Source organism: Catharus ustulatus, chromosome 3, assembly GCF_009819885.2.
Source record: "Catharus ustulatus isolate bCatUst1 chromosome 3, bCatUst1.pri.v2, whole genome shotgun sequence".
Lineage (NCBI taxonomy): Eukaryota > Metazoa > Chordata > Aves > Passeriformes > Turdidae > Catharus > Catharus ustulatus.
Window position 1 is genome coordinate 20,623,943 of NC_046223.1, and position 68,424 is coordinate 20,692,366.

A 68,424-nucleotide genomic window follows, 5' to 3' on the forward strand; every position below is an offset into this window, starting at 1 on the left:
AGTAGATGGCACTCTGTCCTTTGGTTTGGCGCTTCCGTCATCAATAAAACATCAAAAGTCCCCAATAACCGGCTCCGTCTCGGGGCGGCCGGAGCGCAGACAGGCCAGCCCTGGGGAGCCCTGCCCTGCCGCTCCCCGCGGCGCCTCTCTGTTCTCCCTGTCGCAGGTTTCGTGGATTTCGCGTGGCCCGCCGTGGCTGCCCGGGGCGGGGCGGGGCGGGGCGGTGTCCCCGGGCGGGCCGGGCCGTGCCGTGCCGGGCCAGCCGCTCTTATTGCGGAGGGAAGGAGCGAGGGCGGCGGCGCTGGAGCGATCCCGGCCGGCAGCGCACGGCCGCCATGGGGCGGTACTCGGGCAAGACGTGCCGCCTCATCTTCATGCTGGTGCTCACCGTCGGCTTCTTCGTGGCCGAGCTGGTGTCCGGCTACCTGGGCAACTCCATCGCGCTGGTGTCCGACTCCTTCAACATGCTCTCGGACCTCATCTCGCTGTGCGTGGGGCTGGCCACCGGGCGCATCGCCCGCCGCAGCCGCCGCGGTCCCCGCGCCACCTTCGGCTACGGGCGCGCCGAGGCGGTGGGAGCGCTCAGCAACGCCGTGTTCCTCACCGCCCTCTGCTTCACCATCCTCGTGGACTCCGTCCTGCGCCTCGCCCGGCCCGAGCCCATCGATGACGCCCAGCTGGTGCTCATCGTCGGCACCCTCGGCCTCGCCGTCAACATCGTGGGGCTCCTCGTCTTCCAGGACTGGGGCTCCTGCTGCCGCGGGCGGCGGCGCTCCCCCGCTGCTCCCGCGGCCCCGGACAGCGAGGAGGATGAAGCAGGTGCCTTTCGGCTGCGCTTCGCCTTCCCCCTCGTGTCCCGCATCTCTCCCCACCCCTCCCTCCTTCCAGCATCCCTGCGTCCCTCTCGTTTTCCCCTGGGACCCGCCGAGCTGTTGGCCCGATGCTCCGGGCCCTTTCAGAGCCCCAAGCCCCCGGAGGGTCTCACTCAGCTCTCTCAGCATCCCCGCCTCTCTCACCTTGTACTTTAGCCCGGGCTCTGGGTGTCCCCTCGGGATGGGGGAAGGAGGCGTTGCCTGGTGAGCTGCATGGGAAATGTTTTGGCTTGTTTTTGTTGTTTTTGTTTTTTCTTCTTGTCATCTTTGAAGTGAGTTGGTTTTGAGAAGGTTGATGTTTTTTCTGTTTGTAGAACTTATACACAACACAGCGTTTCTTCTTTGAATGCAGGTGATTCACCAAATGACCAAAAGAGCCCTGAAGGGGGGTCTGAGAAGAAAAAAGAGAAAAAGTCTGAAGCTTTGAACATCAGAGGTATGGCATAGGAGTATACTGCTAATTTTAAATTAACTTCAAACACTTTATGGTTTCTATTTTACATTTTCAGACACACCCACAAATATCAGTAAGAAAGGGAGGAGAAGTGAGAAGTCCAGGACTCTTCTACGTAATTGGATCCAGTTATCTCTAGCAGAAAGTCTTTGATTGTATGGAATAGCATAAGTAGTAACAAAATAGTATCATGCTGACTTGATTTTGAGTATGCTTTCGTTTTGATTTTTGATCTTAGAAGAGTGCAGCTGGGCATTTGGAAAGGACACAGACCCTGTTGCACTAAGCTCAAGTCATTAGAGGCTTTACAGGAAGGTATCACAGGCACATCTTTGCAATTTTCAACCCTAAAATGCTTTTGGGCAGAAAACAAGCTCTTCTAAATCCCTAGGTTGACAATGTTTTGTTGTTAGCATAAGGAAGAGAGCTCTGAAACTGGTGCTTCAGCATGGTGTTTTTGCATGTGTGAACCCCTTCCTGTGAGAGTGTGTGACAGGATCAGCCCCTTCCTATGTTGTAATTTGGCAGATCTGTGGAGTGAAACATAGAGCTACTCCTAGGAATAAATTACCCATGTATCTCTCCCTGTCTGTGTAGGTGTTTTGATGCATGCATGTTTATGTGCCTACTCCGAGCAGAGCTAAAAGCAAATCTCTTTAAGGATATGAAATACTGTCCCCAACGAAAGGACTGTCAGAAACCTCAATCAGAACAGTAGTTTCAGGTTTCTCTTGGTCACCAATAGCAGCTGATATTCACCCAAGGTTGTGTGAGTTTGCTTTGCATGAATTCAGTTGAGAGGTCAATGTGGCAGTCAGGCGCTTGGGTTTGCTGTTCTTTTTTTTTTTTGTTTGGTTTGGGTTATTTTTTTTGTGTGTATGTGTGTCTTTCAAAAGTGTTTGCAGAGCTACACAAATGCGTCTGTAAGGGAAGATACTGTGGAAAATCAAACCATGTGCTAGAGCCACAACACTTGCTTGAATGTCTAAAAGTTGGTGGCACTGGATATTTTGGCATTATAGTGGTAGGAATATTGGATCAAGATAAGCAAACTGTCACACTCAGGGATGAAGGAAAGAAGGGTAAGGAACCAATTACTTTAGAGAAGGCCTTGCTTGCCTGAACCCACAGTGCTTAGGTATAAAGATGCTGGAAACCTTCAAAAAATATCTGAAGGATAAGGAATTTTGTGACAGTTATTTTAAGATACATGTCTTCTTTGATTTTAAAAAGAAATTTTAAGTGTTACTTTAGTATGTCACCTTTGCAAAATCTATTTTTATTGTCTATAAATATTCCTTGCTTCTGTAGTCATAAAGATATGTGTCTTCAAAATTCTGATTCCATCCATACTTTTCCTGTTAAGTTACAAGCGAACTTAAATTAGCTAACTAACAAGTTAATTCATAGTCACTTGGCAAAAAAATTTTTTGCTATGGAACTAGAGCCTTCCTGAAAAACATGGTTGGACAAAATGGATTGGCAGAGGAATGGCTTCCTTGATTTAATAACTGGTAGGAACAGGAATCCATGGGTTCTGTCTGGCAGGATTAATTATTGTAGTGTGAAATTATTATGCTTGAGCATATGCAGAGTAGTTCAGTTAAACTGGGGAATGCAAGCTGTTGGAAACTGCTACCTATGATAGCAGTAGTACCATACTGACTTCATTTAGCAAAAATTCATTTTTCCTTCCAGCTTATAATCATAGCTTTTGGGATTTAATAGGGAAATGGATACATTTCTGTTTGAGCCCTAATTCTGTGATGCATTTCCAGGATGTACGTATTAATGATGCTAAGAATGTAAAATAAACGTTTTCTCAAATTCTCTATTCTCTATTACTAATTCATCAAAATTCTGACATAGTTAGGTTTTTTTCCTTAACTCTAAAGGAGGCTTTCTGAAACATTTTCCTGTTCTTTATAAGCTGTGCTCTCTTAGTTGCCTGGGCAATGCAACTGCATCCTGCCTGTCTCTCTTGTTAGTGCAACAGCTGATAGCCTGTGCTGAATCAGGACTATTTGTGAATGAAAGGGAAACACTGCAACACTGTAAGGAGGAGTAAAACCCCGTGGTAGTCTGCCAAATGGGGCAGAACATGCCTGACTCCAGCAGAAAGAGCTGGACTCACCAGGAGTTTGTGCTTTATCTGACCCAAGTGATTTGGAGGAACTCCAGAGGTTGTGGACTTCATTTCTCACACAGATCAAGGTGCATGGCAAGAAACAGCAGCATGGGCAGAGTTCTAGGGCTAATCCAGTATCTAACATCAAAACTCTTGACTGTGTTGTTAGTGAGTTTTGGGGGAGCCTTTAACAGCTTCTCACTAGAAAGTGTATGTGATAGGGTTGTTAAAGAGAGATGGTTCATTTTCTTCTCTCACAGCCCCCAAACAAAAAAAAATGGATGAAGAAATTTACTTCATATAGAGAGAGATGTTCTGAGTTCAGACGTGGGTTGGAATAAAGTCTGGGTCTGGACAGTAAAAACTAACAAAACTGGAGTTTGAGCAGTGATGGGAAGAGGGAAGTTTATGTTAGGTAGTAAAAAAAAGAAGGAAAAGGCACTTCTTGGATTATTGTAACTCTATGGCAGGAAGACTGCTTTGGTCACTGCAGTTTAAAGAGCAGCTAAATATGTTACTATAAGTATGTTACCTGTTTTGTTTTTTTACCTTTTGTACAAAACCATCTTTAAGATGTAAAAAGAGGCGCCCAGCATTCCTCTCAGAGTAGTCTAGGCACTAAACCACGTGACTGACTCTAGAACCGGATTCTGATTTTTGGCAGGTCTGAAGGCTAGCAATATTGATGGAATAAGCTTTAATATGACTGGTAATCAAGTTTGAACTAAAAATTGGAGTCTGGGGGTATTTGGAGCCAGCTTGGATTTCGCTTAGGCAATTTTTCAGATTTCAGCAGTCACAGAAACTGGTGGGGGAAGGTAACTGCTCCTGGGGGTGGTCTGCAGCTCTCAACTTCCAGGGTAGAATGGATAGATTTAGTCATCAATTTTTAATTTAGCATGCCAGGATCTGTTAATAATCTTCATGCAATTAAGCAAGCACATTTTGTGTTACCATGGCATTGCAGTTGGACAGCAGTTGTTAGCATACCCTACATGCTTAATAATGCATCCCACTCACACAGCAGTGCTTCAGAGTCAGTATTTCCCTTGCTGTTTTTTTTCCAAAAGCTACTATTGAAGACTTTGGTTATGAAATTAATGGCTGGAATATTGCATTCTTCATGTCAACTGGAACATATTTGAAAAACTCAGTATTACTCCTCCCCCTAGGAGAAAAACCAAAACAAATTAAAAAAACCCCAACCCTGCCCCACTAATGGAAATTGTGCTGTTTGTTCCAGGTGTTCTTTTGCATGTTATGGGAGATGCACTTGGGTCTGTGGTCGTGGTAGTTACTGCTACAATCTTCTATGTACGTCCTCTGGGGGATGCTCCGTGTAATTGGCAGTGCTACATCGATCCAAGCCTGACAATAGTTATGGTGTTCATCATCTTGTCTTCTGCATTCCCACTTATAAAGGAGACCTCAACTATTCTGTTGCAGATGGTCCCCAAAGGTGTTAATATGCAACTACTGAGTAAGTCAAATTTGTTGTTGAAATGCTGTAAATTTTAATGGCGTGTTTCAATGCATATGTTATTTGTAGAATTATATGTTTGGATTATTTACTCACAATAGCTCTAAATTCTCAAGAACTGTGAGAAATAATCACATGCCTGTGTCCTAGCAACATGACTCAAATCTCTCTGGATTAGTTAAAGCATGCATTTTGAGAATGTGGTACTCCAACAATACATCAAACGTACCAGGTCTTGAGCTGTTAATGCTTTGTGTGGGTTATTTGTGAAAGAAACAACTTGGAGTTCCAATCTTTTCCAACCATGCAGTGGCTGTTTCAGAAAAGCTTCCAAAACATTTTAGAAATTTCCATTAAGGTTGGTTAACGTTGGAGCTCTTAGGTGCTGCTCACACTGGTTAATTGTGGAGTAGCCCTGGGTATTTCTGGAATTCCCTCATCCTCAGGGCTTAAGGAAACCAGGAGGTGTGGGGTCTTGATGGGGAAAGTGATGCTTCCCTGTGAACAGCTGGTAAATTGCCATTAGGGAGCCTGAGGGATGGGTGAATCCAAAAGGAAGGGTGCCATGCTCATCACCTGGAGGCTGAACTGGAGGCAGCTGGGAGTAGGCACGTTATATCAAATATATCTCTTCTAAAATGATAGTTTTGACACGGCTGCTTTTGGATAGGGTGCCTAGTGAGACAGCTGATAATTAGCCAGTGCACCAAAGCCCCTAATACCTTTCCCCCATGTCTTCCAGCTGACAGACTAGCCCGTGTACCAGGGGTTAGCAGCCTCCACGAGGTGCACGTCTGGGAGCTTGCAAGCGGGAAGAACATTGCCACTCTTCACGTCAAGTGCCAAACCCCTTCCGACTACCAAGACGCTGCTTACAAAATCCGGAAGATTTTCCATGAGGCAGGAGTCCATTCTGTGACCATCCAGCCCGAGTATGCTGACCACAAGACCTTGCATCCCCTGTGCAGCTCACCCTGCATCTCCAAAGCCTGTGACTCCCAGCTGTGCTGCAGCCAGAGGGAGCCCCCCCGGGCTGAAACGAATGGCTACAGGGAGAAGAGTGGGAGCTCCCCCTCTGCACTGCACAGAGACAATGGCTCAAGGAGCAGTGACGTTGAAATCTCTATGGAGGACCCAGTGGCAGAGGAGAGTGTGAAAAACGTGAAAAATTGTGACGTGTCTGATGACAAATCACAGTCGGGTAGTACGAGATTTTAGGCAATTCTCTCTGCTCTGTGTCACGCTCTCATGGAGCAAGCACGTCCTGGCTGGGAAGGGGGGCATCCGTGGTTGTAGCTGAAGTTGGTGAGGCAAAAAGGTTTCTGTGCTTTAGCTGTAAACCAAAATACACCTAAAACCCCCTTGTACCTGAAATAAGGATTAAGATTTCCATCAAGGCTGTTGGATTCATGTGATTTTTTGTGATGCAGCCTTACCCAGTTCCTTGCCAAACTAAGGCTGAATTCCTACTGTTAGAGTGGATGGGGTGTGTTTCTCTCTGTCTGCACTGATGTTTGCAGTTCATGGCCTGCAGCACTGGGAAAGAACCTCTGGCCTTTCCTGCTGGAATGAGCTGTTTCTTTGAAAGCCCTGTGGCCAGTTAATGATTGTACTGGGCTGAAGTACTGTATATTTATAAAGGACTTCAGTAGAGATGCTTTACTGATCCCTAAACCCCATTTTTGCATGGACAGTTCATTTTTAACAGTGACAATTCTGGCCAGTGGAGTTTGTGAATGAAATTAAGAGTGTCTAAGGGGAAGAACTCAGGAATCTTGACTTGTTTTATTTTCTTGATTGACCCCTACATTTAGGGACAGAAGCTGGTCTTGCTCCAGGTAATACTGGAGTCCCAGCCTAATCACAGATGAGCGTGCTGAGGAATAGACTGCTTGTCGTGAAACAAACCAGTACCTATGAGCATTGTCTGTACTGATTCTAGCAAATGGAAATGCAGGCAGTCATCCAATTAACTTTTATGTTTTTCACTGTTGTGATTGTACAACTAAGTCTTTTAAAATTCTTCTTATCCTTCTCCTGACAACACGAGTTCCAAGAGCCATGGTCTGTTTCATCATTGTGCAGGATGATTGTATTATCATTAACACTGAGTCTGTCATTATTCATGCTGAATAAATAAGCTAATGTGTTTATTATGAACAGTTGAAATTCTATTATTAGGCATAATTTAATATTGTATTAATTAAGGAAGCACCTTTAAAGCCTTGTATGCAGTATTACCACTTACAGGGAGCTTTAAAAAATTAAACCAGGAAATTTTTCCTGGTTTATTCTCAATAATTTCTTGTTGACTGGTTTTAAAGGTCTCGATGCCTTGAACCCTACCCTGTGCCCTGGCCCTCCTCCCCCTGCCCAAAGGTGCATTTCAAAGTGTATTTAGTGAAGCAGTTTACTATCTTTTTGCTGCTTGCTCTTTCTGAAGGTATGCAAAGGTGCTCTAAGGAAAACAAGGTGATGTGCCCTGTCACCAGTGCTGGATTTCAGCCAGGTGTGTTCCACAGGTTTCTGGGAGGGGAAACCCACTACTCAATCCACACTGAGTCTAGGGCTTGGTCTCCTCGGCTGTGCAGATCAGATCCAGAAGATTCCAAATATATTTTGCTGTCAAAAGCAGCCTTTCACTGGTCTGTGTGGCCTGGACAGGCTATTTTATCCATTTATTCACAGGGACACCTTTGTAAAATAGTGGTGTTTTTACCTCAGTGACACCTTAACAGAAAGGGCAAATTGATTTCCAGCCTGGGCTGGGAAAATACCAGGATCTCCTTGTAAGGATGGCTTAAAAGCAGCCAACTCCTTATTAATAAAGGTGATTGCAATAATTCAATGAGTATTAAAACACACAGCAGGGTATTTTGCTGCTTGAAATGTAGTATTTACTGAAGTGGTGATTTCAGTCTAAATAGCCAATTTCTAGAATTATAATTCCCCCTTTTAGACAGACTTTTTTATGAATTAAAATATTTTATACTGTTTCATTGTAAGCTTGTATCATACAAATTAACCTATTTGTTAATATAATTAAGAGCTTGATCCTCCAACCTCTTTGATTCCACTGGCAGTAGCAGGATCTTGCTTGGCAGTTACTGCATGAGTTAATGTAAATCAGGAAACATTGTAAGAATTGCTCTGTCTTTTAAAAGCATGTGCCATGAAGTAAGACAGCCCTTTCTTCTGTTCTTTTTTCCTCCTCCCCCTCTTTTTGTCTGTGATGATGCTTTGATGTAAATAACAAATATATTTATTGTGTTTTTGAGAACTGGAATAGAAATCTCTTAAAATAACAACAAAGTAGATGGGAGAATTTTCTTCCCGGATATTCTTTAAAACAAGCATCCTTTTATAATTTGTATCTTAAATCAGGTAATTTGGTGTATATATATATGTATATATATACATATTTTTTTTAAATGGTTGAAAGCTGGAATGTCAGTATGTACTCTGGAATTAGAGAAAACTAGTATGTGTGATGTTGGGGCATATGTCAAAATGCACAGTTTTTATTCTTCAAGTGTTAAAACCATGGCTATGTATTTTTAAAAACTTTTAAAAGTGTTGTAACCTGAAAATACAATGAAATAACATCCTTAAACTTTATTTTCTCTTGTCTGGTTGAATGTACTGTAACTGCTACCTGTGAATAAATGGAAAAATACCAGGGATTATAGAAATCTTCATACCTAGAAAACAAAGAGATTTAAAATTTGTTTTATTACTTAAGCAAGCAAAACAAAGCCATGTTATTTACAAAATAAACCTTGTGGGGTTTTTTTTGTGTTGGAACTTCCAGGGTATTCAGCTAAGGTTTTTGACCAACATCTTTGCCTTCCTTTGAGTAACAAAATATTTTTCTCCTGTACTGTGTGTCCCCTCTCTACTTCTGTGGGAGACTTCCAATCCGTGTGTATTGGCCTATTTCCCTTCAGTTCTTGCAGTTCAGCTCTTATCCATGGGCACTTGTTCTAAATCCAGTTTTGTAGACTATTGCACTGTCATAAAAGCTGTGTTCTGGCCTCTTTAGCCAAGTTTCTTGTTTCCCTCCCTGTCAAATGCAGGTTGATTGTGCTGCTCTGTCCCCTTGAAGCACTGCCTTTTGATTGTCTCTCCTGGTTTTTAGGTTCTCTTGTAGTGGTTGTCCCTTCTGTCCATTGCTGCTGGTGGCAAAGGAGATCTGCTTAAATTATGTGTGACTTCTAACTGGTTGTCCAGCTCCTGTGGATGTGATCCACAGCCTGTTGTACATGTGACTTAGTAGGATGATGATGAAATCAGATCATTCTGCAGTAAAAGTGAAACCTGGAATAACATGGCACTGAAAGCAAAAGCAATTTACTGGCCTTCATCAGTTGTGTGCCTTTTTTTAAAGGGAATCAATTCTTTGTCACCTTTTCATACCTGCCAAAAGTGCCAATTTGATTGTTAGTTTTTTTCTTCTGAAACTCTCTAAATGCAAGTGTTGCCTTTGTTCTTCATTATAAAGAAAACTGCCACTATTTTCAGGAATATTGCCTTTGTTTTGCCAGTTTTCAGTTGACTTCTTTTTCCTTCTTTATAATACCTACCTTTCCTTCTTTGTAATACCTACTTTGACTCATAGTGCTAGTGTATTTTTTTCCTCTTAATGTTTTTCCTCATTGCCTCTTCAATAAAAGCAGGATGGTTTTGATAGCCTGGTCATGGTGATCTACCAACAACACAGTTTAAAAATACCTTTTTATGCACTGGTTTAATTTTTGCACTCCATTCTATTAAAATACACCCACTTTTGGTTACCGTTGCAGGCCACTTTTTGACCTTTCTTTTTTGCTATTCTTTCCCTTTCTCATTCCTGATTATAATGCTTCCTGTCCTGAATGCTCCCTTTTATTCTGAACTTTGAAGGGAGTGTGCTGGGACCTGGATTTTTCCCAAAGAGAAGTTCTACCCAAGCTCTAAGGATGGCTTCATGCGAGCTACTCCAAAGACTATTTTGTGTCCTGTGGTCTGTGTAGAAGTGTTATCTAAGAAGCCATCCTGAGATATGAGCACATCTGTTTATGTACAATTAAATTCTTTATTAAGACTACCTGAACCAACTTCTTAAGAAAGGTGGATTTCTAAACCTGGGAAGGTGTAATGAAGTCAGGAACGTTCGTTGGTCGTTCATTAACATCTTGGGAGAAAGCTTGGTAAAAGATAATTCAAAAGCTATGAACATTCCTATAAGTTCTGCTATTTACCTTGCTGTACAGTGGAAGCACTTTCTATGTTAAATACTTTATTTGAACAGTGATACCTTGATGTGAGGGTGTCCCTGTATAAGATTGTTACATTTATGGAGCTGTGTTGCTTACAAGTTTCCTCCAATTTTTCTGTTCCTTATGTGATTTAATGTGCAAAGTGTAATTTCTATGATTTCTGAATCCCACTGTGGTTTTGTTAACCATTAGTGAGAAATCACCTAAGGTTTTACATACAGCTATATTTTTATCAAAATGAAGTTTGAATGTCTTGTAAATAAAGTGTATTTTTAAATAAAATTTTGTTCTGAGCTTGTTGTATGCTAGCAATAGGGAGCTTGCGGTCTCTGGATAATTTTAAGACTTTTGTATGAGTGAAATTTGTTCTCATCCTGTGAGAGAGTTAATGTGGCAAATTTTTCATGTATTTTGAAGAAAAAGGGATCAACACTCAAAAGCTTTTCTTCTGCAAGCAGTCTTGCATTTTGCTTCATGGAGAAAGTTGAACATGTAGTGATTCTCACTCCTGGGTATCATGACCTGAGTGTATGGGCTAGAAAAGGGATGAGGTCTCACACTACAAGTTTAGATGATGTTTTTGGAGCAGCAATCCTGGAGGTGCCCTCATATGTTCCTCTCTCATCAGTATCAGGTACCTGCCACCTGGTCCCTACCCTGTTGTGCCCAACTCTCCAGTTGTTCATGTCCCTGCTCATTTAGTTAACAATAATCAATAAGGAGGTAGTGGTTATTGTGCTTGGATTTTTTTTTTTTATTTTCTTCTTTGAGTCTATGGCAGATACTGCATAAATGCTCCATGAGAAACTCAACTCAGTTCACGTTTGGCCAGTCTGTTGCCTGTGCTTTTGTGTGTGGTTGGTGTTACTCAGATTGTAGATGATGGACGGATAGTGATTTGGAAGAGAGAACAGAAAAATTTTTAAAGCAATTCCTGACCAAATTGAAATTAGACATAGATTCATAGAATGTTAAGGGGAATGGACCTTAAGCATTACTTAGTCCTACCCCTCCTGCCATGTGTGAGGATACCTCCCACTAAACCAGGTTGCTCAAGGCTTTACCTAACCCAGTCTTGAACTCCAGCGTTGGGGCATCCACAAACTCCCTGGGTAATCTGTTCTAGTGCCTAAACACTCTCACAGTAAAGAATTTCTTCCTAATGTCTAACCTAAATACCCTCTTTCAATTTGTACCCATTATTCCTTCTCCTACCACTGCAGGTCCTACGGAAGAGTCCCCAGCTTCCCTGTAGCCCCACTTCAGATACTAGAAGGCTGCTATGAGGTCTCTCCACAACCTTCTCTTCTCCATGATGAACAGCCCCAGCATTCTCAGCCTGTCTTCCTAGGCAAGGTGGTCCAGTTCTCCTATCAACTTTGTGGCCTCCTCAGAGTTGCTCCAACAGCTCCTTGTCCTTCATTGTGCTGGGGTCCCCAGAGCTGGATGCAGCACTGCAGGTGGGGTCTCACCAGAGCAGAGGGGTAGAATCATCCCCTTTGACCTGCTGTTCACACCGCTTTGGATGCAGTCCAGGATCTCTTTTGATTTCTGGGCGGCAGGCACACATTGCCAGTTGTTGAATTTTTTATCCACCATCACCTCCAAGTCTTTCTCTACGTGGCTGCACTCAACTACTTCTCTACCCAAACTCTGGGTGTGTCTGGGATTGCCATGACTCAGGGGTAGGACCTTGTATAGGAACAGTTTCCCTGCTGTGCAAACTGACGTAAGGCACTTGAAATGTCAAGACTTCTCTACATAGAGCCCCTCATTTTATATCTTGATCCTTTTGGAGCAGAAGATGTTTTTCCACCTTAGAGGGCAGCTACTGTTTTGGTACTTTTGTACTCTCCAAGAAGCCACAGAAATAGGAGGAGTTTGGCATGGATATGGTGGATTGTGTTTTTTAAAACAGCTTCTAAAAAAAGATCCACAATCTGTATAGCTAGTTAGGCATTCAATATTAATTTATGCAAAATGCATATGCATTCAAGTTATATATTTGCAATTACAGTTTGTTGTTTTTCCAAATGTGTGGTTTTAAACCTACACCTTTCTGCATGGACATTTTAGGTGGCTGCATGGGTGCCATTGGTTTTTTAATGTGTGTGAATATATACATGCACACACATATATATATTTGTGTGTCTGAATATGTATAACAATACATATGTATCTATTAATATTTTAAAATGGTAACTGAAGAGCAGTGTAGGATTCTGGAAATATGTAAATGTTTACTATAGATAAAGTGGACACTGTGGTAAGTGATTGGGATGCAGAAGGCATTTTCCCTATGAGCACTGTGTTTCCAAACTGCTTACAGAGGAACTATGATTTAATTTTTTTTCCCTTGGGCTTTTAACACAGGAAACTCTGAGGCAAAACCAAATTTGAGGAATGCTCTGACCCAGGTTGTATTTTCTGAGTTAGTGTTCCTGGCTGAGGAAGTAGATTTTTTTTTTCCTCATTCTTTGCAGATGGGATTTGATTTCTGACAGCAGCAGTGTCCCATGGGAGTGGATTACAGGGCGTGATGTGTTTAACTCCTTTGTCAGCCTGGAGGGACACACCCTGGGGCAGCTTTTAGCCACGAGGATGCTCTGACAGACCTCAGGAAAGTGGGATGGAGTGGCTAAATGGGAGAGCTGCAAATTGCTGTGGGATCGAGCAGCCAGTGGGATCAGGCCAGCCAAATGGGTGCATGTCTATCTGCTGAAGGAAGGCACTTTCTGATCTGGTGGAAATCTTGTTCTGATCCAAAGCTGTAGTAAGAAGTGAGGGAATGGCAGTGATCACAAATGGGGGATGAAGGGTCAGGTAAATTCTCTGGCAAATTTAGAATATATTTGGGGAGCAGTTAGTGAATCTTCCAGTTAGGATAAGGTGGAGTTTCAGTAAAATAGAGTAGGAAATGCGCAATGAAATGCTAATGGAAGTTAATGAGGTATTCATCAGGGATGAGTAAGCCTGTATTTCTTAAAAGACCCAAGCTTTGCCCTCTGATTCAAATATGGAATTTATTGTTGAGTCCTGGTCATGTTTTACAGGCAGAGAGTTATTTTGCTATAAAATGGTTGCTGGAAAAGCATAATTGCAATGCTTACCATCAGCTCTCTAGAGACCCACTGGAAGTTTGTGGTTGAACTTGTCTCTGCTGAAGTGACATTGGCTGTCTGATGAAAGAAGCACATATCTTGGTCAATAGAGATATCAGGCATTTGAACAGCCATGAATTGTTATCAACTACTTGTATAATAGTCCATTGTACCTGGGGACATGCCCAGGCACAGACAGCAGCCGGCACACAAAAAGCTTGTATCTATGCTAGGGAGGTACTCCAGGAGAGGGCAGCTTCCTGCTGAGAGCCAGCTCAGATTAAGTCCTTGACTCTGGACTGTGCCAGGGAAGGGCTGGGAGAGCAACTGGCATGGGCTGGGAAATGCCTGAACACCTTACAAATACAGATGATCATGCTTCATTCCCAGTTCAGTCTCCACTCTGTTTTGCAAGGTAGCAGAAGCTGCTGGTAGAAAAGGAGATGAGGCTGCTGGTGGTTTCTTGGGCTCTAGGGTGGAGGGGATTCCTGTCTTTCCTCTGCATCGGTGCACAGGGCAAGCTGGGTGGGGCCAGGCTGCCCTGATGCTGCAGAAGTGCAGTCAGCAGATAACACTATCACCCCAGCTACTTGCATGGCTCTGGAAATGAAAGGCGCAAGGCAAGTGGCACGTTCGATATGGCACTGCCCTTTGCTTTACCTTCTTCCAGTCCTAGCACATTCTGAGTTTGTTTTTCTCAATCTTCACCCATCTTTAATAAAGCTCTGTGTCTGTTTAACCATACATTGCTGATCACCTTGTGGTGAGGAGGTGGAAACAAAATAATGGTAAGAGGCTTCAGGGTACATGTGGGGAAATAACCCAGTGATGACTTCATACAAGTCATTGACATGACACAGTAGGTCCACAGCCTAGAGTACAGAAAATTTTGCAAATAAAAGATTGCATAATTCAAGAGTTAGAAACCAACCCTATTTCTAAATAAACACCTTAAAAATCAGTCTTGTAAAAAAGATCTGATGTGGATGAGCTGATCCCCCAAGCTATAAACCAGGAAGTACAACAGGCAGTGGGAAATCAGCACAGTGAATGCCATGACACCTTGCAGAGCAGCATTGTCTTTAATTAGCTGTTTCTTTTTAGAGTTCCCATATGAAGTAGGGATGGTAGCCTTTCTGCACACCTCAGTTTCCTCTGCCCAAACTGGTCACAGAAAGTGAATTTTATGGCTGGGCTTTAAGTGTCCAGCAGTGTGCAGGCTCTACACTGTGACAAAACAGCAGCACAGTACTTGCAGCAATTTGTGCTGGTCGATGCACGCTTCAAACAATTTCCCCCAAATGATTTTGGTGACACTGCCATCTGGGAAACACCTTCCTACTCATGAACATCTCTGATGTGGAATTTCTAGGAGTGTAAGTGGGTGTTCAGTGAGCCCCCATATTGCCTGGGTGTAGCTTGATAACCCATGAGAGGGGGAGAGAATCAGGGCCCCCAAGGGCTTTGCGAGGTGCTCAGAGCAGCTGCTCCCCAGCCCTCCCTGGGCAGGAAGAGGCTTCTCCCCACAGCCATGCCAGCTTTGGGGGAGAACACCTGTGCTGGAGCATCTGCTCCACACATCTGTGCCTGTGCTGTGGCAAAGGGATGCTGTGCATCCCCCAGGACAAACTGGGGATGGGGAAGGATCAGCTGTTGATGGGGGAGGATTTGCTGAGGCTTTCGGAGAGGGAAGAGTGGGATCCTGGGGAGCTCCCTCAGCGGCTCCCACAAATCCTCTTCTCTGAGTGCTACCTGTGCTTTCCAGCATAGTTTCTGAGGCCATCTAGACAGACATGTAGGCATCTTTCTGCCTCTTACTCCTGATGCATTTTACTTCAAGGGAAGTGGCTTACTTGAAAATATATTGAGGCTTTTTCACAATTTCCCTTGATTCCCATTGTCTCCAGACATGTTTTTTTTTTTTTTACATTTGTTTGTAGTAGCTTCTCTTTACCTCTGCCCTTTATTATGTGAAACATGAAATCTGATCTTAACCAGCCAGCTCCTTACATTCACAATGACAGCAAGTCCAGCTACCCCTAAAAGTAACACCGGCACAACTTTTATGCTAATATGCTGCCACTGTGTGTGTGAAAAGAAAGAAAAAAACAAAAGCAGAGATTCCAAGGTGTAGTTCTCCTAAGAGCTATGAAATTCTACAAATGATGAAATGCTACCTCCTGGTTATAAGGCAAGGTATTCCTCCTCCAAGAAGGAAACAGATGTTTTCGGGTTAGTGAAAGCTATTTCCAAAACCTGCCTGTGGCAGACTGAGCATCAAAGTCCTTGTGCTTCTTGGCCAGCCCAAGAAGGAAGGGATTTGGCTCCTGATGCAGGAATATAGGAGCAAGCTATCTGCTGGTGGAAGCAAGCAGAAGGGTGTTGGTTAGAAGGAAGTTCTGGCCATTTTCACCATCTAAAATCTGTCCCTGTGCTCTGCTCTTTTCCACATGGCAGGGAACTGGGCTGCCAGCACAGCAAGGAGGGATTACACAACGACTCAGCTGTCACCTTAAAGGGGTAAAAATTTATTTTTCTGGGGATCTCCAGGGACCATGGAGCAGCAAGGCAATCACTCCCTACTCCTGCAGGTTCCTGTCTATATATATGCATATTATTTCTGGCAGATGTCAAAGGCTTCTGCAAATTATTTTATATTATTTTATATTTGCAATCCCCTACTCACTCTTACATTAAGTTTCCTTCTGAAAGACAAACACTGTCTCTCCAAGGACTTTGTGTCCTGGCCAAAGAATAATCATGTGAAGCAGCAGCAATGGGAGGCTGAGGGGAACAAAGAGGAGCCTGGCTCACAGAGCTCTTTCAAAGTAGTTGTTCACTTGGCCAAAGAGTTCGGCAGCGTGCCTGTGCCTTCTTTGAATCCAGCATCTCTGTCCAGCCCCATGCCTGTGCTGCGTGGGCCAGGGTAACCTTCTTCATACAGGACACACACAAAGCAAAAATCCTTTTGTCAAATGTGGCTTCAGGACAGGGATCCTTAAGGAAGAGCTGTATGGAGTCTCTTGAAGGATGGAGGTTGTTTCCACAGCAGGTGCCAGCAGCAGTGGATCTGATGAAGTGGAGAAATGTCTCATATTTAGGGCACATTCACATATATGCATATGTTTATTTTTGCATGCACACACACATGTGATACTGGCCATATATGGCCATATTTATTACCATGTCTCAGCAAATGCAAGTTCTTGCTTTAGTCACAGTGGCATAAAATATGGTTTACTAGGTATCCCTGATAACTTGTCTCTCATGTCTCCTTCCTGCTTATCATTTTGAAATTGGACCAATTCAGTATGTCAGGATTTCACAGTTGTCCTTTGTGTCTGCTTGGCAGAAACCCAAGCTTCAGGATTTTGTGTGTATTTGGTATATTTTTTGTACCATTATGGAATACTGCCATGTGGATCCCAGTTGTGTCAGGTATCTTTCTGCTAGGTACTGAAGCTGTGTCAAGGGCAGAGGCGTAATAAGTGAACTTTCATTGTCTTGGGGTTCACACTGATCTTTCCTACTGTGGTTCATCTGGGTAGAGAGGAGCACAAAGGAAGTATTTAACAGTTAGTGAGACATGCAGAGGGAGAAAAGAAGCGGGCATAGATAGACAAATAGAGCTAGTACCCTTGGAAAAGTCCTCCTTCTGCCTTGTTCAGTGGGTAGTTACTACCACAATATGTTTTTTGGCTGGCAACAGCCACAATCTGACCAGCTCTTATCATCCCTCCACAAGCATGCTGGGCCCTGATCCACCCTACCTCTATCTGGGCACTCCAAACTTTGACCTCTCCAATCCTTTTGATTATTTTCCTTCTGCTTGCTCTTTCTCTCTTGCTATCCAGGGGCCCCCTAATCTCCTTTCTTTCTTGCTCATCTGTTCAGGGCTGCCAATCTCTCTCTCCCCAGCATGCTGCTGGCTAATTTGCACTTGCTGTTTTTCTGCTTGGAGACCTCCTTAACGTGATCCTGCAAAATCTAGAAGGAAATCATTCAAAGTGATCAGGTCTAGGGCTTGAAAGCGCAGCCAGCTTGAAAACTAACTTGCCCTTTACAGAACTGCTGCTTGATTATATATCTAGATGTGGACATTGAATATACATTGCTGGCCAGTTTTTTCTTTTTTATTGAAAACTGCCCAGAGGTTGGAAAGATTGAAGATGTGAAAACTCAACTTAGTTACTGTGGCTAAGTTGAAGTGTTTTTTAACACTACTACCACCACTACCACTAACATGAAAAGAAAAGGCTGTGGCAACTAATTTCAAGCAATTTGGAGAAGAGCATTAATACAAAGATACTCTGCAATACTGCTGCTTAAGGAAATACCTTGTGAACCCTCAAAAACTTTGTGGGAACTATGTAAAATCAAGGGTTTGGGAAGTTTTTGACTTGACTTTTCTACAGTCCTCCTTCAGGGTCACATAGTGACTTCAAGACAAAGCCCCATCCAGCTTCTGAGTGTTCTCCCTTTGGCAAACACCACAGATAACCTTAAGATCATCTTTGAGGTCCTGCTCATCCACAGCACTGAAAAACCACCTCTTTTAAAAACCTGCTTCTTGTCTTATTTGAGACCAGGCTGGCTAGACTGCAGCCAGGTGGGTCTGCCACGAGGCTCACCTGTGCTCAGCCCATTCCTGCCTTCGACACTTTGGTTCATCTGCTCCCAACAGGAGTGCTGAGAAAGACCCAGAGCATTTTCTGAGACACGATTTTTCTCGAGACACTGAGAGCATTTTAGAGCACTTGAGGTGAGCACAAGATCGAGAAGAATGCCTGTGTCTCTTGTCCTCGATTTATTGTTCGGGGTGGGGAAGAATAGAGGGTGTTTGGGTTCAGTGACAATAGAGGTTTATACGTGCTCTTTACTCAGCACTATGTGCTTTAACATAAACCTCTTGACCCCTGGGGATCTGGCTCTATCATGATAACAAGCAGACCTTATGAGTTAATGCCCATAATAACCGATCATATGGTAAAAAATTGCCAGGGTTTACAGCTTTGAACCTGTTATCCTATACCAGGTTGATACAACTGTATTTACAGAGTGATTACAAGGGCACTTCTATTGAGATAGGCAACTTTTCTTGTACAAATGATTAAACAATTCTGTCTAACTTGACTACCATTACATTACGTTTAAAGAAAAGAAATCTAAAAGATCCTGAGCAAAGATTCCAGGTGCTTAACCTTTCAATCTGATTAAAAATGAAGTTCAACTGATTTGAAAGACTGGTTGTTAATTAAAAGTGAAGTTCAGCTGATCTGAAGGACTGATGATTCCACCTTTACTGAGATCATGGGCACTGTGGGACTGAACCTCATGAACTTCCACTGTGGCACCCCTCACAGCTGTTTATTTTTCCTGGCTGAACCAATGGCTCTGCCCTCTCAATTATTTTATTTTTGATCCCCCCTCTCCTTTGGGCTTTCAGTAATAAGACTATGTTAATAAGGCTGAATTTTGTTTGCCCAGCTGGGCATTGTAAAGGAACCCTCTGAAGTCTTGTTTGATCACACACTAAGGGGTAAATGCTTAGAAATGTTAATCTATATGAAAACATACTGAAGTTTATTGCTCTAAATATAACTAATTGTTCCTTTATTAGGGGAGCACCTGAGAATGAAAGTCAGATCCCTTTTCTGCTGGATGTACTAGAAACATAAAATGGTTGGTGTTTCTGAGCCTGAGGAGTTTAAAATATAGACCAAATTTTCAAACTTCTGGTTGATTTGGGAATTTTTTTATGTGAGTTTTGCCTTTTAGTGGTGTTTGATGTGGTTAGCCAAGCTAGCTATGATGAAAGGGGTGTCAGGAACATGCTTTACTCTTGTTTCTTGGTTGCTTTTTCTTGACTTCAGATTTAGTGATGCTGAGTCCAGTTATGAGTTAGTACCTCAGGATTTATGCATGTAGATGTCTTTTAATCAGCAGACTCATTGATTTCTGTGGTTCTATAAATAGCTTAGGCTTAATAAAGAGGCTAAGAAGTTAATGAATCTATAGCTCTGAAAGGAATGTTCAGACTGGCTCTCAGTCCTGGTGCCTATATCAAGCTTTTTGCTTCGCCTGTAGATTCAGAAAGGAAGTTATTTGGTCCTTGGTCACAGGCATGTGGCAGTCAAGGTTCCTTTTGGAGCTCCTAGGCTGGCAATATAATTCAATTAATGCTTTCCAAGAAATATTCCATGAAGTCCTACATGAAAAGTAATTAGCTTTACTCTTATGGAAATCATGCTGAATTGGAGTTGTATGGGAGCAGAGGTCTATACTATCAGGAATTTTATTATCTGCCTGAAGTAGTTCCTTTGTTTCTTATCTGCTTATCACACTGTGCAGCCAGAAATCTCCTTTCTGTAAGCTGTATGCAGAACAACTTAAGCATTTATTTTATACTAGGTGGGTTTCTTAGTGAACAAGTAATTAGCTACTTAGCCTGCTTTTTGAAAGCATGCACCTCTTCTATTATATTGCCCAGGGATCAGAAGCTGTTCAGTAGTAAGAGAACCACACATTTACAGGGTAATTCCCTGGCATGCCTTGTGTGATCCTTAAAAAGCATGACCCTGATGAGCTGCCCTGCCCTACAGCTGCAGTCTGACACTTGGATCTCAGAATGGAATAAGGTACCTTAATGTAAACTGAACCACGCTTTAATTTTCATTCAACAGGAAAAATCCAAATGAGTGAATTGCTGTTATCTTAGTGAGGCCCTTAGCTGCACATACATCTGTCTGGGCCTGATGCAACTAAGCAGGGTCCAGTTCAGTGCTTGCTTGAGAGACATTAAAAGTGGCCTGCTCAAACTTTGGGTTTGTTTATGAGGAATGGAGGGTGACTGCTATCTCTTGTCTCCATGCCCTGCATATGCCCAAAATCTCTCAGGGGAAGGTGAGATGTCAGTAGAACAGAAATCATCAGGGAATTCATACAAAATGGTGGGAAGAAATAGGACTGAGTCAGACTTCACCTTTAGACTTGAAGATTAGCATAATCTCCAGAGCCATTATGTAAGACCCCGGCTGTAAGTGCTGCTCTTTATGCCTTGACATAATACAGAGATGCAAGCCTGATTTGCACTGACTGAAATCTTTCACTTGCTCTGGCTTCATGTTGATGTTGCAAATAGAATTTATCCTGGTTCATGCTGGAATAAATCAAGGTAGGGTCTGTGCCATGGTATCTTGAATTCTCATAACAAATCTAGTCTGAAGCGCAATAAATTTAAAATCCTAGTGAGCTCACTAGGCACTGGATCATGGTCAAAGTTAAAGCTTTTGATGACTCGTGGAATTCTGGTATCAACAAAGGGTTAGCTCTTGTGTCAGTAATAATTTGTAAGAATGATTCATAGAAGAGACAGAAAGTGGTGGTCAAAGGTGAGATGAATCATGCTGCCAGTGCAGCTCCATCTTGTTGCTGATTCATGCCTTCCTAAGCCAGAAGAAAGCTGCTTTATGGAAAATCACTCTATGAGAGTGGCTTCAGGAAATCTATAATTTTTAGACTCCTAATGCTTTGCAAACAAAAGCATCCTGCACTTGTTCAAAACCACCATTTTCTCTCCTCATTGCCACTCCTTGGTTCTCTACTCTTCTACACAAACTGCAGAGTGAGACTGGCAAAGCTGCGCTGTTGGTACCACTGCTGTTCCTCCAGCGCTGCCAGGAGGAGCTGCAGCATGGAACAGGTTGTGAGGTACCTGGAACTGTGCTAGCTGCTGTTCCTCTGCCAGGATGGGCATGGACTCAGAATTTCCTCCTTGCTCTTTGTTTTCATCTTCTTTTTGAGGTGCTGCAGGCTAAACTGTCACCTGTGTCACATTGCCATCTGCAGTACTTGAGCTACACAGGTCTTTGCTAACAGTGGTTAATTCAGCCTGTTGAAGATCCAAGTTCATTTAGGTCCCTACTGGGAGTCACACATTGCTGTCTCAGGGGCTGGGAGGTAGCTTTATGGGTTTTTTTGGATGTGGGAGTGACCTCTTGCTGGACTCCTGACTCATCCTTTCGTTTAAGTCAATATTGCAGGGGATACATTTTTCAATTTGTTCAGGTTAATGTGTGCTAAGACCCCCTCCCAGAGCAGCACCATTTATGTGTGCTCAGTACAAACAATCCCAAAATAATAAACCCAAATATTTCAAGATGTTATTAGATAAAAGCAGATGAAAGAGTGTAGGGGAGGAGGCTGGTGCTGGTTATCGTAGCCTGACTGGTACATTTCATCATAGGAGTCCTCATACAAGGCAATTTCAATGAATAAACCAGGGCCATCCTTCAGGTGAAGTATGAAACAAGGTTTAAAGAAGTATGTAAGGGAAGATCTCTGCACAGTACTGATCTCATTTCCCTTTCCCCCAAAATATAATTTAAAAAGCTAGTTAGTGAAATTTCTCCAGCAGAAAAAACATCCTTTAGGGTGTTCATTTGCAGCATCATAAACAGTATGTAGCAGGCAGATGCCTACGAGATTACTTAATAATGTATTTTATAAACCATTCTGATGATTAGTGGGCAATGCTGAAAACAGGTGGTGCTAAAATAGTACTTATCGGAAGAAAACTAGTGCAGCAAGTACCCGGAATGAATACAACAAATTTCAGATCTGAAACTGATCAGTCAAGGTGGTCTTTCTTAAATTAGATCTCTGTCTCAAAGAGGATTGCCTGAAAGAGCACATTTCCTCTTTGCTGTAGGGAACAGGGTTTTTTCAGATATCTGCCCGTATTTGCCACTAAACTCTGGTGAGTGTGGAGTTAAAGCATTTTCAAGATACATTTCTGCATGATGTGATTAAAATGTGATTTACATCTGGGAGATGTAAATGTCCTAGGAAGGCCATTTTGTATTTGACTGATGCAGACTAGTGGGACGTGGTGATGATGGAGTTAAGATCAATGTGCAGGGAAGACTGGAAAAACAAGTTTCCAGAGAAAGTGAGAGCTTTTACACAGTAAAAGCGGTAAAACATTGCAACTCATAGAATCGTGGAACACCTAGAGTAGGAAGGGACCCACGGGGATCTTCCAACTTCTGGCCCTGAACAAAAAAGCCCCTGATAATATCTAACCACTTTTTGAGCTCTATTAGGCTTGGTGCTGTGACCACTTCCCTGGGGAGCCTGTTCCAGTGCCCAAACAGTCTCTGGGTAAAGAACCTTTATCTAATATCCAACTCAAACCTCTCCTGACACAACTCCAGTCTACTCCCTCAGATCCTGTCGCTGTTCACCACAGAGAGCAGTGCCAGTCTCTCTCTAAAGTGAAGGGGTAAGTATTAGAAAGCAGGATAGAGTAGAAAAAAAAGTATTTCAAAGTCTGGCAATTATTTAAGGAAGAAGTATAAGAAATATTAGCTAAAGGTGATCTCATTTTATTTCACCTGAAAACCCTTCCTCCAAAATCTTTTTGAAATTCTTTTTCTGAATATTCCTCTGCTTTTGGGCTGCCTACCTCTGAGCTGGAAGAAAACTTGGCTGTTCCAAAGACCAAACCTGATTGTAAGTTAGAAAATAAACCAGAAAACCTCCCCCACCCTAAACCCAGTTCATTTAATTATGGGTACTTCAAATATATTTTCTTGCAGTATGTTTAAATCAATTTTTAGTAATTTCTTCCCTGATATGCTTGACAGTCCTTGTTTCTTTACTGCTCTAGAAAACAGCAGATTAGTTATCATTGTTGCACGTAGGCACAAAGGTAGCAATGCTCGTGATGCGGGTATCTACATTATAACATTTGAGACATTTTTAGTAAGTGGAAGTGACGTGGAAACCGGAGAAGGTTACCCAGGATAATTACCAGTTTGAACTCCATAACTCTCATAACTATAACACTCAAGAATTTTCAATTGCGTACTTTCTCCTCTACAACGCCATATCTGATTTTCTTTACAGGTTATTAGGTATCTCTGGCCAGTCATAAAATATGACCTCTTTTCCCTGCAAGGAGTGGAATGTCCTGGACACGAGTTACATGTATCTTCTGATTGCAGGACAAACCAATGCTTCTGAGTCTTCCCTGGGGGCTCATCTTTAGACCACTGCCAGACTATTCTCTGTGCTAAATTTATCTAGCACAGTATCAGAGCCAATCTGAAGTGGAAGGGATTTCCCTTGTAGAAAGCTTGAGTAGATAAATGCTGAGAAAGGATGGAAAATTGCTTTGCTGTAGTCAGGAGATGTGATGTAGGGATTTGCAACTAGAAGTCAATTCTGCAGAGCCTTTCTTACAAAAAAAAAGAAAGAAAGAAAAAAAAGTTGTTGATAAAGACCAATAAAACACAGAAGAATGAGCCATTTTCTATCAAGCAGCAAGACGTCACGACAAACCCTCTGCCTACACAGCAGTTCCATTCGGACTCATGACGCAGATCCTGGAGCCCATTTGTGCAAGTTATTGGAGCAATTTGGTAGCAGTGAGTTTGCTGCCCTGCTATCAGCCTTTCCTGCTGGCCATTGGGTTCACCTTATGATTTGAGTTCACTTATGAGGTGGTTAATAGCCCTTCAAGAATTTGCTCCTTGTATGTAAAGATGGATTGTATACCCTGAACTCTCTTAATCTCTGGATGCTATAAATGGTTGTACGCCCTTGACATGCACAGTTTTTTTGCAAACAAGGCCCATTCAGTGCTTACCTTGAGTGAAGGCACCAACCCCTGGATTATGTCTGCCCACAGGCTCATTTTGTCTTCCTAGGACAGAGATCACCTCTGGGGCACTGGCGACATCCATTTGACCCATTCCTGCTTCCTGTTTGTGTCATTCCTCAGTACCCTGAATGAGATAAACCTCTCCCTGTATGACAAACAAGAAATAATTTGCTCAGGGTCAGTACCAGTTCTTACAACTGGTCTTTTTTGTCTCATTTTAGCGTTGCTTTTCACCAAAGCTTCTGAGGACAGCTCCTGGAGAATCAGTAACAATAGCCAAGTAGCTAGTACAGTAATTTCACGATTATAAACCGTACCATTTTAACTAAAATTTTGGTCCGAACCCAAAGTGCGGCTTATAATTGGGTGCGGCTTATATATGGACAAAGAACAAAAAGTTGCTGTTTTAGTTTGGAGGACAGGTGTCTGCTGAGAAAGGCAGGAGCTTCTCTTTGAAATGGAGAATGTAAACCCCCTCCCTCCAAATTATTATAATTTTGAAATCAAGGGGCTTTCAGGCAAAAATATGGGAATTAGGAATAACAGTTCTTTTCTAGGGAAATTACAATAGAAATTCAGTACTACAAAGAAACAAACTCCAAACCCTGACAAAGTCAGAGTACAACCTGACACCCCGTCAGGCAGGGTGTTAGCAGCAGTCCCATTAAATGGTGGCTGCATCCTCCTGCAGTGACAGATGTGGCTCAGTTGGAGCAGTGCTCCTGTACAAGGTGCAGTTTCCCTCCGGAGGTCCAGTGGTGATGTGGAGAAATCCGGTTTTCCTCTGGAGTCCAGTGGAGAAAGGGGCTCTCTTAGTGTCCCAAAACCTCTGTTTTTATCTTGGTAAGAAATGTTGGGCTCTTCCCCCTGGCTGGAGCAACTTCCAATGGGATGCAGTAATTTTATCAGTCCCACAGTGGGACTCAATGGCCATTAGCAGAAAATGACTCGCTGGAGGAAGGATGGGTTGTGAAAAGATAAAGAACAATGCCCCACCTGGTTTCAATGGATGGCCCATTAGCAGATTATCTGCCATTGAGATAAGGATCACTGCCCCCACCCTCAACAGATGGTGATAGAATAGGTACCTTTTATCACACTCTGTATTGTAATGTGCGGCTTATAATCCTGAACTTACTGTAAATGTTTTAGGGTGCCTGGTATTTCACACCTTGCAGAGAAAACCTATTATTGGGTTGAGTTTTTATCTGCCTTCAGCTTCTTTTTTTCTCTTGTGTCATTTTCATTGATCTCATTTTTAAAAGTTTTTTTTTGTTGTTGTTTTGAGACTATACATACTTTGCCAGCACTTGAGGTACTGTGTGCTCGGGTATGTTGTGAGCACTGCAAGGCTGGATAGTCACAGTAAAGGAGGAAGGATCTCAGCCTCCAGGCTATGTAGATGTGACATTTAGGGACAAGATTTAGTGGTGGACCTGTCAGTGTTAGGTTTACAGCTGAACTTGATGATCTTAAAGGTCTTTTCCAGCCTGAACTATTCTATAATTCTGTGATGTGATTAATTCAGCTCTTTCAGTTGGTTTTTGTACCCCACCAGAAAGAAACCTCTTTTCTTCCAGGTGAAAACTGAAATCACCCTGACTTTATTAGGTGGGTAACTTAATGGACCCCTGCAACAAGAGGAGACTTGCCATGATTTCGTGCCTGCTGCTGGCGCTGACATTTGTATAAACAGGACTGTGAACTGGGCACAGTGCTGCCTGCACCCAGAGGTGGACAAGATCCTTAAGGGCATTTTAATCTCCAGACACCAAAAACTTTATCCTATTGTGAGACTGTGAGGCTAATTTTTGCATTTTACACTTCTTGAAGGAGACTGAAAATTTACAAGATGAAGAGCTACTGCCTATTCAGTGAGTTTTCACTCAAGCCTTCCATTTATTTCAGTGGGTAGTAGATTTAAAAAAAAATATAAATTATTCCACCTCATCTAACTGTGCTCCAATGCCAGCTTGTACCAGTCTTTTATTCTGAGGTCAATTTCACCTGCAGATGTAAAATATCTTGAAGGACTCAGTCGAATAATTTCCTCTCATAAACCAGGCAAATAAATACGCATCAGGTACCTGAGCTGTTACTGAGCCATAGCTACCCCTCAACAGCACTAAGGCACACGGGGGCTTCAGCGTTGTGGTTTGAGTGACAGGGATGTGGATGCTGAAGAAGAGGTCTGCCTTCTGTTCCTCTGAGCCCTATGGAAATGATCCCTCTAGCGGGCACTTGGAAAATTAACTGGTGGTGCTCCTTGGCAGCGCAGGAAACTTAAGGAGGGAACGAATGAAAAAGTTGCCCGGTGTCAGGGAAAAAAACCAAAACAAACCCAAACGATGAGACAGCTGTATTTTCCTAAACTTTACCACTGAAATAAGATTTTAAGGCAGTTTTTATGAGAAGTAATAGACATCACCTAAATGCTCATTTGGTGACTTCTGCAAAACTCTTTAAAACAGTTTTATTTAGATTTTTTTCATCAAGATAATGACATTGTTTTTTTATGTGTTATCATCTCCTTGGGGGAGAAAAAGAATAGAGTGTTTATAAGGTACTTTTTGAATGATCGGGGGAGAAAAAACTTGTTGTGATTTCTTCCTTAAGGTGAAAACATGAAGTCTTTTAATGGAAACAACTTTTTAATTTTTCAAGAGATTTCAAAAATATTTCCAAGAGATTCAAACAATTTCTAACCAGGAAAAAGAAGCCAGAATTTGTGCTCTGATTACAGGCACTACCTGCTTCTTGTCCATGACATGCTTCTAGTTTCTGTCATTACTCAGTGACTATTAAGAGCAGGGCATAAAACATTGACCTTGCTGGCTCCCCTAACACACAGGTGTGCTCTGCCTGAGCACGGAATGTGTGACGCGCCTGGACAGTGTCTGATGGAGGTCTCAGCTGTCTGTGAGCTGTAGCTACCTTGAAGAAACAATTTGCATCGAACATTTTCTTGTTGCTGTTACTGTGACAAACCTTTGCCGGGCAGGCCATGGCAGTAGCAAGCTCCTCCCTGTAGGACCTGGTGTTGGATCACTCCGTGCTTTCCTGGAGGATCAACAGTGTAACCCTGGATTGGACCAACTGTTCCCTTGTGTAAGGATAAATCTGACAGCTTTTGGATAAACATTCAGGTGATCCTAATGCCACAGCTGGATCCCAGCTCCTGTTGCAGCCCCTTGCTTGGCTCACTGGAAGATGTGGCTGTAGACAGGAGCTATGATACAAAATCTGATTCCTGTCCTCTATCTCCTTTCAACATCTCCTATGTCTAATTCCAGTACTTCCCTTCCCAGGTCCTCCATCCCACAGCTGCTCTGTGCCTCCCACATGCTGGGGTGTCCTGAGCAAACAGTGGAGCCTACTCCGCCACAAAATCCACCCTTCTCCTGAGCTCATGCAAATTCCTGCCTCAACCCATCTGTGCCTGGCCAAGGGCAGACCTCTTGAACTGTTCTTGTCTGAGCCACACTGCGAACAGCTCTTTTCAAGTGAGAATTTAAAACATTTTATTTTCAAACGTCTCTGCTTTCAGATTTGAGATGTGAGAAGGTATTTGTGCACTAGTCAGGTATCCAGTGGCAATTTCATTCTCCTGCGTGTGGCTGCACAGAGAAGGTGTGTGCTGATAAGTTGTGCCACTCATGAATCATGCTTGTCCCTGCTGCTGCTCCATGAAGCTTTGGTAGAAGAGATCCATTCTTGGAACTATGTTGAAGTTCCCATGTATAATCCAAAAATGCTTCTGTTCTTCAGATACATCCTTGTGCTCTCTCATTGGAGGGCATCTGTCTCAAAGTAGAAATACTCTTTCTTTTATACTCACAAAATATAAGCTATCGATGAAAATTGATGTGTACTTGAGGGGCATATAGATAGAAAAAGTAAAAATTATGGGGGCAGAAAAGAAAGACAGTACCTTGTACCTTGTCACCAACCTGAGGCTGTGGTGACTTGGTATCATTACAGAGCCTTGAATTTCCTGAAATTATAAAGCAACTTCAAAAGAGGGAGGTCAGCATAGTTTTAAGTAAGAGTGGAACAGTTCTACTCTTGTGGGTAGCATGAAGAATTCCACTCTTATACATTGAATATTAAATGCTTCAGAACAGAGATATTTGAAGCTCTGACAATAGTTGTAACTTCCCTTGATGTTATATGCAAAGTCATGTCTGAGCTAAAGGAGTTTGGCATGTATGGAATCAACTCTTTGTGGGTATTAATCACAGGATAAATGTTTGGATCACTTATTTAAACTGCTCTTGCATTAGAGAAGTGTTTGTGGAAAAATACTTGTTTTGCAAAGGACTACAAAAGTATTCCATCAAGTTCTGACTTCAGCACAGTGGTAAGAGTGTGGTTCCAGTGAGTGATGTTGTTGGAGTTCTCCACTCATCTTTGTAGAGAGGATGTTTTTTGGGAGTTGAGATTTTTCCTCTCTTAGTCTGTAAGTTTTTCCAAGCAGTGTCTTATAGTCTAGCAGGATAACAGATGACCTCTTCCCTCCATCTCTGGCCAGGAGCATCTTGCAGTGTTTTTTTTAAGTAGAACATAGCTTTGCAGGTAGAACATATTTTTGGTTTCATTGAGGTTCCTCTGCTATGTGTGGAGACTTTATTGTTTTGCTGCATATTGTTGTTCTGTTAATAAAGGAACAAGTTTAGTAGTGACTTTTTACTAGAAGGAACTGGATCAGGTTCTTATAGAATTCACTGTCACAATTTGGTTTTGTGTTTGGGACTGAAATTCAGGGAAATTAAAGCCTCATGTCCTGTCTTGAACAGATAAAATGAAAACCAGTAAAGTTTAAAATGTATTGCCTGTTCATCTGAAGACTTATAGAATTGACTTCTATATATGATCGATCTATCTATCTATCTATCTATCTATCTATCTATCTATCATCTTTTTTTGCAAACTTCAGTGGCCTTCCAGTACTTGTAGGGAGCCTACAAAAAGAATGGAGAGAGATCATTTCCAAGAGAATGTAGTAACAAGGGGGAGTGGCTACAAACTAGAATAGAGTAGTTTTAGATTAGATATTAGGGAAAAAATCTCAATTGTGAGGGTGGTGAGGTGCTGGAACAGCTTTCAAGAGAAGTTGTGGATGCTCTATCCCTGAAAGTGTTCAAGACTAGGTTTGATGGGGCACTGAACAACCTAGTCTAGTGAATGTGCCTCTACCTATGTCAGGGGTTGGAAGAAGATGATCGTGAAAGTCTCTTCCAACACAAACCATTTATATAATTAATTACCCTTATATGATATAAGCTCTAAGTAATCAGCATCAATATGTTAATTAACATAGTGACATGTTTGCGCTAAGGAATAGGTTATATGGGCTAATGATGCCCAAACTCTGTTATTTTATTGTTTTGAGCTGTATACAGTGAACAGGAAGTGAAAGCAATTTATGCAATTATGTGGAAAGCGTAAACGATCAGACATGACAGACCATGGATTTCAGGGGAGTGTTGTTTTATGCCTCAAATGTACTCTTAGGCAGGCAGTTGACGCCAATGACTCAAAGAACCCACAGACCACCTCAAAATACATCACCAGAGGGTTTCCCCATGGTTGAGAGTTTTTGTTGGGTTACTGTTTTTATTTTTTTTTAATTATAGGTTATACCCTGGCAGAACTAGGGGTGCAATGTAACCTTGTAATTGGCAATCACAAAACTCTGCCCTGCTTTCTAAAATGTCAACAATGTACTCATCAAATGCTCTCAAGGTTGCCATAAAGTGGAGCTGATGTGGGGATTTTTGAGGCACTGGTGAAGTTTTGGTTCTAAGTACAAAAATCAACTTAGTTCCACATTTTATATATATATATATGAATTTCTGGTAAATATTCTCATTGAGCAAGAGGGCTGCTTTGCAGGGTTGAGGATGAAAAGCTGCAATGCATTCCTGACCATTGGTGACAATCCAGTCTTTGAAGGTTTCATTGCACTCAGATGACTGGAGTATTAGAGGAACCAGATTTGAAAATATCAGGCTCAAGACAGGGCAGCTTTGCAGAGCAGCCATGTGGGTAGCTGGAAGAACTCCAGAAAACAGACTCAATTTGGGCTAAGTGTTAGCTGAGTAAGGCATTACAAATAAGATTTTTTAACAAAGCATTTGTAGTCTGTTGAAACTGTCTATTTCCCTTGAAGAAAATCAAATATTAGCAAGTTTTCCCACTAATTCTGAAATAAAACTCATGGTCTCACATTCAACTTTTGTGACAAACTCCCTACAGTTCACTTTGGAAGCCTTCCACTTTGGAAACCTTTCTAGGATTTAATAATCATCAGTGAATTGGGCTACTTAGGTCATTAAGCATTCAGCTGTTCTACCATCTCAGCGTACAAATGGGTGCCTGCTTTTCATGTCAGCTGGGGTTAGAATGTTGGAGAGCAGAATATTTATTTTTTTCTTTTCCTCCAGTGGCTTTGTATTTTGGTGCTAGGCATAACGCAAAGAGTGACTTTCACTGAGTGCAAATCTGGTTCAGCAGGCTGTTGATTAAGGGTGCAACAGTATTGATTTACTTGGTTTTGACTTAGTAGGTTCTGTAGGTATAGGGGAATGGTTTTAACTGGAAACTGTAGATCTAGAGTAGATACAAGGGAGAGATTCTTCACTTTGAGAATGATGAGGCAGCCCTGCTGGTACTGGGTGGGAAGGGCTGTCTGAGTGAGAGATAAATAGCTGCAGTTGGTGCTTGGGCTGCAACCAGCTAGGCTATGAGAGCCTTCGCTTCCCTAGCTCCAAATGAGCATGAGGTATGGACATTTAGGTTTGTTTGTGCTTATGAATGTCACAGCTCAAGGTGTGCTCTGTGTGTGGAATTTTCAACTCCCTCCCTTAACTTTTCCTCTTCTATTAGGATTTTTAGAGAATAAAGCACCTTTCAGGCACTGGTAAGATGTGAAAATTGAACCAGATAAATGAAAAATACAAGTAATAGCACTGGTATCTGTACTGCAAAGCACGATGCCTATTTTGCCACTGAGGAGATGGGGAAATGACATAAGCGGGCAGTGTCAGTGTCGTAAAAAAGCAACACTCTTCTCACAAATGGTTACTATGGGAGGAGTTTATCTTGAGTACAGTGAGGCAGTAATGTCTCCTAGGAGTTTTCAACAAGTGCTAAAGCCTTAACAAAAGTATTTTTCCTATCCTCTTCCTAGGCTTGATGTACCAGGTTCCTCCAGCCCATGGTGGCTCAGAGCACTCCCTTTCTGACCAGGCTTTGGATCCTCTTTGTCCCTTTGTGCCCCATGGGTCTTGCCCAGGAGCTGGAATTGCACTGAAAAGCTGATTCATGTTGAGCATAGGTAATTTTATTTCAACAACTTATTCAACTCCAGTGTTTGTCTGCACACCAGAGAGAAGTGTGGGCAGGATAGAGCAGGCTTTTGACACTGAGGCTGCTTTTGGATCAGCAGGCATTGCCCCAGCAGGAAATGGTTGCTGTGCAATTCAAGGTGCCCTGGATCCTGCCAGTCCTGCTGCTCAAGCTGTGTTCACTCCAAGGATCTGCTGAAGGAGTGTCTTCGCGTTCTTAAAGAAGTCTACCAGCTTGTCGAGTGGAAATGGGCAGGAGCTAACCTCTCCCAATGGTGTAGGCTTTTGAGTGGGGGGTGCAGTTGTCCATGTCTGAGTGGGGACTGATGTCGGCAACGGTTTGTAAGTGGGAGGTCGTGTTGTCCATATCGCCTGAGTGGGAGGTCGCGTTGTCCACGGATTCTGAGTGGGAGGTCGCGTTGTCCATATCGCCTGAGTGGGAGGTCGCGTTGTCCATATCGCCTGAGTGGGAGGTCGCGTTGTCCATATCGCCTGAGTGGGAGGTCGCGTTGTCCATGGATTCTGAGTGGGAGGTCGTGTTGTCCATGGATTCTGAGCGGGGGGTCGTGTTGCCCATGGATTCTGAGCAGGGGGTCGTGTTGCCCATGGATTCTGATATGTGTGACTCCTGTCTTTTGATGTTAGAGAATGCCTTCCAACTGCGTTTGTTCCTGTGTTGGCCAGGATCCAGTCATAGAAGTGCCGAGTGGAGGTGTAGATTCCAGGCTGCTTTGCCCTGGCACAGCCTCTTCCCCAGCTGGTTATTCCAACGACCCACCAGTAGTCAGCATTGATGTCCTGGCACATGAGAGGCCCACCGCTGTCACCCTGCAGCAGAGCAGAGAGGATTAAGGTGGTGTTGGTGGCCTCTCTCTGCACTGGGGTTGTCTCCTTCTGTCCCACAGCCCCTGCCAGAGCTGTATTCCAGGCAGAGGAAGGCTCTGCTCAGGTGCTGGAGCCTCCAGAAACTTGGCTGGGAATGGCTTGGGGTCCTGTAGGGTAGGGCTCTCTCTGTCCACTCTGCACAGGGCTCCTGGATGTGCAGAGAATGGACATTTGGCACTGGGACCTCTGAGCTGCCAAGAGCACCAGCTGGGCTTTCTGGGCTTTCTGGCACAGGGGGGCACTGGGCAGGCAGGTGTGGATGGGGAGTGTGTGGGAAGCCCCCACAGCAGTTGGAGGAAGCTGGGGCTGGGAGGGCAAAGCAGGCCCTGGGCTGTGTTGGGGTGGAGGTGCCTGGGCTGCTGGTGCTGCTGGGGGCTGAGGGGCTCATGGCATGCTCCTACCTGGCAGGTGTCGATTTTACCCTGTGGGTAACCAGCACACAAGTTGTGGCGGTGGACGTCCCCTGCATACCAGCCACTGCTGTTGCAGAGCTGCAGATCGATGAGCTGGACCTTGGCCTCCTGGAGGCGATCACTTGAATCTTCAGCTGTGAGCAGAAAAAGGAATAAGCCCCTGGCAGCACCATGCCAGTTCTTCTCATCTCCCTGGGGGAGGATCCATTTCCCTAGGGTTTGGCTTTCTCTTTGCAGAGGCACTGGGATGCTGTGTCCCTGCTGCCTCCCTCTGGGGCGTGGGCCAGGTCAATCTCTGCACCCTGGCTTTGGCTGCTGCTATGTGGAAGCCCAAACGCCCTTCCCATTTTTCTGAGCTAGCCCAGGAGTCTCTCTTTGGATCTCACCTCTTGCAGCAGTGGAACCCCAGCCAGCCACCCAGCAGTTTTGCAGTTCTGACACTCTCAGTGTGGCGTCGGGCACACAGACCAGCTGGATGTAGGGGCTGCACTGGACAGGATGGTCCAATTCCAGAAGGGCAATATCATAACTCATGTCATCAGGATTGTAGTATGGATGTAACACCACCTGTTTGACCTTGCGCACTACGGCCCCAGGGCCTGGCTGACTCAATTGAGTGGCTCCAATCATCACATACATCATGGTGATGTTACTGGAAAGGAGATTGAGAGAGGGCTGAGGGTGAGCAAAGCCGTGTGCCACAGCAGCGCAGCAGTTGCCAGAGCTCTGCTTGGCAAGGCAGAGAGGGAGCCATGCTCCAGCAGGTGTGAGTGCCCTCATGTCAACCTGAAGGCTGCTAGGTAGTCTTGGCACAAGGCCAGGCTTCTCCTGAGCAGTGTGGCAGCTGGGCTGTCTGAGAGGGAAGGGGATGGGAATAGCAGGTGGAGCTGCTGACAGGGCACCTGCTGGTGTTGTTGGGATATACCCGTTCCCTGCTCCTCCTTACTTAAAGTCGTCGAAGCAGTGGGCTGCTGTGAGGACCCACTGTGTGCTGATGAGGGACCCTCCACAGAAATGCCCCAGGTCTGGTACCCAAGGGTGCTGGATGCTGACGATCCAAGGCCAGGCCCCTGGCTTGGCATCTGTGCCTCCCACAACACGTGTCAAGCCATAGTCATAAGCCATGTTGCCGTAGTAATAATTCATGAGGCTGTAGTCAGACATCACGCCACGGAGGCCGCAGGTCCCTCTGCAACAAGAAAGCAATTTCCATGCTGCACCACGGCCTGCTGTGGCTCAGGCTGTGGCCCAGGCTGTGGCTCAGGCTGAAGCTCAGCCCTGTGCCCTCCCCACAAGGGCTGGCACGCACAGCAGGCCAGGGCAGCCCTTGGGGTGTGCGTCTGTCCGTGCCAGCACCTGGCTGCTGGCAAGGAACTGAGGGTGCCCCATGGCGGGTGGGAAGCTGGGGCCCAGCCATGGGGGACAGGCGGGCCCTCTGCAGGGAAGGCCCCAGGTGTTGCCATGGCTCCCTCCCAGGGCCTGGGGCCACTTACCCACAGTTGTTCCATATCCCGTGTGCCAGTCCAGCCACGGTGAGCAGGACGAGGAGGCCGAGCCGATTCATGGCTGCCAGAGGCACGTGTCAGCTGCAAGCACTGAGGGCTCCGTGCAGCAGCACAGCCACAGCCGCAATGCCCGCAGCAGCTGCGCTGCCCGTGGTGCCCTCGGCCCTGGGGCTGATGTCACAGAGGGCTGGGTTCCATGTTCTGGGCACCGTGGGGCTCTGTGGAACTCGGGCTGCTGGGGGAGGGGCAATATGGAATCAGTGAGCCATAGAATGGTCTGGAGTGGAAGGGACCTTGGGGATCCTCTAGCTCTGACCCCCTTGCCTTGGGCACAGAGGGATAGCTTGTGCTGGAGAAGGCTGCTCAGAGCCTGACTCAAAAGCTGTCCATGAACACCGTGACAGTGGCTTCCCCCAGCTAATGGGTGGAACTGGATGATGGTGGAGGATTGGGGTAACTTGCGACATGTCCTTCTTCATCATTATTGCAGTTTTTTATAATATGGATTAGATGCATTGCCATCTTCTTTTTCTACTTACTTATCCATGTGCAATTCTTTGCAGTTTCGAATTACAGTAAATTATATTCTTTCCTTAAGTTGGTGTCTATGCCTTCTGTGCTGACCCTGCCTACATGAAAAACAGGCATCCACAGCTGCTCTGGGTAACCCATGACATTATCTCAGCAGCCTCACAGTCAGGATTTCCTTCCCTATACCTCATCTAAAGCTTCTCTCTGTCACTATAACGCCATTGCCCCGGCCCTTTTAGGACCTGCCCTTGTAAGAAGGCTCACTGCAGCTTTCTTTAGGCCCCTGTTCTTGCAGGATGAGGCTGTGCAGTCCGTGAGGCAGGCAGCTGCTGAGGAATCCATTTGGGGCTGGGAGCGGGGTATGCAGCTGCAGTGCCAGCTGCAGATTGAGCTCTGGATGGGGGGAACCCAGGACCTGAGGCCGTGAACTGCCCACACTGTGCATGACAGAGGGCACAGGGAGCTGTGGCACCAGCCAGGGATTTGAATGGACACTGAATGCTGCAGCAGGAGCTGGTGGCTCTTTATGGAGCGTGACATCTGCGAGTCTGCGGAGGGAAGCCTGTCTGAGGTTGAATGGGTATGGATACCCATTATGACTGAGTGAGAGTGGCATGGGTAGGGAATCAAACAGGGCAGCCATTGGCTTGTTGGAGCCAGCTGTGCCTCCAGAATGGTCACACAGGGAAGTTTCCTCAGCACTTTGGCAGCCCAGATGGGACCCTAGAGAAGTACTGCTTGACCCTCCATTCTTCAGAGCTGGTACTGGTATGTTCATGTGGGATCTTTAGAGCAGGAAGGAGTCAAAGTGGGACTGTTACAATTCTGTGCACAGATTCTGTATAAAATATGAGGGTGAATTTGAAGCTCTCTGCTGGTGTGGCATTTGGTGTAGATTTGGTGAAATCACTGAAAGAGAGGGTGGAGAAGGCATGTGCAGAATGAGCAGTGAGTCTAAGGTGGCCACAGAGGCATTGTGGAGGCCCCCATAAGTTGTGAGGTGGCAGGAGTCGAGTGTCTGCTAGAAAGTTCATGTCTCTTCTCAAAGGTTTTGGAGACAGGCACAGGGAGATCCTTGTGTCCCTTGTGCCACACACTGGGTGCTATGGTGCCTGGGCACACACAAAAGGATTTTGAAGTCCCTTCTTGACATGCAAAAAGGAGTTTCACATGGCTCCAGGTGTTTGATGTAATGGGAAATGTCCCTGGTTTAGGTGAGGAGATATCTGTGGCCAGTGTTGTGCAGAACAGGGGGAAATTGTTTGGGCAACAGAATTTTGCCAAGACAGCACAAAAAGGTTGTTCCAGGATGACTGGGCAGCTCTAAGCTGGTCTGCTTGCTGCGCAGGGTAATGGCCATCCCCAGCCCTGAGTGACACTCTTGCGCTCTGTGTCCTTAGTGAGTAGGCAGATTCTGACATCAGGAAATATTTGAAAAAGCTTATGCCAGGGTGTTGGGGACCAGTACAGATGTGTGGTGGTTGTTCTCAGCACAGCCCATCTTGATTAACACAAATGGAAGTGTGCCACCTGCCATGAGACTGGACTCCATTGGCCTGGAAGCCAAGAAGAGTAATCAGAAGCAAGTGGAGTGACACCTAGCCCAAGGCATTTTGAAGCTTTCCATTAGATGGAGAAAGTCAATGTTCACTTGCCTTCACCTAGAAAAGACAGCAACTGCCTTCAACAAGACTTTCCCGTGGCAATCCTCTACCATTTTTTTCTTTCCTGCTCCCACTGCCCCAAATACTGAGGTATGATTGAAATGATACAAAATTAGGGAGAAAATTTGTACAGTTTGTGGATGATTTTTTAAGTAGTAAGTTAAGAAGTTTCTTTCCCATCCTGTGGTGATTATGTGTAGCACTCAGGCAAAGCAGCACACCAAGGTGCAGATTGTGTCTGTGCTCTTTGATTGGCCCTTCTCTCTATTTGCCAGGCTTATACAGCCCTCTCATCTTGCTCCACTCGTCCTTTTCTCTGCCCTCGTCTCCTCCCAAATATGGAGCCAAGCCCAGGGATCCCCCTGGCTCACAGGTTGGCCCTGCCTGTGAACAGCCTTGGTGTTGCAGCTGCTCTTGGCCCACACCCCTTGGCCTTCCATGGCATTTCTGGTGTGCTCTCCTACTGTTCCTTCCAGGTTCCTCTCCCCAGGAATGAGCCCAGCTCTTCCTTTCAGTATCTGTGAAGTGTGACCACCTGGCACAGCAATGCCCCTTTACTGCCTGTGAAATCTGGCTCTGCCTCAGGGCACTGGCACTCCAGTCAGGAGCCAGGAGTTTCCCTTGTCATGCCTGGGAGTTTCCCAGGTCTGTTCCCATTAGCCCAGGCTCACAGCAGGCTCTAATCAGCAGCCCATGTGCCTTTGAGCACCATGTGCAAGGTGTCTGCTTTTATCCTATCCCCTTCCTAGGCTTGATGTGCCACCTTCCTCCAGCCCATGGTGGCTCAGAGCACTGTCCTGTGTGACCAGGCACTCTGGGGCTCTTTGGAGCCACTGTGTCCCTTTGTGCCTGGCAGGCTCATTCTGCAGGTGGCAATGGTGGCATCCTTGCCTTGCCTTGCCCAGGAGTTGGAAATGCACAGAAAAGATGGATCCTTGTGAACAAAGGTAACTTTATTTCAACAACTAAATCAACTCCAATATCTGCATGCACACAGAAGAGGAGTATGGCCAGGACAGAGCAGGCTTTTGACACTGAGGCTGCTACTGGATCAGCAGGCATGACCCCAGCAGGCAAAGGTTGTGGTGGAGTGCAGCCTGCCCTGGATCCTGTTGGCCCTGCTGCTCAAGAAGCACTTTGAACTGTGCCTCCATGCATGTTGTAATTGATCCAGTCATAGAAGTACTGAGTGGAGCTGTAGACTCCAGGCCTCATTGCCCTGGCACAGCCTTTTCCAAAGCTGGTCACTCCAAGAAGCCACCAGTGCGCATCATTGATGTCCTGGCACATGAGAGGACCACCGCTGTCACCCTGCAGCAGAGCAGAGAGGATTAAGGTGACTTTGGTGATCCCTGGGCAGGCAGGTGTGGATGGGGAGGGCATGGGAAGCCTCCACAGCAGTTGGGGGGAGCTGGGGCTGGGAGGGCAAAGCAGGCCCTGGGCTGTGTTGGGGTGGAGTTGCCCGGGCTGCTGGTGCTGCTGGGGGCTGAGGGGCTCATGGCATGCTCCTACCTGGCAGGTGTCAATGTTGCCCTGTGGGTAACCAGCACACACATTGTGGGGGTGGATGCCCCCTGCATACCAGTCACTGCTGTTGCAGAGCTGCAGATCGATGAGCTTGACCTTGGCCTCCTGGAGGCGATCACTTGAATCTTCAGCTGTGAGCAGAGAAAGGAATAAGCCCCTGGCAGCACCATGCCAGTTCATCTGTCTGGAGGGGATCCATTTCCCTTGTGTTTGGCTTTCCCTCTGCAGAGGCACTGGGGTGTTGTGTCCCTGCTGGCTCCCTCTGGGGCGTGGGCCAGGCCCATGTCTGCAGAGGCATGCATCGTGCAGCCTGGCTTTGGCTGCTGCTGTGGGGAAGCCCAAACCCCCTCCCCATTGTGCAGAGCTGGCCCAGGAACTGGAACTCACATCTTGCAGTGACGGCACCCCAGCCGGCCACCCAGCAGTTGCTGAGCTCTGAGAACACTAGATTGGGGTGAGCCACACAAGCCAGCTGGATGTAGGGGCTGCAGTGGACAGGATGGTCCAATTGCATCAGGGCGATATCATAGCTGAAGTCGTCAGGATTGTAGTATGGATGTAAGACCACCTGCTTGAGACTGCGCACTTGTGCACCAGGGCCCAGCTGAGTGAACTGGGTGGCTCCAATCACCACATACATCATGCTGATGTTACTGGAAAGGAAATGGAGAGAGGGCTGAGGGTGAGCACAGCCGTGTGCCACAGCAGCCCAGCAGTTGCCAGAGCTCTGCTTGGCAAGGCAGAGAGGGAGCTGTGCTCTGGCAGGTGTGAGTGCCCTCATATGCCTTAGGCTGAGGGAATGTCACGCTGAAGGCTGCTAGGAAGCCTTGGCACAAGGCCAGGCTTCTCCTGAGCAGTGTGGCAGCTGGGCTGCCTGAGAGGGAAGGGGATGGGAATAGCAGGTGGAGCTGCTGACAGGGCACCTGCTGTGGTTGTGGGGATATCCCCATTCCCTGCTCCTCCTTACTTGAACACATCGAAGCAGTGGGCTGCTGTGAGGACCCACTCTGAGGTGATGAGAGTCCCTCCACAGTAATGTCCCAGGTGTGGTGACCAGGGGTGCTGCAAACTGACGATCCAGGGCCAGGTTGCTTCTACGGCACCTGTGCCTCCCACAACACGTGTCAAGCCGTAGTCATAAACGTTGCCATAGTAATAATTCATGGGGATGTAGGCAGGTGCTTGAGCTCGGAGGCCGCAGGTCCCTCTGCAAGAAGAAAGCAATTTCCAAGCTGCATCACGGCCTGCTGTGGCTCAGGCTGTGGCTCAGGCTGTGGCTCAGGCTGTGGCTCAGGCCATGGCTCAGGTTGAAGCTCAGCCCTGTGCCCTCCCCACAAGGGCTGGCACGCACAGCAGGCCAGGGCAGCCCTTGGGGTGTGCGTCTGTCCGTGCCAGCACCTGGCTGCTGGCAAGGAACTGAGGGTGCCCCATGGTGGGTGGGAAGCTGGGGCCCGGCCATGGGGGACAGGCGGGCCCTCTGCAGGGAAGGCCCCAAGTGTTGCCATGGCTCCCTCCCAGGGCCTGGGGCCACTTACCCACAGTTGTCCCATATGCCGTGTGCCAGCCCAGCCACGGTGAGCAGGACGAGGAGGCCGAGCCGATTCATGGCTGCCAGAGGCACGTGTCAGCTGCAAGCACTGAGGGCTCCGTGCAGCAGCACAGCCACAGCCGCAATGCCCGCAGCAGCTGCGCTGCCCGTGGTGCCCTCGGCCCTGGGGCTGATGTCACAGAGGGCTGGGTTCCGTGTTCTGGGCACTGTGGGGCTCTGTGGAACTCGGGCTGCTGGGGGAGGGGCAATATGGAATCAGTGAGCCATAGAATGGTCTGGAGTGGAAGGGACCTTGGGGATCCTCTAGCTCTGACCCCCTTGCCTTGGGCACAGAGGGATAGCTTGCACTGGAGAAGGCTGCTCAGAGCCTGGCTCAGAAGCTGTCCTTGAACACTTTGAGAAATGGCACATCCACAGCTGCTCTGGGCAATCTATGCCTTTGCCTCAGTACTCTCACAAACAAGAATTTCTATATATGACCTCATCTAAGCTTCTCTCTGTCACTATAACGCCATTGCCCCTGGTCCTTTTAGGACCTGCCCTTGTAAGAAGGCTCACTGCAGCTTTCTTTAGGCCCCTGTTCTTGCAGGATGAGGCTGTGCAGTCCGTGAGGCAGGGAGCTGCTGAGGAATCCATTTGGGGCTGGGAGCGGGGTGTACAGCTGCAGTGCCAGCTGCAGATTGAGCTCTGGATGGAGGGAACCCAGGACCAGAGGCCGTGAACTGCCCACACTGTGCATGACAGAGGGCACAGGGAGCTGTGGCACCAGCCAGGGATTTGAATGGACACTGAATGCTGCAGCAGGAGCTGGTGGCTCTTTATGGAGCGTGACATCTGCAAGTCTGCGGGGGGAAGCCTGTCTGAGGTTGAATGGGTATGGATACCCATTATGACTGAGTGAGAGTGGCATGGGTAGGGAATCAAACGGGGCAGCCATTGGCTTGTTGGAGCCACCTGTCCCTTCGGAATGGTCACACAGGGAAGTTTCCTCAGCACTTTGGCAGCCCAGATGGGACCCTAGAGAAGTACTGCTTGACCCTCCATTCTTCAGAACCGGTACTGGTATGTTCATGTGGGATCTTTAGAGCAGGAAGGAGTCAAAGGGGGTGTGTTACAATTCTGTGCACAGATTCTGTGTAAATTATGAGGGTAGATTTGAGGTGCTCTGCTGGTGTGGCATTTGGTGTAGATTTGGTGAAATCACTGAAAGAGAGGGTGGAGAAGGTGTGTGTGGAATGATCACTGAGTCTAAGGTGGCCACAGAGGCATTGTGGAGGTCCCCATAAGTTGTGAAGTGGCAGGAGTCGAGTGTCTGCTAGAAAGTTCATGTCTCTTCTCAAAGGTTTTGGAGACAGGCAAAGGGAGACCCTTGCGTCCCGTGTGCCACACACTGGGTGCTATGGTGCCTGGGCACACACAAAAGGATTTTGAAGTCCCTTCTTGGCATGCAAAAAGGAGTTTCACATGGCTCCAGGTGTTTGATGTAATGGGAAATGTCCCTGGTTTAGGTGAGGAGATATCTGTGGCCAGTGTTGTGCAGAACAGGGAGAAATTGTTTGGGCAGCAGAATTTTGCCAAGACAGTACAAAAAGGTTGTTCCAGGATGACTGGGCAGCTTTAAGCTGGTCTGCTCACTGGGCAGGGTAATGGCCATCCCCAGCCCTGAGTGACACTTGTCTTGGTTTGAAATACAGATTTCTACGAGAGAAAGCAAGGCCCTCCCTTGTAATGGAGACTGCAAACCACCTCCATCTGAATTAATATAATTTTGAAATTAAGGGACTCTCAGACAAAGATGTGGGTATAGGAACAACAGATCTTTTCTAGTATGTACAGCAAGGCAGACAAACAACAGCACCTATGGAATTAACCCCAACCAGAAGAGGAATCCAGTTCAGCGCTCTCAGCCGCAGGCACTTTCCCCTGGGTGCAGTTCTGGTCACAGCCAGCAGGGGCGCTGGTGGCTGCCGGCAGGCATGGCGGGTACGATAATTCCCCCGCGCCTGCAGGGGGCACTGTACCGCGGGCTCGGAGCGCAGTGATGGCGGCTGGGCCTGGACAGGAGGGGATAGGGGAGAGAGGCTTTGCTGGGGCAGTGCTGGTCCCGGTGCTCCAGCACACTGCTTGGAAACAGGAAGCTGAAAGCAGGAGGGTGTCCTAGCAAGGCTGGGGTGCAGCTTCTAACAGCAGAAGAAGGCAGCTCCTGTCTGGGCTATGGCAATGGGAGCAGCGACCTCTTCCTCGGAAGAGAAGAGTGAGCAAGAGAGAGCAACTGCCCTGCTCTCCTTTTCCCGGCTTCTAATCTTGTGGTGACTCTATCCCTCTGAGGGAAACTTCTGAAAACCAAAGAGGTTCTCCTTCCCACATCTCAAGTACCCATTCATCAGTGCTTCTTAGCATTTATTTTACATTGTGAAATATTCCTCAGGCAAAAATAAAGGAAAAAAACCCCAACCCAAATCCCCAACAACACTTTGCATTCAGAGTCCTTAGTGAGCAGGCAGCCCCTGATTTATGCCAGGGTGTTGGGGACCAGTACAGATGTGTGGTGGTTGTTCTCAGCACAGCCCATCTTGATTAACACAAAGGGAAGTGTGCCACCTGCCATGAGACTGGACTCCATTGGCCTGGAAGCCAAGAAGAGTAGCCAGAAGCAAGTGGAGTGACACCTAGCCCAAGGCATTTTGAAGCCTTCCATTAGATGGAGAAAGTCAATGTTCACTTGCCTTCACCTAGAAAAGACAGCAACTGCCTTCAACAAGACTTTCCTGTGGTAGTCCTCTACCATTTTTCTCTTTTCCGCTCCCACTACCCCAAATACTGCGGTATGATTGAAATGATATAAAATTAGGGGGAGAATTTGTACAGTTTGTGGATGATTTTTAAAGTAGCAAGTTAAGAAGTTTCTTTCCCATCCTGTGGTGATTATGCAGATGTCCTAGTTTACGGCAAATTTAGGGAAAAACCTCCTGGAGGAGCCCCTAGGAGAGGAAAAAGAAAAAACAACCATCCCCCCAAGACTCCTCCCCCACCACCAGGTTCGGGAAGAATTTCCAATTTCCTCAGAGGAAAAAGTGGAAAGAACCTGTTTATTAATTAAACAAAACACTCCCAACACAAGAGAATAAAATTAAAAACCCCGGATGACAAAAAACTCTTTCACCGGTGTGAGAGGGTGACAAACTCAGGAAAATCCCTCCTGTGGGTAGTGTCAGTCTCCAGTGCTGAGAGTGGCTGCTGCAGATCTCAATTGCAGGGTGCCAGTGTTCCTCGGTGATCCAAGTCTGGTCCAAACAGGTTCAGAAGGTAAACAGGAAGGAAAGGGGGGAAAGAACAAAGAACAGTCCACAGAAAGAGATTGGACTGCCTAACTAATAAGCAAAAGCAAAACTAAAGCTAGCAAAAGCAAGCAAAGCAAGCAAAAGTAGCTAGCAGCCAGCAGCAAGCAGCAAGCAGCCCACCTGAGCCAGCAGAGCCAGCTTCCCAAGCACAGACATGGGAGAGGGGAGCCAACTGATAAGTAGACAAAACAAACTTTCACTTAAACAGGACACACGATTGGGGATACAAGCCACCATAACCTCACCGCAGGGCATTCCACCCCTTATCTCCCTATCATGAGTCCACTACTAAACACCATGTAAAAACTTCATCAATTAAATACTTCCATCTCATGCCTGTGTGATCTAATTTACAGACAATGGTGGTGACATTCAACAAACAATCATATTCGTTTCACCCCACAATCAGATCTCCCTGAGGTACACACCGTGTTGTTCCATCTCTCTGCATTACCCACCACGTACAACCTGGTCCTTGAGCAAAGACAATCCCACGAATGGGTTTGTCTGTACTCGAGGCAGAATGTATCCATACTGTCTTCCCTAACAAACCTCTCACATGGGCCACTGGGACTTTATCTCCATCTATTATATGAAGGGACTCAGACTGGGCAGGACCTGCTCGGTTGGTGGAGCCTCGGGTGTTAACTAACCAGGTGGCCTTTGCTAAATGCTGCTCCCAGTTTTTAAAAGAACCCCTACCCAATGCTTTCAAAGTGGTTTTTAACAATCCATTGTACCTCTCCACCTGCAGCTGGTGCATGGTAAGGGATGTGGTACACCCACTCAGTGCCGTGTTCCCTAGCCCAGCTGTTTATGAGACTGTTCTTGAAATGAGTCCCGTTGTCTGATTCAATCCTCCCAGGGGTACCATGCCTCCAAAGGACCTGTTTCTCAAGGCCCAGGATGGTGTTCCGAGCAGTGGCATGAGGCACAGGGTAGGTCTCCAACCATCCGGTGGTGGCTTCCACCATGGTCAGCATGTAGCGCTTGCCTTGGCGGGTCTGAGGCAGTGTGATGTAGTCAGTCTGCCAGGCCTCCCCGTACTTGTACTTGGACCAACGCCCACCATACCAGAGGGGCTTCACTCACTTGGCCTGTTTGATGGCAGCGCACGTATCACAGTCATGGATAACCTGAGTGATACTGTCCATGGTTAGATCCACCCCTCGGTCTCGTGCCCACTTATAAGTGCCATCTCTACCCTGGTGGCCTAAGGCATCATGAGCCCATCGTGCTAGGAACAATTCTCCCTTGTGGTCCCAATCAAGGTCTATCTTCGACACCCCTATCTTTGCAGCCTGATCTACCTTCTGATTGTTTTGCTGCTCTTCATTAGCTCTACTTCTGGGGACATGGGCATCTACATGGCGAACCTTCACAGGTAGTTTCTCTAACCGGGTAGCGATGTCTTTCCATTCTTCAGCAGCCCAAACTGGTTTTCCTCTACGCTGCCAGTTTGCCTCCTTCCATCTCTCCAGCCATCCCCCACAAAGCATTGGCTACCATCCAGGAATCAGTGTACAGATAAAGCTTTGGCCACTTCTCTCTTTCTGCAATGTCTAGGGCCAGCTGAATGGCTTTGAGTTCAGTAAATTGGCTTGATCCACCCTCTCCTTCAGTGGCCTCTGCAACTCGTCATGTGGGGCTCCATACAGCTGCTTTCCACCTCCGATTCATCCCTACGATGCGACAGGAACCGTCGGTGAATAAAGCGTAACAGGTTTCCTCTGCTGGCAGTTGGTTGTATGGCGGAGCTTCTTCAGCCCGTGTCACTGGTTCTTGTTCCTCATCTGTGACACCAAAACTTTCACCTTCAGGCCAATTTGTAATTACTTCCAAAATCCCAGGGCGATTCAGTTTTCCAATCCGGGCACACTGTGTGATAAGGGCAATCCACTTGCTCCATGTAGCACTGGTGGCATGGTGGGTGGAGGGAACCTTTCCTCAGCACTGGTAGTCAGGGTGCCAGGAGGAGTTGTGCTTCTGTGCCGATCACTTCTGAGGCAGCTTGGACTCCTTCATAGGCAGCCAAGATTTCCTTCTCTGTGGGAGTGTAGTTGGCTTCAGACCCTCTGTAGCTCCGACTCCAGAATCCCAGAGGTCGGCCTCGAGTCTCATCAGGCGCTTTCTGCCACAGGCTCCAGGACAAACCATGGCTCCCAGCTGCAGAGTAGAGCACATTCTTTACATCTGGTCCTGTCCTGGCTGGGTCAAGGGCTACAGCATGAGCAATTTCTTGCTTTATCTGGGCAAAAGCTTGTTGCTGCTCAGGGCCCCAATGGAAATCATTCTTCTTGCGGGTAACCATGTAAAGAGGGCGCACAATCTGACTGGACTCAGGAATGTGCATCCTCCAAAAACCTATAGCACCTAAGAAAGCTTGTGTCTCCTTCTTGTTGGTTGGTGGGGACATAGCTGTGATTTTGTCGATGACATCAGTAGGAATCTGACGCCGCCCATCTGGCCACTTCACTCCCAGGAACTGGATCTTCCGAGCAGGTCCCTTAACTTTACTCTTCTTGATGGCAAAGCCGGCTTCCAGGAGGATTCGGATGATTTCCTCTCCTTTCTCAAACACTTCTGCTGCTGTGTTCCCCCACACAATGATGTCATCAATATATTGTAGATGTTCTGGAGCTTCACCCTTTTCTAGTGCAGCCTGGATCAGTCCATGACAGATGGTAGGACTATGCTTCCACCCCTGGGGCAGTCGGTTCCAGGTGTACTGCACACCCCTCCATGTAAAGGCAAACTGAGGCCTGCACTCTGCTGCCAGAGGAATGGAGAAAAATGCATTGGCGATATCGATAGTGGCATACCACTTTGCTGCCTTGGATTCCACCTCATACTGCAGTTCCAGCATGTCCGGCACAGCAGCACTAAGTGGTGGAGTCACTTCATTCAATGCACGATAATCTACTGTCAATCTCCATTCCCCTTCAGATTTACACACAGGCCAGACAGGGCTGTTGAAGGGTGAGTGGGTTTTGCTGACCACCCCTTGGCTCTCCAGCTCTCGGATCATCTTATGGATGGGAACTACAGCATCTTGAGTTGTTCTATATTGTTGGCGATGCACTGTTGAAGTAGCAATTGGTACCTTTTGCTCTTCTGCCTTCAGAAGTCCTACTGTAGTTGGGTTCTCAGACAGTCCAGGTAAGGTGTTCAATTGCTGGATGCTCTCTGTCACCACAGCTGCTATCCCAAATGCCCACCTGAATCCTTTTGGGTCTTTAAAATACCCCCTTCGGAGGTAATCTATGCCTAAAATGCATAGGGCCTCTGGGCCAGTCACAATAGGGTGTTTTTGCCATTCCTTTCCAGTCAGACTCACTTCAGCTTCCACCAAGGTAAAGTCCTGTGATCCACCTGTCACACCAGCGATAGAGACAGATTCTGCCCCCACATATCTTGATGGGACTAATGTACATTGTGCACCAGCATCAACCAAAGCTTTATACTTTTGTGGTTCCGATGTGCCAGGCCAATGAATCCACACAGTCCAGAAAACACGATTTTCCCTCGCCTCACCCTGGCTAGAGGCAGGGCCCCTCTAAGCCTGTTTATCCTTCTTCCCTTGGGCACGTGTTTTGGAGGTTCCTTCAAGGGGATCGGACATGTCATCATCATCATTATACTTGGCAATTTGGCTACGGGCAACTGGAGCTGCTCTCCTTTTGGTGGAACTTCCTCTTTGAGTCTTGCCTTCCTTCAATTCATGCACCCGTTGTGCCAGAGCAGCGGTAGATTTTCCATCCCATCTCCTCATGTTTTCTCCACAATCACGCAGGAAGAACCACAGCTCAGCTCGTGGGGTATACCTTCTCTTCCCATCAGGGGAACGTCTGCGTTGGATACCAGGGCCTCTAATTGGTACAGCTGAGATTTGGACAAGGTCCTCCTTTAATCTCATCCCTGAGTCTCTTATGATTCTCCTCTATCTTGTCTTCTAATTTCTGCAGACATGTTTCCACAGCTGCGATTCTGGCATGTGTTGGACCATGTACAGCATCTGCATATGCTCGGAGCTTCTTTGCCATATCGAGCACGGTCTCATCCCTCTCATCCCTCTTCATTATTGTCAAAGCAGAAGCGTATTCATGTGGCCCAAGTCGCACAAGTTTTCGCCACATCACAGATGTACATGGTACCAAGTCTGGATTCCTAGTTGTTATGTCATCTGAGAAGATAATCTCTACCGCTGCCATTTCTCTCAGGCGTTGGATCCCTTGTTCTATAGTCTTTCACTGTGTCTGCTGCATATAGAGATCGTCTGCACACAGGTATCTTTGTGCTACACTGTCCAGGACCCGTGCCCAGAGGCTGTGAGGGTTAGTCCCCCTCATCATTCCTTGGTCAATGACAGGATCATGTGACAGGGATCCCAAATGCCTCGCTTCAGTGCCGTCCAGAATTGTAGCCTCGCCTGCAGCATCCCAAAGACGGACCAACCAACTAATTATAGACTCATCAGGTCGTCGAGTGTAATCCTTTCTTAGACCACGGAGGTCCTTTAGGAAAAAGGACTCAATATTGGCCTCTGATCTTGTACCAGTTGCTTTGACTCCTGGTTTTATGTCAGGAGGCACTGAGGGTCCTTCTCCTGCATCCTCATCATCCACTGGTCGATTGGTCTTGTCTGTGGATTTCCCACTTCTTGTGCTAGTAGCAACAGCCATTGGTTTGGCTGCTGGCCTCGAGCCTGGGGTGCTGGCTGCAGCCTGAGTGACTGGGATAGTGGCTGATTTATCTCCCTGTCCCCTTTCCTCTGCCTGCTGCCCTACAGTATCTAGCAGAGTGCGATAAGCATATGCCAGGGACCAGCTCACTGCAAGGATCTTTTCCTCCTTGGAGTTATCATGGCACTTCTCTTTCAGGTATTTTTCCGCCTCATCTGGGTTCTGAATTTGTTCAGGGGGAAAGTCCCAGACTATAGGGTCAGAAAATTCCTTTAAGATTTGGCCTATATACTCCCATTTCCCACACCTCTCAGGATTCCTCACACTTGGCTCTAGTCCTAAATCAGGAGTCCCATCAGCCCCTCTAGAAATCTCAGCTCTTATCCTATAGAAGCTGCAGACTGTATAAAGAAAGGTTACTAGATTAAACAGCAGAAAGATGGTCTCTTTAGCAGTCAGGGGAAACTGAACATACTCTAATAGGGATGTAAAAATTCAGAGGAGACGAAGGAAAACAAAGGTTGAAAAGCCTCATCCCCTGTTCTCCTCTAACAAACTGGGCACATAACCATAACCAAGAACCATACATTCCTGGAACAGACTCCAGCATCTTTATAAACCTCCTACAAGCCATTACAACTAAGCCCAGCCCGATGGATATTCTGGTCATTGCCCCTCTACTAGACAAACTGCGTATTAGGGAAAACACTGGAGCTATTTCTGGATGAGAAAATAAACCCAAGGACCATAGAGGTATTAAGACCTCAAAAAATCCTAAAGAGCAAAAATACATGCAGGCCTCCACCCCCAGAGACATTATAAATTCAAACAACATTATTAGAACGAAGTTTTTTCCACTTTGTCTTGCCCTACAATTGGGCGCCAAAAATTTGTCCTAGTTTAGGGCAAATTTAAGGAAAAACCTCCTGGAGGAGCCCCCAGGAGAGGGGGGAGAAAAAAAAAAAAAAACCCCAAGACTCCTCCCCCACCACAAGGTTCGGGAAGAATTTTCTCAGAGGAAAAAGTGGAAAGAACCTGTTTATTAATTAAACAAAACACTCCCAATACAAGAGAAGAAAATTAACAACCTCAGATGACAAAAAAACTCTTTCACGGGTGTGAGAGGGTGACAAACTCAGGAAAATCTCTCCTGTGGGTAGTGTCAGTCTCCGGCGCTGAGAGTGGCTGCTGCAGATCTCAATTGCAGGGTGCCAGTGTTCCTCGGTGATCCAAGTCCGGTCCAAAAAGGTTCAGAAGGTAAACAGAAAGGAAAGGGGGGAAAGAACAAAGAACAGTCCACAGAAAGAGATTGGACTGCATAACTAATACGTAAAAGCAAAACTAAAGCTAGCAAAAGCAAGCAAAGCAAGCTAAAGTAGCTAGCATCAAGCAGCCCACCTGAGCCAGCAGAGCTAGCCTCCCAAGCACAGACATGGGGGAGGGGAGCCAACTGATAAGTAGACAAAACAAACTTTCGCTTAAACAGAACACACCATTGGGGATACAAGCCACCATAACGTCAGCCCAGGTGCAGTTTGCATCTGCGCTCTTTGATTGCTCCTTCTCTCCATTTGCCAGGCTTATACAGCCCTCTCATCTTGCTCCACTCCTCCCTTATTCTGCCCTCGTCTCCTCCCAAATATGGTACCAAGCCCAGGGATCCCCCTGGCTCACAGGTTGGCCCTGCCTGTGAACAGCCTTGGTGTTGCAGCTGCTCTTGACCCACTCCCCTTGGCCTTCCATGACATTACTGGTGTGCTCTCCTACTGTTCCTGGCAGATTCCTCTCCCCAAAATGAGCCCAGCTCTTCCTTTGAGTAACTGAAGTGTGACCACCTGGCACAGCAATGCCCCTTTACTGCCTGTGAAATCTGGCTCTGCCTCAGGGCACTGGCACTCCAGTCAGGAGCCAGGAGTTTCCCTTGTCATGCCTGGGAGTTTCCCAGGTCTGTTCCCTTTAGCCCAGGCTCACAGCAGGCTCTAATCAGCTGCCTATGTGCCTTTGAGCACCATGTGCAAGGTGTCTGCTTTTATCCTATCCCCTTCCTAGGCTTGATGTGCCAGCTTCCTCCAGCCATGGTGGCTCAGAGCACTGTCCTCTGTGACCAGGCACTCTGGGGCTCTTTGGAGCCACTGAGTCCCTTTGTGCCTGGCGGGCTCATTCTGCAGGTGCCAATGGTGGCAGTCCTTGCCTTGCCTTGCCCAGGAGTTGGAAATGCACAGAAAAGATGGATCCTTGTGAACAAAGGTAACTTTATTTCAACAATTAAATAAATTCCAATATTTGCATGCACACAGAAGAGGAGTGTGGCCAGGACAGAGCAGGCTTTTGACACTGAGGCTGCTACTGGATCAGCAGGCATGACGGCAGCAGGCAAAGGTTGTGGTGCAGTGCAGCCTGCCCTGGATCCTGTTGGCCCTGCTGCTCAAGAAGCACTTTGAACTGTGCCTCCATGCATGTTGTAATTGATCCAGTCGTAGAAGTACTGAGTGGAGCTGTAGACTCCAGGCCTCATTGCCCTGGCACAGCCTTTTCCAAAGCTGGTCACTCCAAGAAGCCACCAGTGCGCATCATTGACGTCCTGGCACATGAGAGGACCACCGCTGTCACCCTGCAGCAGAGCAGAGAGGATTAAGGTGACTTTGGTGATCCCTGGGCAGGCAGGTGTGGATGGGGAGTGTGTGGGAAGCCCCGACAGCAGTTGGGGGGAGCTGGGGCTGGGAGGGCAAAGCAGGCCCTGGGCTGTGTTGGGGTGGAGGTGCCCGGGCTGCTGGTGCTGCTGGGGGCTGAGGGGCTCATGGCATGCTCCTACCTGGCAGGTGTCAATGTTGCCCTGTGGGTAACCAGCACACACATTGTGGGGGTGGATGCCCCCTGCATACCAGTCACTGCTGTTGCAGAGCTGCAGATCGATGAGCTTGACCTTGGCCTCCTGGAGGCGATCACTTGAATCTTCAGCTGTGAGCAGAGAAAGGAATAAGCCCCTGGCAGCACCATGCCAGTTCATCTGTCTGGAGGGGATCCATTTCCCTTGTGTTTGGCTTTCCCTCTGCAGAGGCACTGGGGTGCTGTGTCCCTGCTGGCTCCCTGTGGGGCATGGGCCAGGCCCATGTCTGCAGAGGCATGCATCGTGCAGCCTGGCTTTGGCTGCTGCTGTGGGGAATCCCAAACCCCCTCCCCATTGTGCAGAGCTGGCCCAGGAGCTGGAACTCACATCTTGCAGTGACGGCACCCCAGCCGGCCACCCAGCAGTTGCTGAGCTCTGAGAACACTAGATTGGGGTGAGCCACACAAGCCAGCTGGATGTAGGGGCTGCAGTGGACAGGATGGTCCAATTGCATCAGGGCGATATCATAGCTGAAGTCGTCAGGATTGTAGTATGGATGTAACACCACCTGCTTGAGACTGCGCACTTGTGCACCAGGGCCCAGCTGAGTGAACTGGGTGGCTCCAATCACCACATACATCATGCTGATGTTACTGGAAAGGAAATGGAGAGAGGGCTGAGGGTGAGCACAGCTGTGTGCCACAGCAGCCCAGCAGTTGCCAGAGCTCTGCTTGGAAGGCAGAAAGGGAGCTGTGCTCTGGCAGGTGTGAGTGCCCTCACATGCCTTAGGCTGAGGGAATGTCAAGCTGAAGGCTGCTAGGAAGTCCTGGCACAAGGCCAGGCTTCTCCTGAGCAGTGTGGCAGCTGGGCTGCCTGAGAGGGAAGGGGATGGGAATAGCAGGTGGAGCTGCTGACAGGGCACCTGCTGTGGTTGTGGGGATATCCCCATTCCCTGCTCCTCCTTACTTGAACACATCGAAGCAGTGGGCTGCTGTGAGGACCCACTCTGAGGTGATGAGAGTCCCTCCACAGTAATGTCCCAGGTGTGGTGACCAGGGGTGCTGCAAACTGACGATCCAGGGCCAGGTTGCTTCTACGGCACCTGTGCCTCCCACAACACGTGTCAAGCCGTAGTCATAAACGTTGCCATAGTAATAATTCATGGGGATGTAGGCAGGTGCTTGAGCTCGGAGGCCGCAGGTCCCTCTGCAAGAAGAAAGCAATTTCCAAGCTGCATCACGGCCTGCTGTGGCTCAGGCTGTGGCTCAGGCTGTGGCTCAGGCTGTGGCTCAGGCTGTGGCTCAGGCTGTGGCTCAGGCTGAAGCTCAGCCCTGTGCCCTCCCCAAAAGGACTGGCACGCACAGCAGGCCAGGGCAGCCCTTGGGGTGTGCGTCTGTCCATACCAGCACCTGGCTGCTGGCAAGGAACTGAGGCTGCCCCATGGCGGGTGGGAAGCTGGGGCCCGGCCATGGGGGACAGGCGGGCCCTCTGCAGGGAAGGCCCCAAGTGTTGCCGTGGCTCCCTCCCAGGGCCTGGGGCCACTTACCCACAGTTGTCCCATATCCCGTGTGCCAGCCCAGCCATAGTGAGCAGGACGAGGAGGCCGAGCCGATTCATGGCTGCCAGAGGCACGTGTCAGCTGCAAGCACTGAGGGCTCCGTGCAGCAGCACAGCCACAGCCGCAATGCCCGCAGCAGCTGCGCTGCCCGTGGTGCCCTCGGCCCTGGGGCTGATGTCACAGATGGCTGGGTTCCGTGTTCTGGGCACCGTGGGGCTCTGTGGAACTCAGGCTACTGGGGGAGGGGCAATATGGAATCAGTGAGCCATAGAATGGTCTGGAGTGGAAGGGACCTTGGCGATCCTCTAGCTCTGACCCCCTTGCCTTGGGCACAGAGGGATAGCTTGTGCTGGAGAAGGCTGCTCAAAGCCTGGCTCAGAAGCTGTCCTTGAACACTTTGAGAAATGGCACATCCACAGCTGCTCTGGGCAATCTATGCCTTTGCCTCAATACTGTCACTAACAAGAATTCCTACATTTGACCTCATCTAAAGCTTCTCTCTGTCACTGTAACGCCATTGCCCCTGGTCCTTTTAGGACCTGCCCTTGTAAGAAGGCTCACTGCAGCTTTCTTTAGGCCCCTGTTCTTGCAGGATGCTGCTGTGCAGTCCGTGAGGCAGGGAGCTGCTGAGGAATCCATTTGGGGCAGTGTAAGAGTTGGTCCGAAGATTGCCTGATTCTGCCTCACAATCATCGTCAGTGACTGAGACCTTGAGACCTCCACCACTTGTTCCAGGCTGGAGCCGCTGAAGCTATGCCAAGGCGGATGTTCTAATGAACTGAGTCTGGTTGTGTGCTGCATCATTATGGTGCGCTGTGCCCTAGCAGGTGCAGGCTTAACCATACTTTCTGCAGCTGAATCAACAGGCCTCACTCTCACAATGGTCCATAAATCTTCCCACCTTTTGGCCAGCGGCCCCTCACCTCGAAATGGACTATAAAATTATCACCCTCAGAAGAGACCTTTGGAGACTTCTTTCTCCCCATGGATGGAAGACATCGCTGGATGACCTGAGGACTTCTCATCTGTTGGTAGCTATTCCCCCCTATTCTCTCTCTCTCTCGCTATCTCTCTGTCTCTCTGTCTCTGTCCCTCTCTCTCTCGCTCTCTCTCTGTCCCTCTGTCTCTCTGTCTCTCTGTTACACTGTCTCTGTCCCTCTGTCTCTTTCTCTGCCTCTGTCTTTGTCTCTCTCTGTCAATCCCTCTCTCTCGCTCTCTTTCTACAACATCATCTTTTTATCTCTCTCCTTCTCACCATTACCCCAAAACTGAATTGTTGGCCCTCAATAAATTGCTTTGCTGCTTGTTGCTGAACAAAACCTTAGTCTCTTGCTGTTGTCCTTTGCACCTCGCGGTCGAACGAACCATCATGATCCCCGCTCAGGTTGTGCGGACCGTGACAGGTAGGGAGCGGGGTGTGCAGCTGCAGTGCCAGCTGCAGATTGAGCTCTGGATGGGGGAAACCCAGGACCAGAGGCTGTGAACTGCTCACACTGTGCATGACAGAGGGCACAGGGAGCTGTGGCACCAACCAGGGATTTGAATGGACACTGAACACTGCAGCAGGAGCTGGTGGCTCTTTATGGAGCGTGACATCTGCAAGTCTGCTGGGGGAATCCTGTCTGAGGTTGAATTTGTATGGATACCCATTCTGACTGGGTGAGAGTGGCATGGGTAGGGAATTAAACAGGGCAGCCATTGGCTTGTTGGAGCCACCTGTGCCTCCAGAATGGTCACACAGGGAAGTTTCCTCAGCACTTTGGCAGCCCAGATGGGACCCTAGAGAAGTACTGCTTGACCCTCCATTCTTCAGAGCTGGTACTGGTATGTTCACGTGGGATCTTTAGAGCAGGAAGGAGTCAAAGGGGGAGTGTTACAATTCTGTGCACAGATTCTGTGTAAATTAAGAGAGTAGATTTGAGGCTCTCTGCTGGTGTGGCATTTGGTGTAGATTTGGTGAAATCACTGAAAGAGAGGGTGGAGAAGGTGTGTGTGGAATGATCAGTGAGTCTAAGGTGGCCACAGAGGCATTGTGGAGGCTCCCATAAGTTGTGAGGTGGCAGGAGTCGAGTCTCTGCTAGAAAGTTCATGTCTCTGCTAAAAGGTTTTGGAGACAGGCACAGGGAGACCCTTGTGTCCCTTGTGCCACACACTGGGTGCTATGGTGCCTGGGCACACACAAAAGGATTTTGAAGTCCCTTCTTGGCATGCAAAAAGGAGTTTCACATGGCTCAAGGTGTTTGATGTAATGGGAAATGTCCCTGGTTTAGGTGAGGAGATATCTGTGGCCAATGTTGTGCAGAACAGGGGGAAATTGTTTGGGCAGCAGAATTTTGCCAAGACAGTACAAAAAGATTGTTCCAGGGTGACTGGGCAGCTTTAAGCTGGTCTGCTCACTGGGCAGGGTAATGGCCATCCCCAGCCCTGAGTGACACTTGTCTTGGTTTGAAATACAGATTTCTACGAGAGAAAGCAAGGCCCTCCCTTGTAATAGAGACTGCAAACCACCTCCATCTGAATTAATATAATTTTGAAATTAAGGGACTCTCTGGCAAAGATGTGGGTATAGGAATAACAGATCTTTTCTAGTATGTACAGCAAGGCAGACAAACAACAGCACCTATGGAATTAACCCCAACCAGAAGAGGAATCCAGTTCAGCGCTCTCAGCCGCAGGCACTTTCCCCTGGGTGCAGTTCCGGTCACAGCCAGCAGGGGCGCTGGTGGCTGCCGGAGGGCATGGCGGGTATGATAATTCCCCCGCGCCTGCAGGGGGCACTGTACCGCGGGCTCGGAGCGCGGTGATGGCGGCTGGGCCCAGACGGGAGGGCATAGGGGAGAGAGGCTTTGCTGGGGCAGTGCTGGTCCCGGTGCTCCAGCACACTGCTTGGAAACAGCAAGCTGAAAGCAGGAGGGTGTCCTAGCAAGGCTGGGGTGCAGCTTCTAACAGCAGAAGAAGGCAGCTCCTGTCTGGGCTATGGCAATGGGAGCAGCGACCTCTTCCTCAGAAGAGAAGAGCGAGCAAGAGAGAGCAACTGTCCTGCTCTACTTTTCCCGGCTTCTAATCTTGTGGTGACTCTATCCCTCTGAGGGAAACTTCCGAAAACCAAAGAAGTTCTCCTTCCCACATCTCAAGTACCCATTCATCAGTGCTTCTTAGCATTTATTTTACATTGTGAAATATTCCTCAGGTAAAAATAAAGGAAAAAAACCCCAACCCAAATCCCCAACAACACTTTGCATTCAGAGTCCTTAGTGAACAGGCAGCCAGTGATTTACGCCAGGGTGTTAGGGATCAGTACAGATGTGTGGTGGCTGTTCTCAGCACAGCCCATCTTGATTAACACAAAGCGAAGTGTGGCACCTACCGTGAGACTGGACTCCATTGGCCTGGAAGCCAAGAAGAGTAGCCAGAAGCAAGTGGAGTGACACCTAGCCCAAGGCATTTTGAAGCCTTCCATTAGATGGAGAAAGTCAATGTTCACTTGCCTTCACCTAGAAAAGACAGCAACTGCCTTCAACAAGACTTTCCTGTGGTAGTCCTCTACCATTTTTCTCTTTTCCGCTCCCACTACCCCAAATACTGCGGTATGATTGAAATGATATAAAATTAGGGGGAGAATTTGTACAGTTTGTGGATGATTTTTTAAGTAGCAAGTTAAGAAGTTTCTTTCCCATCCTGTGGTGATTATGTGTAGCACTCAGGCAAAGCAGCACACCAAGGTGCAGTTTGCGTCTGTGCTCTTTGATTGCCCCTTCTCTCCATTTGCCAGGCTTATACAGCCCTCTCATCTTGCTCCACTCCTCCCTTTTCTCTGCCCTCGTCTCCTCCCAAATATGGAGCCAAGCCCAGGGATCTCCCTGGCTCACAGGTTGGCCCTGCCTGTGAACAGCCTTGGTGTTGCAGCTGCTCTTGACCCACTCCCCTTGACCTTCCATGACATTCCTGGTGTGCTCTTCTACAGTTCCCTCCAGATTCCTCTCCCCAAAATGAGCCCAGCTCTTCCTTTGAGTAACTGAAGTGTGACCACCTGGAACAGCAATGCCCCTTTACTGCCTGTGAAATCTGGCTCTGCCTCAGGGCAATGGCACTCCAGTCAGGAGACAGGAGTTTCCCTTGTCATGCCTGGAAGTTTCCCAGGTCTGTTCCCTTTAGCCCAGGCTCACAGCAGGCTCTAATCAGCTGCCTATGTGCCTTTGAGCACCATGTGCAAGGTGTCTGCTTTTATCCTATCCCCTTCCTAGGCTTGATGTGCCACCTTCCTCCAGCCCATGGTGGCTCAGAGCACTGTCCTCTGTGACCAGGCACTCTGGGGCTCTTTGGAGCCACGGTGTCCCTTTGTGTCCTCAGGCTCATTCTGCAGGTGCCAATGGTGGCATCCTTGCCTTGCCTTGCCCAGGAGTTGGAAATGCACAGAAAAGATGGATCCTTGTGAACAAATGTAACTTTATTTCAACAATTAAATAAATTCCAATATCTACATGCCCACAGAAGAGGAGTATGGCCAGGACAGAGCAGGCTTTTGACACTGAGGCTGCTACTGGATCAGCAGGCATGACGGCAGCAGGCAAAGGTTGTGGTGCAGTGCAGCCTGCCCTGGATCCTGTTGGCCCTGCTGCTCAAGAAGCACTTTGAACTGTGCCTCCATGCATGTTGTAATTGATCCAGTCGTAGAAGTACTGAGTGGAGCTGTAGACTCCAGGCCTCATTGCCCTGGCACAGCCTTTTCCAAAGCTGGTCACTCCAAGAAGCCACCAGTGCGCATCATTGATGTCCTGGCACATGAGAGGACCACCGCTGTCACCCTGCAGCAGAGCAGAGAGGATTAAGGTGACTTTGGTGATCCCTGGGCAGGCAGGTGTGGATGGGGAGTGTGTGGGGAGCCTCCACAGCAGTTGGGGGGAGCTGGGGCTGGGAGGGCAAAGCAGGCCCTGGGCTGTGTTGGGGTGGAGGTGCCCGGGCTGCTGGTGCTGCTGGGGGCTGAGGGGCTCATGGCATGCTCCTACCTGGCAGGTGTCAATGTTGCCCTGTGGGTAACCAGCACACACATTGTGGGGGTGGATGCCCCCTGCATACCAGTCACTGCTGTTGCAGAGCTGCAGATCGATGAGCTTGACCTTGGCCTCCTGGAGGCGATCACTTGAATCTTCAGCTGTGAGCAGAGAAAGGAATAAGCCCCTGGCAGCACCATGCCAGTTCATCTGTCTGGAGGGGATCCATTTCCCTTGTGTTTGGCTTTCCCTCTGCAGAGGCACTGGGGTGCTGTGTCCCTGCTGGCTCCCTGTGGGGCATGGGCCAGGCCCATGTCTGCAGAGGCATGCATCGTGCAGCCTGGCTTTGGCTGCTGCTGTGGGGAAGCCCAAACCCCCTCCCCATTGTGCAGAGCTGGCCCAGGAGCTGGAACTCACATCTTGCAGTGACGGCACCCCAGCCGGCCACCCAGCAGTTGCTGAGCTCTGAGAACACTAGATTGGGGTGAGCCACACAAGCCAGCTGGATGTAGGGGCTGCAGTGGACAGGATGGTCCAATTGCATCAGGGCGATATCATAGCTGAAGTCGTCAGGATTGTAGTATGGATGTAACACCACCTGCTTGAGACTGCGCACTTGTGCACCAGGGCCCAGCTGAGTGAACTGGGTGGCTCCAATCACCACATACATCATGCTGATGTTACTGGAAAGGAGATGGAGAGAGGGCTGAGGGTGAGCACAGCCGTGTGCCACAGCAGCCCAGCAGTTGCCAGAGCTCTGCTTTGAAGGCAGAGAGGGAGCTGTGCTCTGGCAGGTGTGAGTGCCCTCACATGCCTTAGGCTGAGGGAATGTCAAGCTGAAGGCTGCTAGGAAGCCTTGGCACAAGGCCAGGCTTCTCCTGAGCAGTGTGGCAGCTGGGCTGCCTGAGAGGGAAGGGGATGGGAATAGCAGGTGGAGCTGCTGACAGGGCACCTGCTGTGGTTGTGGGGATATCCCCATTCCCTGCTCCTCCTTACTTGAACACATCGAAGCAGTGGGCTGCTGTGAGGACCCACTCTGAGGTGATGAGAGTCCCTCCACAGTAATGTCCCAGGTGTGGTGACCAGGGGTGCTGCAAACTGACGATCCAGGGCCAGGTTGCTTCTACGGCACCTGTGCCTCCCACAACACGTGTCAAACCGTAGTCATAAACGTTGCCATAGTAATAATTCATGGGGATGTAGGCAGGTGCTTGAGCTCGGAGGCCGCAGGTCCCTCTGCAAGAAGAAAGCAATTTCCAAGCTGCATCACGGCCTGCTGTGGCTCAGGCTGTGGCTCAGGCTGTGGCTCAGGCCATGGCTCAGGCTGTGGCTCAGGCTGTGGCTCAGCCCTGTGCCCTCCCCACAAGGGCTGGCACGCACAGCAGGCCAGGGCAGCCCTTGGGGTGTGCGTCCGTCCGTGCCAGCACCTGGCTGCTGGCAAGGAACTGAGGCTGCCCCATGGCGGGTGGGAAGCTGGGGCCCGGCCATGGGGGACAGGCGGGCCCTCTGCAGGGAAGGCCCCAGGTGTTGCCATGGCTCCCTCCCAGGTTCTGGGGCCACTTACCCACAGTTGTCCCATATCCCGTGTGCCAGTCCAGCCATAGTGAGCAGGACGAGGAGGCCGAGCCGATTCATGGCTGCCAGAGGCACGTGTCAGCTGCAAGCACTGAGGGCTCCGTGCAGCAGCACAGCCACAGCCGCAATGCCCGCAGCAGCTGCGCTGCCCGTGGTGCCCTCGGCCCTGGGGCTGATGTCACAGAGGGCTGGGTTCCATGTTCTGGGCACTGTGGGGCTCTGTGGAACTCAGGCTACTGGGGGAGGGGCAATATGGGATCAGTGAGCCACAGAAAGGTGTGGAGTGGAAGGGACCTTGGAGATCCTCTAGCTCTGACCCCCTTGCCTTGGGCACAGAGGGATAGCTTGTGCTGGAGGAGGCTGCTCAGAGCCTGGCTCAGAAGCTGTCCTTGAACACTTTGAGAAATGGCACATCCACAGCTGCTCTGGGCAATCTATGCCTTTGCCTCAATACTGTCACTAACAAGAATTCATACATTTGACCTCATCTAAAGCTTCTCTCTGTCACTGTTACGCCATTGCCCCTGGTCCTTTTAGGACCTGCCCTTGTAAGAAGGCTCACTGCAGCTTTCTTTAGGCCCCTCTTCTTGCAGGACGAGGCTGTGCAGTCCGTGAGGCAGGGAGCTGCTGAGGAATCCATTTGGGGCAGGGAGCGGGGTGTGCAGCTGCAGTGCCAGCTGCAGATTGAGCTCTGGATGGAGGGAACCCAGGACCAGAGGCCGTGAACTGCTCACACTGTGCATGACAGAGGGCACAGGGAGCTGTGGCACCAACCAGGGATTTGAATGGACACTGAACGCTGCAGCAGGAGCTGGTGGCTCTTTATGGAGCGTGACATCTGCAAGTCTGCTGGGGGAATCCTGTCTGAGGTTGAATGGGTATGGATACCTATTCTGTTGGGTGAGAGTGGCATGGGTAGGGAATCAAACAGGGCAGCCATTGGCTTGTTGGAGCCACCTGTCCCTTCGGAATGGTCACACAGGGAAGTTTCCTCAGCACATTGGCAGCCCAGATGGGACCCTAGAGAAGTACTGCTTGACCCTCCATTCTTCAGAGCCGGTACTGGTATGTTCATGTGGGATCTTTAGAGCAGGAAGGAGTCAAAGGGGAGTGTTACAATTCTGTGCACAGATTCTGTGTAAATTATGAGGGTGGATTTGAGGCTCTCTGCTGGTGTGGCATTTGGTGTAGATTTGGTGAAATCACTGAAAGAGAGGGTGGAGAAGGTGTGTGTGGAATGATCAGTGAGTCTAAGGTGGCCACAGAGGCATTGTGGAGGCCCCCATAAGTTGTGAGGCGGTGGGAGTCGAGTGTCTGCTAGAAAGTTCATGTCTCTTCTCAAAGGCTTTTGGAGACAGGCACAGGGAGACCCTTGTGTCCCTTGTGCCACACACTGGGTGCTATGGTGCCTGGGCACACACAAAAGGATTTTGAAGTCCCTTCTTGGCATGCAAAAAGGAGTTTCACATGGCTCAAGGTGTTTGATGTAATGGGAAATGTCCCTGGTTTAGGTGAGGAGATATCTGTGGCCAATGTTGTGCAGAACAGGGGGAAATTGTTTGGGCAGCAGAATTTTGCCAAGACAGTACAAAAAGATTGTTCCAGGATGACTGGGCAGCTCTAAGCTGGTCTGCTCACTGGGCAGGGTAATGGCCATCCCCAGCCCTGAGTGACACTTGTCTTGGTTTGAAATACAGGTTTCTACGAGAGAAAGCAAGGCCCTCCCTTGTAATGGAGACTGCAAACCACCTCCATCTGAATTAATATAATTTTGAAATTAAGGGACTCTCAGGCAAAGATGTGGGTATAGGAATAACAGATCTTTTCTAGTATGTACAGCAAGGCAGACAAACAACAGCACCTATGGAATTAACCCCAACCAGAACAGGAACCCAGTTCAGCACTCTCAGCCGCAGGCACTTTCCCCTGGGTGCAGTTCCGGTCACAGCCAGCAGGGGCGCTGGTGGCTGCCGGCAGGCATGGCGGGTACGATAATTCCCCCGCGCCTGCAGGGGGCACTGTACCGCGGGCTCGGAGCGCGGTGATGGCGGCTGGGCCCAGACGGGAGGGCATAGGGGAGAGAGGCTTTGCTGGGGCAGTGCTGGTCCCGGTGCTCCAGCACACTGCTTGGAAACAGCAAGCTGAAAGCAGGAGGGTGTCCTAGCAAGGCTGGGGTGCAGCTTCTAACAGCAGAAGAAGGCAGCTCCTGTCTGGGCTATGGCAATGGGAGCAGCAACCTCTTCCTCGGAAGACAGGAGCGAGCAAGAGAGAGCAACTGTCCTGCTCTACTTTTCCCGGCTTCTAAGCTTGTGGTGACTCTATCCCTCTGAGGGAAAGTTCCGAAAACCAAAGAGGTTCTCCTTCCCCCATCTCAAGTACCCATTCATCAGTGCTTCTTAGCAATTATTTTACATTGTGAAATATTCCTCAGGCAAAAATAAAGGAAAAAAACCCCAACCCAAATCCCCAACAACACTTTGCATTCAGAGTCCTTAGTGAACAGGCAGCCAGTGATTTATGCCAGGGTGTCGGGGACCAGTACAGATATGTGGTGGTTGTTCTCAGCACAGCCCATCTTGATTAACACAAAGGGAAGTGTGGCACCTACCGTGAGACTGGACTCCATTGGCCTGGAAGCCAAGAAGAGTAGCCAGAAGCAAGTGGAGTGACACCTAGCCCAAGGCATTTTGAAGCCTTCCATTAGATGGAGAAAGTCAATGTTCACTTGCCTTCACCTAGAAAAGACAGCAACTGCCTTCAACAAGACTTTCCCGTGGCAATCCTCTACCATTTTTCTCTTTTCCGCTCCCACTACCCCAAATACTGCGGTATGATTGAAATGATATAAAATTAGGGGGAGAATTTGTACAGTTTGTGGATGATTTTTTAAGTAGTAAGTTAAGAAGTTTCTTTCCCATCCTGTGGTGATTATGTGTAGCACTCAGGCAAAGCAGCACACCAAGGTGCAGTTTGTGTCTGTGCTCTTTGATTGCCCCTCCTCTCCATTTGCCAGGCTTATACAGCCCTCTCATCTTGCTCCACTCCTCCATTTCTCTGCCCTCATCTCCTCCCAAATATGGAGCCAAGCCCAGGGATCCCCCTGGCTCACAGGTTGGCCCTGCCTGTGAACAGCCTTGGTGTTGCAGCTGCTCTTGGCCCACTCCCCTTGGCCTTCCATGATATTCCTGGTGTGCTCTTCTACAGTTCCCTCCAGATTCCTCTCCCCAAAATGAGCCCAGCTCTTCCTTTGAGTAACTGAAGTGTGACCACCTGGCACAGCAATGCCCCTTTACTGCCTGTGAAATCTGGCTCTGCCTCAGGGCACTGGCACTCCATTCAGGAGCCAGGAGTTTCCCTTGTCATGCCTGGGAGTTTCCCAGGTCTGTTCCCTTTAGCCCAGGCTCACAGCAGGCTCTAATCAGCAGCCCATGTGCCTTTGAGCACCATGTGCAAGGTGTCTGCTTTTATCCTATCCCCTTCCTAGGCTTGATGTGCCAGCTTCCTCCCGCCCATGGTGGCTCAGAGCACTGTCCTGTGTGACCAGGCACTCTGGGGCTCTTTGGAGCCACTGTGTCCCTTTGTGCCTGGCGGGCTCATTCTGCAGGTGCCAATGGTGGCAGTCCTTGCCTTGCCTTGCCCAGGAGTTGGAAATGCACAGAAAAGATGGATCCTTGTGAACAAAGGTAACTTTATTTCAACAACTAAATCAACTCAATATCTGCATTCACACAGGACAGGAGTGTGGGAATGATGGAGTAGGCGTTTCACACTGAGGCAGGCATTGACCAGCAGGCCAAGGATGTGGTGCAGTACAGTCTGCCCTGGATCCTGCCTACCTTTCTGGTCAAGAAGCCCTTTTAAGTGTGCTTGCACGTATGTTGTAATCAATCCACTCATAGAAGTGTTGAGTGGAGGTGTAGACTCCAGGCCTCTTTGCCCTGGCACAGCCTTTTCCAAAGCTGGTTATTCCAACGAGCCACCAGTAGTCAGCGCTGTTGTCCTGGCACATGAGAGGACCACCGCTGTCACCCTGCAGCAGAGCAGAGAGGATTAAGGTGGTGTTGGTGGCCCTTGTCTGCACTGGGGTTGTCTCCTTCTCTCCCACAGCCCCTGCCAGAGCTGTATTCCAGGTAGAGGAAGGCTCTGCTCAGGGGCTGGAGCCTCCAGAAGCTTGACTGGGAATGGCTTGGGGTAGGGTAGGGCTCCCTCTGTCCTCTCTGCACAGGGCTCCTGGATGTGCAGAGGATGGAGGTTTTGCTCCAAGACCTCTGGCCTGCCAAGAGCACTAGCTGGGCTTTCTGGGCTTTCTGGCACAGGGGGGCACTGGGCAGGCAGGTGTTGATGGGGAGTGTGTGGGAAGCCCCCACAGCAGTTGGGGGGAGCTGGGGCTGGGAGGGCAAAGCAGGCCCTGGGCTGTGTTGGGGTGGAGGTGCCTGGGCTGCTGGTGCTGCTGGGGGCTGAGTGGCTCATGGCATGCTCCTACCTGGCAGGAATCGATTTTGCCCTGTGGGTAACCAGCACACAAGTTGTAGGGGTGGACGTCCCCTGCATACCAACTACTGCTGTTGCAGAGCTGGAGATCGATGAGCTGGACCTTGGCCTCCTGGAGGTGATTCCTTGGATCTTGATCTGTGAGCAGAGAAAGTCAACGAGAGAAAGGAATAAGCCCCTGTCTGCACCATGCTAGCTCTCACCATCTGTCTTGCAGGGGATCCATTTCCCTAGCGTTTGGCTTTCCCTCTGCAGAGGCACTGGGGTGCTGTGTTCCTGCTGGCTCCCTCTGGGGCGTAGGCCTGGCCCATGTCTGCAGAGGCATGCATCGTGCAGCCTGGCTTTGGCTGCTGCTGTGTGGAAGCCCAAACCCCCTCCCTATTGTGCAGAGCTGGCCCAGGAGTTGGAACTCACATCTTGCAGTGACGGCACCCCATCCAGCAATCCAGCAGTTGCTGAGCTCTGAGACCTTTAGAGTGGGGGGAGCCACACAAGCCAGCTGGATGTAGGAACTACACTGGACAGGTTGGTCCAATTGCATCAGGGCGATATCATAGCTCAAGTCATCAGCATTGTAGTATGGATGTAACACCACCTGCTTGAGCTTGCGCACTTGTGCCCCAGGGCCTGGCTTATGCAACAGAGTGGCTCCAATCATGACCTTCAGCATGGTGATGTCACTGGAAAGGAGATGGAGAGAGGGCTGAGGGTGAGCACAGCTGTGTGCCACAGCAGCCCAGCAGTTGCCAGAGCTCTGCTTGGCAAGGCAGAGAGGGAGCTGTGCTCTGGCAGGTGTGGGTGCCCTCACATGCCTTAGGCTGAGGGAATGTCAAGCTGAAGGCTGCTAGGAAGCCTTGGCACAAGGCCAGGCTTCTCCTGAGCAGTGTGGCAGCTGGGCTGTCTGAGAGGGAAGGGGATGGGAATAGCAGGTGGAGCTGCTGATAGGGCACCTGCTGGTGTTGTGGGGATATCCCCATTCCCTGCTCCTCCTTACCGATAGTCGTCGAAGCAATGGGCTGCTGTGAGGACCCACTCTGAAGTGATGAGAGACCCTCCACAGAAATGCTGCCGCCATAGTACCCCGGAGTGCTGCAAACTGACGATCCATGGCCAGGATGCTTCCTTGGCACCTGTGCCTCCCACAATACGTGTCAAGCCGTAGTCATAAACGTTGCTGTAGTAATAATTTGTGGGGGTGTAGGCAGGTACTGGAGCTCGGAGGCCGCAGCTCCCTCTGCAAGAAGAAAGCAATTTCCAATCTGCACCACGGCTTGCTGTGGCTCAGGCTGTGGCTCAGGCTGTGGCTCAGGCTGTGGCTCAGGCTGAAGCTCAGCCCTGTGCCCTCCCCAAAAGGACTGGCATGCACAGCAGGCCAGGGCAGCCCTTGGGGTGTGTGTCTGTCCGTGCCAGCACCTGGCTGCTGGCAAGGAACTGAGGCTGCCCCATGGCGGGTGGGAAGCTGGGGCCCGGCCATGGGGGACAGGCGGGCCCTCTGCAGGGAAGGCCCCAGGTGTTGCCATGGCTCCCTCCCAGGGCCTGGGGCCACTTACCCACAGGGGTACTGTATGCCATGTGCCAGCCCAGCCACGGTGAGCAGGATGAGGAGGCCGAGCCGATTCATGGCTGCCAGAGGCACGTGTCAGCTGCAAGCACTGAGGGCTCCGTGCAGCAGCACAGCCACAGCCGCAATGCCCGCAGCAGCTGCGCTGCCCGTGGTGCCCTCGGCCCTGGGGCTGATGTCACAGAGGGCTGGGTTTCATGTTCTGGGCACCGTGGGACTCTGTGGAACTCAGGCTACTGGGGGAGGGGCAATATGGAATCAGTGAGCCATAGAAAGGTGTGGAGTGGAAGGGACCTTGGGGATCCTCTAGCTCTGACCCCCTTGCCTTGGGCACAGAGGGATAGCTTGCACTGGAGAAGGCTGCTCAAAGCCTGGCTCAGAAGCTGTCCTTGAACACTTTGAAGGATGGCACAACCACTGTTGCTTTGGGGAACCCATACAAGTTCCTCTATATCGTAATATCTTATCTAAAACTGCCCTCTGTCACTTTAAAAGTCTTGCCCCCTTGTCCTATCAGTACCTGCCCTTGTAAGAAGGCTCACTGCAGCTTTCTTTAGGTCCCTTTTCTTGAGGGATGAGACTCTGCAAGTCCTGGGGCAGGCAGTGGCTTTCATTGCTCACTAATATCTCAAGGGATGACATGGTATCATTGTCTGTTTGAAATTTCACTGCCTCCTTGCTCTCTGTAGACTTTTTCCCCTGAGATTTTTCCTCAAATAGAATCACTCTGGAAATCAGCTCCTGCAGGATACGTGTGTGCTTGGTTCAGGAGCCAATCCAGTCATAGCCACAGTAGGCGAGCAGTGAAGCGCCAAAGCTGCCTCATTCTTCCTGCAGAAGGTGCAGTGAAATGCAGGTGCAGCACAGTCCGTGCTGGCCACATCACCCAGAGAAATGCCCTCTGGCATGCTCCATTCTCCTCATCCTGGACTGGTTGCCATAAAGTGGACAATGGTGCCTTCATCCCATTGCAGGGAAAGTGGGGATCGAGCCAAACTAATTCTCTTAGTAACACCTATAGTGATGTTGCCTGCCTTGAACCAGAACATGAAGGAGTAAAGATGGAATAATCTTGGTAAAACTTCATAGTTTGGGTATATGGAAACCTGTTGTTACCTTGTTTTCCACACACAGCTGTAGTTTGCTACACTTGGAGAGTGAACATTTAAGAAGCAAGAGGAACAAAGTAAAAGAAATTTTAAATTAAAATTAATTTAAATAGAAATTATCATATTATTTTAGCTGAAGTGTTTAATTTCAATTCCAACTGAAATTCACTCTCCAAAGGTTTATGTGTGTTCAGGTAATCAGAGTCAAAAATGACAGCAGAAGAGACTTGGTGAAAGGAGTAACACATCCACTTCTTTCTCTGACAGTGTAACTCCCTGTCAAGAACAGCACCTGGATGGGGACACCAGAAACCCCCACACCCATTTACCTCTTGTACCTGTCAACAGGCTCACAGAGATGAGTCTCCAACACATTGCAGATTGACTGATGGCTGATAGAAAACCATTCCAAGAGCCATGCCTGGTCTGAGTTCTCCTACTGTTTCCCCACTGACAGTGTCTGTTTCTGAGGATCATCTTCTATGAAGCAGAGATGCTAATGAGAGACCTCTGGAGAACAAGGCTGAGAAGGATTTGGGTTGTAGGAAACAAGGTCTCATAAGATTAAACATAGTGTGAATGGATTTGGTGTTTAACATTTGAAAGAGAAGGTAGAAGAGAACTGTGAAAAGCTATTTTTATATAAACAAAATTGCTCCTTAAAATAAAGATTAATCACAGTTTACACCTCATAGTGCAGCAAACTTAAGCTGGGAGCTTAAGTTCATATTATGAAAATACATGGGTATCCTCTTGGGTGAGAGCTGGAGAAAAACAATTCTTCATTTAAGGAAATTCAATGTTTCAAAATAATTTTCTTAGGGAATGTGTTTGTAAAGATTCCGTCAGTCTATTTTTTTTCTAGAGCTACTGAATGTATAGGGTACTTGGATGAGGAGTCAACATGTTACATCTGTGTTTTGGAGGCAATTTGCCTAAGTTGTGAGAGTGTGCCTTTTATTATTTCACCACTAGACTTATAGAATAAACTATAACCAGGGGAAGTGTAATCATTGGGACTATTCCTAGTCTCAGTCCACTAAGTTGTCCTAACTAAAGTGGTGCTTTTCTGACTCACTGAAATTTAGTGGGTGTCTTCATATTCAAGGGTCTGCTGAGTGTCTGAGTTGTCTCTTCTGTATGTCAAGCAGAGTAGTTCTGGCCAATATCCCAATATCCTGGAGTTACAGGTTCATCCCTTCAGAATAAAAAGATATCTTGCCGTTAAAGAAAGAGTACAGGAAAAAGATGTCTTGGTTTGAAAGACAGGTGCCTACTAAGAAAGTCAGGAGCCTCTCTTGAGATGGAGAATATAAACCCCCTCCCTCTAAATTATTGTAATTTTGAAATTAGGGAGCGCTCAGTCAAAGATATAGGAATAGGAATAACAGTTCTTTACTAGGAAAATTAAAATAAAAATACAGTAATACCAAAAAAACCCCAAACCCAAAACACTGACAGAGTCAGAGTAAAACCTGACACCCCGTCAGTCAGTCAGTGTGTTGGTAGCAGTCCCATTAAATGGTGGCTGCATCCTCCTGCAGTGGCAGATGTGGTTTAGTTGAAGCAGTGCTCCGGTAGAAGGTGCAGTTTCCCTCCAAAGATTCCGTGATGATGTAGAAGGGTCTGGTTTTCCCCTGGAATCCAGTGGAAAAAGGCTGTTCTGATGTTCCAAATCTCAGATTTTATCTAGGTAGGAAATGTCTGGCTCCTCCCCCTGGGTGGAGCATCTCCCAATGGGATGATGTAATTTTATCAGTCATGCAGTGGGACTCAATGGGCCATTAACAGAAGATATGTCCCTGGAGGAAGGATGGGTCCTCGAAAAGATAAAGAGCAATACCCCACCTGGTTTTAATGTATGACCCTTTAACAAAAGGTGTTTCTCCTGGAGATAAGGATTACTCCCCCACCTGGTTTCACCAGATGGTGATAGAATATATACTTTTGGTTACATCCTGCATTACAACCCAAGACACAAGAAAATGTGTTTCATCTAAGAGAACTTAAATCTGTGAGAATACAGTGGTTCGATTAGGACTTGCCCAGCATACTGCTTTGGTCATACAGAATTCTTCAAGTCCTGATGTGCCAGAAAGAATACTTGATCATCAGGAAAAAACAAGAATAGCTTCTAAACTTGCTTTTGTGGTTCCATATCAGACTTGGACCAACAGTGATAAAAAACTATATCTGCTTTCAAAGTGAAGGCTAGTAGCTCCTGAGAGCAGCTTGAAGAGCATTCACAGGATACCACTATGACAGAGTGTTTGTGCTCAAGGAGGTGATGGCCAGATCAACAGACCCTGCAAAAAACACCAGCTGCATTCTTTCTGTATGAAAAATCTTTATCAAATAGTTAACCCCTGTCCAACAGGGGTTCTCCAAAATCAGAAGAGCTGCCCACTGTGAATGTTTACATTTTTGATATTTAATTTGTGAGAGATGGTTCTGACACACAACTGGTAAAAGGTAATCCCTACAGCCAAAAGCAGCCCAACTTGCAACAATGTCCTTTTCATTTTTGGCAAAGAACGTTTTAAAACCCAACTGAAAAGCTGAAGTGGATTTGGATGTCTCTTTTCAACCATGATTGGGTAGATGTTCATAAGGGAGACAGAGCTACAAAGAATATTTCCTCTCCTGAATTTTAGGACTGTGCCCAAGAAAGTGCCAAATTCACATGGCCTCAGTTGTCTGTCCTGAAACATTCTAAAACTTTCTAACTTATGTTCTTGAAAGCTCAGGAAAGATTTGAATTCTCGATATTGTAGCTCTTCACCTATTGCCCATGGAGACTGTTATTCTGCACTTATGCTTTGAGAGAGAAGTGGAGAGCATTCCCAGGTCACTTCAGCATTTCAGCTGCAGACACATAACTCTGTAAGTTGAAGGGCATTTTGGTAT

The 68,424-nt window shown here is 47.9% G+C and overlaps 6 protein-coding genes across 6 annotated transcripts; 1 reads left to right on the forward strand and 5 right to left on the reverse strand.

The window, feature by feature from the left end:
• The first annotated feature begins 283 nt into the window (after positions 1-283).
• SLC30A10 (solute carrier family 30 member 10) lies at positions 284-8,552 on the forward strand. The gene is made up of 4 exons (XM_033056375.1): positions 284-819; positions 1,225-1,308; positions 4,698-4,934; positions 5,677-8,552. The coding sequence occupies exons 1-4, from the start codon at positions 336-338 to the stop codon at positions 6,150-6,152; spliced, it is 1,281 nt and encodes a 426-aa protein (XP_032912266.1). The 5' UTR covers positions 284-335; the 3' UTR covers positions 6,153-8,552.
• A 22,924-nt stretch (positions 8,553-31,476) lies between these two features.
• LOC116993347 (acrosin-like) lies at positions 31,477-34,243 on the reverse strand. Its single transcript, XM_033053748.1, has 5 exons — positions 34,100-34,243; positions 33,553-33,795; positions 32,993-33,258; positions 32,595-32,740; positions 31,477-32,136 (listed from the first exon to the last, which is right to left on the reverse strand). Exons 1-5 carry the CDS (start codon positions 34,168-34,170, stop codon positions 31,477-31,479), a joined length of 1,386 nt encoding a protein of 461 aa, XP_032909639.1. The 5' UTR covers positions 34,171-34,243.
• A 3,188-nt stretch (positions 34,244-37,431) lies between these two features.
• On the reverse strand, positions 37,432-39,439 carry LOC116993349 (acrosin-like). Its single transcript, XM_033053749.1, has 5 exons — positions 39,369-39,439; positions 38,801-39,040; positions 38,221-38,486; positions 37,819-37,964; positions 37,432-37,617 (listed from the first exon to the last, which is right to left on the reverse strand). Exons 1-5 carry the CDS (start codon positions 39,437-39,439, stop codon positions 37,432-37,434), a joined length of 909 nt encoding a protein of 302 aa, XP_032909640.1.
• Positions 39,440-46,970: 7,531 nt separating this feature from the next.
• Positions 46,971-51,674, reverse strand: LOC116993351 (acrosin-like). The gene is made up of 7 exons (XM_033053751.1): positions 51,595-51,674; positions 51,199-51,438; positions 50,620-50,885; positions 50,218-50,363; positions 49,842-50,016; positions 47,511-47,656; positions 46,971-47,237 (listed from the first exon to the last, which is right to left on the reverse strand). The coding sequence occupies exons 1-7, from the start codon at positions 51,672-51,674 to the stop codon at positions 46,971-46,973; spliced, it is 1,320 nt and encodes a 439-aa protein (XP_032909642.1).
• Positions 51,675-56,409: 4,735 nt separating this feature from the next.
• LOC116993352 (acrosin-like) lies at positions 56,410-58,241 on the reverse strand. Its single transcript, XM_033053753.1, has 5 exons — positions 58,162-58,241; positions 57,778-58,017; positions 57,199-57,464; positions 56,797-56,942; positions 56,410-56,595 (listed from the first exon to the last, which is right to left on the reverse strand). The coding sequence occupies exons 1-5, from the start codon at positions 58,239-58,241 to the stop codon at positions 56,410-56,412; spliced, it is 918 nt and encodes a 305-aa protein (XP_032909644.1).
• Positions 58,242-62,200: 3,959 nt separating this feature from the next.
• On the reverse strand, positions 62,201-64,468 carry LOC116993353 (acrosin-like). Its single transcript, XM_033053754.1, has 5 exons — positions 64,398-64,468; positions 63,842-64,081; positions 63,262-63,527; positions 62,840-62,985; positions 62,201-62,386 (listed from the first exon to the last, which is right to left on the reverse strand). Exons 1-5 carry the CDS (start codon positions 64,466-64,468, stop codon positions 62,201-62,203), a joined length of 909 nt encoding a protein of 302 aa, XP_032909645.1.
• Between the last annotated feature and the right edge of the window lie 3,956 nt (positions 64,469-68,424).

Coding starts and splice junctions, on each gene's coding strand:
- LOC116993351 (XM_033053751.1), bottom strand. CDS start 51,674: ATGGGGCAGCCTCAGTTCCTTGCCAGCAGCCAGGTGCTGGTATGGACA. Junction 50,886..51,198: donor CACTGCTTCGATGTGTTCAA/GTAAGGAGGAGC, acceptor TTTCCTTTCCAG/TAACATCAGCATGATGTATG. Junction 47,657..49,841: donor GCATGGAGGCACAGTTCAAA/GTGCTTCTTGAG, acceptor CTGACCCTATAG/TCTGGGACTTTCCCCCTGAA.
- SLC30A10 (XM_033056375.1), top strand. CDS start 336: ATGGGGCGGTACTCGGGCAAGACGTGCCGCCTCATCTTCATGCTGGTG. Junction 820..1,224: donor CAGCGAGGAGGATGAAGCAG/GTGCCTTTCGGC, acceptor CTTTGAATGCAG/GTGATTCACCAAATGACCAA. Junction 1,309..4,697: donor TGAAGCTTTGAACATCAGAG/GTATGGCATAGG, acceptor TGTTTGTTCCAG/GTGTTCTTTTGCATGTTATG.
- LOC116993352 (XM_033053753.1), bottom strand. CDS start 58,241: ATGGGGCAGCCTCAGTTCCTTGCCAGCAGCCAGGTGCTGGCACGGACG. Junction 57,465..57,777: donor CACTGCTTCGATGTGTTCAA/GTAAGGAGGAGC, acceptor TCTCCTTTCCAG/TAACATCAGCATGATGTATG. Junction 56,943..57,198: donor GGGTGCCGTCACTGCAAGAT/GTGAGTTCCAGC, acceptor CTCTGCTCACAG/CTGAAGATTCAAGTGATCGC.
- LOC116993353 (XM_033053754.1), bottom strand. CDS start 64,468: ATGAATCGGCTCGGCCTCCTCATCCTGCTCACCGTGGCTGGGCTGGCA. Junction 64,082..64,397: donor GGCATACAGTACCCCTGTGG/GTAAGTGGCCCC, acceptor TTCTTCTTGCAG/AGGGAGCTGCGGCCTCCGAG. Junction 62,387..62,839: donor GCAAAATCGATTCCTGCCAG/GTAGGAGCATGC, acceptor GCTCTGCTGCAG/GGTGACAGCGGTGGTCCTCT.
- LOC116993347 (XM_033053748.1), bottom strand. CDS start 34,170: ATGAATCGGCTCGGCCTCCTCGTCCTGCTCACCGTGGCTGGACTGGCA. Junction 32,741..32,992: donor GGGTTCCACTGCTGCAAGAG/GTGAGATCCAAA, acceptor TTCTGCTCACAG/CTGAAGATTCAAGTGATCGC. Junction 32,137..32,594: donor GTAAAATCGACACCTGCCAG/GTAGGAGCATGC, acceptor GCTCTGCTGCAG/GGTGACAGCGGTGGGCCTCT.
- LOC116993349 (XM_033053749.1), bottom strand. CDS start 39,439: ATGAATCGGCTCGGCCTCCTCGTCCTGCTCACCGTGGCTGGGCTGGCA. Junction 39,041..39,368: donor GGCATATGGGACAACTGTGG/GTAAGTGGCCCC, acceptor TTCTTCTTGCAG/AGGGACCTGCGGCCTCCGAG. Junction 38,487..38,800: donor CACTGCTTCGATGTGTTCAA/GTAAGGAGGAGC, acceptor TTTCCTTTCCAG/TAACATCAGCATGATGTATG.